This window comes from Protomyctophum parallelum (genome assembly GCF_964188405.1).
Source record: "Protomyctophum parallelum genome assembly, chromosome: 1".
In the NCBI taxonomy this organism is placed as follows: domain Eukaryota; kingdom Metazoa; phylum Chordata; class Actinopteri; order Myctophiformes; family Myctophidae; genus Protomyctophum; species Protomyctophum parallelum.
The window spans coordinates 52250836-52322924 of record NC_139697.1 but is presented as its reverse complement, the minus strand read 5'-3'; positions in this window follow the sequence as shown (position 1 = coordinate 52322924).

Below are 72089 nucleotides of genomic sequence, written 5' to 3'. Positions count from 1 at the left end.
CTATTTCATTACTTGGTTTCATATTCCGTTTGAACTATAAAGCTATTTGAATGTAGAACATCACAGAGTTATTCTTATTAATGGTAAAATGTAATAATGTTCCATTTTGTGGTTAACTCATGCAAGCTATTATTATGTGTCACCTAGACTAGGCCTCACCACTGATTGGTTAGTAAGGGTGGGACATTTCAGTCCCACCTCCCAGATTTGGGAGAGGGCAGGTCTATTGTCATGCATATAGGCTGCAAGTTTCATGTTGTTAACTTTGTGTTCACTCTGTGTAAGTTGATTCGAAGAGACTTCACATTGTGTAAACTCCATTTTCGGGGCCTTTGTCTCCTGAACTCAACTGAGAGTAACTTTGATCAAATCCCTCCGTCTGGAATTATTTGAGAGAAACACCGTCGATTGGTCTACACTGCAGAGTCTTGATCGAGAAATATACCTCAGTTCAACAGAAGGTTATGACCAGGCCCGAACACAATACGCGGCCGCAGTGTTACGATGAAAACTCAGCAGATTTACCGCGGAATTTGAACACGTTCATCTTGTAGTTTACTTTACCGGCCAGCGTCATTTATTTGGGTTAAGCTGCAGTGGACGCACCCTGCCCCTCCCCTCATTGCTGACTAATATGTTGTGAGCTGGTCTGGACCGACTATTATATAACTTTATCAAAAGATTATGTCGGAAGTCCTGTCCGATTTATTTGCAGAGGTGCTGACTGGCACTGCCGAGTCATCGTCATTCAAGTACTTTTAATTGTACGGGGGTGTTGTTTGCCAACACTCATGGATTACCTCCGTTGTCGAGCCTCTGAACTTGAAGCATAAAAAACAGGAAGGCGAGTGGTTTGGGTAAGTAGCATTTAGGCTACTATTGTATTTACTAGCTGGTTTAGGTTAACATCATGAAGTAAAAAATAAATAAAAATGTGCCGGCTGCATCATCGATCGCTCCAAGATATGAGCACCGCGACTGTGTGAGAGAGAGCGAAAGAGAGAGAGTGTGTCTGTTTGGAGAGAGCGTGCGTGCGTGCATGCGAGCGAAGGAGAGAGAGTGAGTGTCTCTTTGGAGAGACAAAGTGTGTGTGTGTGTGTGTGTGTGCTCAACAGCGACGACCCCACGGTCAGTGAAATGGCTCGTGAGTCACTCATTCAACACATGCAGCGACGTAAAGTACCACCCGCGCTGGAGAATGAGACGCAGTTCCTTGGATTCAAGACTAAGGCGAATGGTAAATTGGACATTAAAGCCGCTGGATTCGGTGTGCGGTCCGACTGGATGGATCTTAATGATCTATGCCAGCGATAAGGATTACAGTTAAAGTGGGTGGCGCCTGATACAACAACTGCTGCGCTCAACAACAGCATCATCATAGATCCGCGTGTCCGTGCATGTGCGACCTACGAGCAGGACGGTGCGCACCATGAACTGTCAATGAAATCTGCGACCGCAAGAGCCACCATTCTAGGAATGAAGCGATCAGAAAGTGCACAACACTGGACCAGTCTGAGGCTGCAGGGGAAACTGTCTCTTCTTCCCTTTGCAAACCACTCATTATCACAGTCTATACTGTCAAATAACACCATAGGTGAGGACATTCTTATTTTCACTATTAAAGCCTGTTTACAGGTGTTGCCGACCAAGTTCAACTTGGCAACCTGGTACCCATCAGCACACGACCCACACTGCATCCTACATCCAGTACAACATGACAAAGAAACAGTCGCACACATCTTAAATGGTTGCAGCCACTATAAAGGACTGTACATTGCCAGACATGACCGTCTGGTGGACCTGGTCTCAGACAAGATCAGAGGAGTACAGGACAGGACAACAAGAATGTATAAACACAGCATTGTAAAAATAGACTGGTTTGATCACAATGAAACGCATGTCAATTCACTACAAAATATTCCAAATACCCCAGATATTGTGTTCATCAATGAAATTAGAAAAACTGTCACTATATTTGAAATAGGCTGCCCATCAATTGGGTGGATTGCTAAAAACAAATGCAAAAAAGCTGGCTAAATACTGTTCTGTCTCAGCTACTATGGGCAGCCTGTCTGTCTGGAGAAGGCGTTGTTTCATTTATCCCTAGGTGGCTTAAAAAAACATCCTGTCTAGTAGTGTCAAGTAATAGTATATGTCAACAATGTGCTATATATATATATATATATATATATATATATATATATATCACCCATTCTTGAGATAAGGGACTAGATTTCTTTTTTTTTAAGATACATTCAAATCAAATAGATGTATTTGTAGACACAGGTCTCAACTACCAATCTTGAGAAGGAACAGATTTTTTTTCGCATAACATTTCTTTCTAAAATGGGACATTTATGCACTTAAAACCTGATTCATGTCAACTCCGTCAGACACACTAAAATCCCTTTTAATTGAATTTGATAATTTCAACAATAATATAAAGTCCTCAGTTATCTTATAATGGCTTTCAGTAATCAAGTTAAGTAATACAATTATTTTAATATCGTTTTGTTCCAATATCACACTATTATGAAATATCCAATTTCTCAAATCCGCATTTCAACCTTTATTTTCAATATTATAACATGAAAACCATGTAAAAAAAAGAAAAAAGGTAGATTTATCCTGTGACAATGGCAGCCATTTTCAAAAATGGTGGACCTGCTATTATTTTACCAATTTAGTCAGGGAATATTATCAGAATAATGTCAAATCTGTGAATACATTTCTTACCAAGAATCTTTTCACCAATGTGTTTGTAAAGGTGTGATACTAACTATGTCCCACATTGGTTTCTATTGAACCACCCTAGGGGCATTTTTGACAGCTGCTGAAAGTTGGGTACCATACCAAGTGGCTATGGCCAAACTAGGGAGTCTATGGCCAAACTAGGGGTCAAACCCCTTGGGCTAAATTTGGCCATATATCCACTTGCCCAAATGTGCTGACCTCATTTTGTGATGACGGCTATGGCCGTTTTCAGCCCAAGGAGTGTTCTTCGTTCATAGCTAATGCTTGGAATGCATTCAGAATCATGAAAACTCCCTAGTTTGACATGTCACATGCTACTTAAAGCATAATGAACATTTTGCCTTATATATATAAGTTCCCCTAGGGTGGTTGAATATAAAGCAATGTGGGATATGTTAGTAGACACCCTTCCAAACACATTGGTGAAGAAAATTCTTGATAAGGAATTTATTACCAGATTGTATTAATATCCCCTGACTAACTCATCTTCTAGACCACCTAGACCCGACTTCACCAACAGAGACCCGATTGACACCTAAACAACAAGTTTGGACAGCCCCACCAATTAGTGTTACGGAAAATAGCTGTCTACCCTAGGCCCAGAGGGTGACACAGAACTTAGATGCGGCTCACATGTTGCACGACTCCTCAACAAGCTGCCACCAGAGATGAGAGCTGAATTCTGGCGCACAATGCTCTGCTGCCCAGGAGCAACCAACACCATGTTGGAGTTCTCTGAGTGGTTGAAGCACGAGTCCTAGCCATATAGCCTGTGCAAAGGCAAACACCTTGAAGACCTGCTTGAGGTGAACAGTAAGCAGTGAACAGTGAGTGAAAGACTGAAGACAGAAGATCTGCCTTCAGGACTATCAGGCAGGATGTGCAGACACTGAAGGCATCAGTGTCGTTCTGTGTCCCCAGCATGTCAACCAAAGCAATGTTACCAAATCAAAGGCCCCAGGTGACTTGAGGTGAAGGCTTTCACCTCAAGTCACCTGGGGCTGGGTGAGCAATCGTATCCTGTATCTAGCCTCACAACTAAATACAGACACTTGGCCAGACTGCCGTTTGAAAGGGTCAAACCCTTCATCCTGATTGGGGAAGACCACCCCACCTAATCACACCATCCGAACAAGTGAGGTTGGGGCCTCCAGGTGAGCCAGCAGCACAAGACTGGGCTGGACCCTGCAGGAAAGCAATCTCCAACAAAGACAATGTAAGTTGACTATAACAGAGCCCCAGAACACAGAGCTCATGAGAAGGATGGAGAAACACTGGCAGGAGGCCACCAAGATACAACGCCACACTGCAGTGGCCAGTGAAGTCAAACTGTGCGTCTGTACCTGAAAGGGACAAGTCAAAGGCCAGAAAGCCCACCTCCTTTTAATGTCCTGTCAGTAGCAACTCAACCTGCACCTGAAATAAGCCCTGACCCCTCCCAGAGAAAGTTCATCCTTGAAATTGTAATGATAAGTCACCAGAATCAAGATCCTTGGTGGTCTAAAACTTGAGTTATTGGTAAAATAACAGCAAGTTGGTCATTTTGAAAAACAATGGCTGCCATGGTCACAGGACAAATCTAAATATTACCACTGTATTCCTCATCTTTTAAAATGTATTATTAGTCGCCAGAATCAAGATCCTAGGTGGTCTAAAACTTGAGTTATTGTAAAATAACAGCAGGTGGCGGCCATTTTGAAAAACAATGGCTGCCATGGTCACAGGACAAATCTAAATAGTACCAATGTATCCCACATCCTTGAAAATGTATGATTAGTCACCAGAATCAAGATCCTAGATGGTGTAGAACTTGAGTTATTGTAAAATTACAGCAGGTGGCGGCCATTTTGAAAAATGGCTGCCATGGTCACAGGGAAAATCTAAATTGTACCACTGTATCCCTCATCCTTGAAAATGTAGTCTTAGTCACCAGAATCAAGATCCTAGATGGTGTAGAACTTGAGTTATTGTAAAATAACATCAGGTGGCGGCAATTTTGGGAAATGGCTGCCATGGTCACCACGAGACAAATCTGTGATGGCCCTATAGCCAAAAATGTTCCTTAATGCATGCTCTAACTGTGTGCCAAATTAGAATGAGTCCCATTATTCAAAAACTATAATTTTATTGTTTTAGGAACACTTTTGTCAACTCCGTCAGATACATGTCAACTCCGTCACAACCTGACGGAGTTGACGTCTGACGGAGTTGACAAAATATAATTTGTTTTCATCTTAACCCTCTGTAGTACAATGTAGCCATTTTGTTTTTGCTTCATTTGTTAGCTAAACCTAACCCAAAAACTAAAATAATAAACATTATTTTGGAATTCTTAACAAAGATCATAATAATGTCCTGACGGAGTTGACATGTAAAAGCTGTGACCTCATTGATATCAACATTGTTTGTTTAAAATATCAAACAATTGAATGCTTGTCAGACCAGGTGCTCCACTGTTGCAACAAATATAAACGGGACTTGGAAAAGGAGTCTTCAGGCTAAATCTGTCGACAATATTTTCTGATTAATTTAAGACTTTTAAAAAACCTGACGGAGTTGACGGGAGACGTGGGACACACATTTGATATGAGATATCTAATGGAAAATATAAATTAAAATGAACTGTGTATATTGTTTGCTATGTTGTTGACAATCTATTTTAATTTAGTATGTATATTTATGTGATTGTGACAGTATTAGACACTTTTTTAGCAGTTTGAAATTGTGACCACTTGCTGGGGACAGGCTAAATACAGGCGTTTTTGGGTACAGTGCCTGCTTTTAACTAATTCAGATGGCATATGAAAACAATTATAATGGAATTAATGGCATAATAATACACAACTGTATTACATTTAACTTTGCAAGTGCTTTTATTTTTATGAATTAATTTATTTTTAACATAAATAAGGCTCTTATGTGTGGGACATGTTTTTTCCACTTTTGTCCCTCATCTCAAGAATGATATATATATATATATATATATTTATTTATTTGTTCTTCTTTTCCCTCTGTGTGTTAAGCATGTGCAGCAGCTATATCTGGTTGGACCATATAATGTATAACCTAATTCTGATCAGTGTTTGGGTCTATTGTATTACGCCTCTTGTGCAGTTCCAAATAGAATATGTGAGTGTAAATTGTGTGTGAAAGAATATATGAATGTTTTCTCATGACAATAAAGCTCCTTTGAACTGAATTGAGAGAGACATACAGAGAGAGAGAAGCCCCTTAGCTGAGAGAGATGAAGCAGGAGCCAGGGACCCCATATAAAATTGACGAAATCGAAGGTTTGACTAATAGATCTTACTTTGTTGTGGTACTTTAAGGTTTATTTAGCTTATTTAGAGTTATTTTTGCTTCGAAACACATTGATCATAGTCCTGGATAACTGTCAAAAACAAATAAAAAATAAAAACACCCTGCAGAATGCCGCAGATTCTCCTCCGGAATCACAGCAGAAAAACAGAAAAACAGAAACAAACCCTGCAGATTCCGTTTGGCCTTAGTTATGACAAAAGAACACTACAAAAATGAAGAAAACTGAAAACAATAATTGACACAAACACTCAAACAGGTTGTTGGAGGTTTCAACAAAGATGATCCAATACTCCATGTTTTGCCTTACAGGCTAGTGTTTGTGCAGGCTTTATTTTCTGTAGTATTAATGTGTGCCTATTAAGCGACCCTAGGTTAAAGTGACCCAGCCTGCTTGATTGTACCTGATTGATTGTCACCTGTGTAAGCTGCATTGAGGGGTAATCAGTACAATGAGATTCCATGTTAGGCCCTCATTTATCAACTGTGCGTACGCCTAAATATGGGTGCACGCCAAAATTACAGAATTTTTCGGCATTTACCATTTCCGCCAAAGCTTGAAATTGAACTTGAGTAGGACAAAAAGTCACGTCTGGTCGGGAGCTGTCGTATGCTTTGTCCTCGGCTGTTTTTCTGTCGTACACAAGCGGAGCAGCATTGTCTGAACTGCTGACACGCTGTCACAGGCATCTAAGCATATGTTCTCAGTCCTAAAATGTTAATATAAAACTATGTATATACATGTAAAAAAAAGAAAAAGAAAAGGAGAGATTTCCAACTTTACAAGTAATTAAATTCGCACAATTAAAAACAATATAACATGTTTACAATGTATTAGTTTGTGCTTAATCTAACAGTGCTTTACTGGCCTTGTTATGCGAGCACACTTGTGAGATGATTTGGGAGCGCATGCGGCATGACATCAGATGCCTATATCACTGTACTGTCTGTGATATTATAAAAAAGGCACACATGGATTGCACGCCTTTATTTCCAAGTGACAATGACAAGCATACAGCTTGCCTATTTGCAATTGTAGCAGGCTATAGGCGTAAGTGGCTTAATCATTCACTATTTAAATAAGTGCTTTGACAGTTCAGATAAAAGCGAGATCATTTTAGGGGGTCGGGAGGACGCGGCGTGCGTCGCCAACACATACCAGCAAACATGCAAGCGGCAAGCCTTCATCCATATGTTTATGATTCATTCATCAATGATCAAATCACTACAACGTTGATTATGACTGCCTTGATGACATGATAGCCTATCTCTCATGCAGGCATCACTCACCCACAGGACTTTAATATCACAGCAGTGCGCAGTCTCACGCTTTCGCCGTGCACTGCGCACGAATGGGTAAAATCAATATAGGCCAGCCTACAAACGTATTCCATTCATGGCGATGCGATGTCGATGTGTCATGTAGGTGCGTGCGTGTGTGCGTGCATGACAGCAAGGCAAGCGAGGTGAGAGGGAAACAGACAGGGTAGGCCTACAACTTTATTTAATTCATGCAGGTGTTCGTTCTTTATTTATTTGTGTATGAGAGAGGGGGGTGTATGAGAGAGGGGGGTGAGGCGGGCAGCAAGGCACGGGAGAAACTTTTTTTCCCCTGTAACCATGGTTTCCAGGTCGTATTGCAGTTGTTCATGTCGCAAAAACGAGGGCGAGGCTTGATTTCATAGGCCGTGCCAGATAGATTTCAGCCGTCACATTTATTAACGTCAGAACGAAATTAAGGAAGGATCAGCTGTTTGCGATCACTTTATAAATGCCGTGGCGACGTGGGTGTACTACGAAACCCACACTCGAATTTGGGGCAGATTTTTACACTGAATTGATAAATGAGCCCATGTGTGTGAGGGAGAGCAGGCAGAAAAATGTTTGCTGTGAAGAACACTACAGAAAGAGCATTGTTTGTAAGTGTAATGTTTATTTCCATTTAATGCAAAGAATGTAACACGTGTTTGGATTTAGACAGGATTGTTGATTTTGGTTTGATTATTTACATGCCAATTGTTTAACTGCTTTTTGATGACTGTATACATTATACTGTAGAGTTTTATAGCAGTGTGGTAGACTATTTTCAAAGGTCTGTATAATTTCATTTATCTATGTGACTCTTAACAGTCGATTGTATTTGTACATTTTACTGTGTTACAGTTTCACTCCTGACAAAGATCAGTAAAAAGGGAGCAAGACTCCTCACCTCAGTGGGGGCAGTACACTCCAGGTCTTAAAATGACACTATGTTTAGTTGATGATTTGCATAAATGCAATAATGTCAAACACGGGTTTAAGATTACAATTTCTCAAAAAAATATTTTTTGTATTAGGATTCCCACCCGTGGGTTCTGGGACCCACTGCAGACCTAACAACATCAATGGGGTACCTTCTGTTTCTTAGACGGGCTCTCTACCCATTCAGCTGTCCCTCTCTAAAGGCCACTAGAACAACTAGAATAATAAACATGTGAGTGAATAGCGAGCGTGACAACAGCCCCCTTCATTGTATTTGTAACCCTGTTATTATTTTGGGTTAATAAGAGTCAATTGAAATGTTTTCTTATTTGATTTATACAAGCAAAGACAATGTGAAGAGTTATTGTTTTGAGATACCTTTATATTACTTGAGTTTACAGAGCTGAAGTGTTTATTTTTACCTGTGGGTTTATTGTTTTATATCTTCTGGGTTTTATTTTGTAGTAGCTCTGTGATGTATTTCATTTACAACTGTCATGTGTCATGTGTCATGTGACCGGAAGTTTAGACAGGAAAAAGTATTCATGAATGGAATGTGATGTGAGATGGCAGAGGAGAGTGACGGAGCATTTTTTATGAATGAAAAGTAGTATCAATGAAAGAAACGTGACAAACTGTTCTGGACATTGCTATAGTATTCAGTGTGTGACACATCGCTGAGAGGACTGTAGGAGTGAACTGTGGAGTGCCAGTATTCATCGGACAGATCGTACTGAACTATTCTACTGAGTGAGTTTGTAGCTAGTTATCTAAACTAGCTGCATTGTTCCAGACTGACGCACAGTGTTGATCAGCGTGGCCGGCGAGTTAGCCACAGCGAGCCGTTGCAGCAGTGTTGCTAAAACAGCAAGCGGCTGTTTCAGAGGAGCGAGTGAGGGGTCCGCACATTAGGTGACGGATTTCAGAGACTTATTCAATCCTGTAGAGACACTGGAGCAAGGTCTGGAGACTTGACTCGTCATCGGAGCATCCCATTTTTTCATGCTGGAACTGTTTGGAAAGTAGTAGAGAAAGAACGTCTCCTGAACTGTGAGTAACTATCTCCCGCCAAGGACGCCATCTTGTGGATATAAACAGGCCTGCAACGTGGGTGGGGTTTTTATTTTGTTTATTTCTATTTAGATGCCGGCTTAGGACTTATAAATACAGTGCACTTTAAAGGTTGTGAAACATTTAAAGTACTTTTAATATTTAAAGGTTGAATGCAATTCATTTGGATATTGGGTATTTTGCATTTGTGAACAGTCTGAAGGTGTGCTTACATTTCATTTTGAAGGTATTTACAAGGTATATTTCATTGTTGTGTAACCAAGGAGGTTATTGTGTTTTGCACTTATTGTAGGTTTTTGGCTAAGAGCCTATATTGTACTTTACTTTTCCCCATTTCCCTAAATCCAATTACCTTTTTCCTAAAACTACAATACATTCTCAACTAAAGCATTTAAAATATATATCCTGGTGTCTGTCTTGAATTAATTCCAAGGTTTAACAAGGTTTTCACTTTAAGTGGTATTGTTTAAGATTTAGGTTAAGTGCTGATATTGGGGATTAATTGCTTCACAACTCAAACTAATAGCTTAAGACGAACTTAAAGCCTTCCTCTATTACTACGGGGATAAGATGGGCTACATATTTTTCCCACAAAACATATTACAAATAAATAAACACGTATTCAGAAGGACAATATCAGTCACCAGAACCAAGGATGGGTGTTTTCTGTGTATCTACGATGGTTTGAAGTTACAATGGGGTTGTATATAATAGGAAGGGAAATTCATATAAAATATCTAAATACTGAATGGAGCAGATTGAAAACTGTCCAGGTTGTTCACAAAAGCCTGAGTAGACGATAACATTACCCACAATTATTTTTAAGTGAAATATCCCTTTATGTAAGTAAGTAAACAAAACAGTATATACCTATACGGTACAACTTTACTACAGGTTGCATCTTCGCATCAAACTGTACACGTCTCTGGTCCACCTCTGGCTGTTCCTCTGACAACGTTGAATGTCTTTTGGAGGCCATCTCTCTAGATACGGTAGACCTCTCCCTGTGGTGCTCTGTGGAAATCACCAGTAGAAACAACTTGTACTTATCATTCAATAAGGGTTTACTGAACAACCAGGAATAGTCTGGTGACCACCGGAGAGAAGTGTGACAGCCGGAATATAGATGGCACCCGGGAGCAGTATGGGTTGGCGCCCCAGCCTGTGTCTTCCGTGAGGAGGAAGCCCAACAACCCCACGGTGAGGCGTTTAGGAGGGCCATTCAGGCTGCAAGCGGAGCCTGCAGCACCACCGTTGCCCAGGTGGAGCCTGCAGCACCACCGTTGTCCAGGTGGAGCCTGCAGAACCATTGTGGCTCAAGAATCCACCACTCCTGAATGAAGTGTCTGGTGCTGATTGATGACCATTTATGCCAAAAACCTTAACCGCTATACATGATTATGGGTTCAAACCTGTTGTGCTATTCTTTCATCAGACTCCCAGCACCAGACACTTCATTCAGGAGTAGTGGATTCTGAGAATAATACTAATACAAATATAAATTTGTTTTACTTGGGAGAGTATCGCACCACATCTTCCTACGTAGTAATGTTAAAGTTGACTCACCAGTCTCCTCTTCCTCTTTAATCTGTGGAGGTTGTGGTTCCTCCTGGACCAGACTGGATCTCCTCTCCTGTTGTTCCTCTTTAATCTGTGGAGGTTGTGGTTCCTCCTGGACCAGACTGGATCTCCTCTCCTCATATTCAGATGAAACCTCTTTACACACAGACAGGAGGAGAGAGAAGGTAGCATCAGCAGAGCAACTCAAAGATGACATTTATTCTCCTATTTGTTTTGTCAGGAGAATGGACAGCTGCAGAGAATGGAACGCACTGTGCGCGTCGTGCCTGTGACTCTGGAGCCTAGGCTGCAGCAGAAAACTCTGCCCTGCGAGTGACTGTCATAATTGGAAGTCCAGCTGTCATTCCGGACCCCTCGCCTGAGAAAATGTCGTTTGTGTACAGGCCCGTGAAAATATATGAGAGATGTTTGAAAAGATGAGACATATTTGAATAAACAAGCGTTTTCTGCCAGAACTTTTACATGGATAACTAGAGGTCAGTATCTCACTCCACGTCTTTAGACATATTTATTGGGCGAGAACAAGCGGAGCACGGAACACATTTATTGAAATGTATTGAAAAGATTTCCTGCACAGGATGAAATCCTCTACGCCAGACTCATAAACAGACATAATATACATCAATTGAGTGTAAAATCTGCACCAAATTCGATTGTTGGTTTTGTAGTAGGCCTACACTCACGTCGCCACGGCATTTATAAAGGGATCGCAAACAGCTGATCCTTCCTTAATTTTGTTGCCTTGCTGTCATGTCCACGCACACATGCACGCATGCACGCACCTAAAGGCTACATGACACATCGCATCGCCATGAATGCAATACGTTTGTAGGCTAGGCCTATATTAATTTTACCCATTTGTGCGCAGTGCACGGCGAAGGTGATCAGTGAGACTGCGCACTGCTGTGATAAGTGTTGTGGGTGAGTGATGCCTGCATGAGAGATAGGCTACTACAATGTCGTCAAGGCAGTCATAATCAACGTTTATGTAGTGATTTGATCATCGATGAACGAATCATAAACATATGGATGAAGGCTTGCATGTGTGCTGGGATGTGCTGGCGACGCACGCCGCGGTCCCGACCTCCCGACTCCCGCTTTTATCTGAACTGTCAAAGCACTTATTTAAATGGTGAATGATTAAGCCCTTTACACTTGTAACCTACAATTGCAAATAGGCAAGCTGTATGCTTGTCATTGTCACTTGGAAATAAAGGCGTGCAGTCCATTTATGCCTAAATATTGATTTTATAATATCAGTGATTATATAGGCATCTGATGTCACACTCATGCGCTCCCAAATCATCTCACCAGTGCGCTCGCATAACAAGGCCAGTAAAGCACTGTTTGATTAACCCATTTTGACCTGAGATCAGATTCTAAAAATGTCTTCTACATCCTGACAGTTTTCTGAAAAAGCTATGTTTCTATGTCAGACGTTCTTCGACTTTTCAAAAATAGCAGATCTACAAGCTCAGTAGCAGATAGCAGATCTACAGAGCTTGTAGGTCTGCTATTTTTCAATAGCTAAAGCATAACATAATGCTAACACCAAAAGGGGTTCCCGCCAAAAATGGGTTAAGCACATGGACATGCATATACATACAGTTTTATATTAACATTTTAGGAGTGATGCTTAGATGCCTGTGACAGCATGTGAGCACTTCAGACAATGCTGCTCTGCTTGTGTACGACAGAAAAACAGGTGAGGACAAAGCGTACGACAGCTCCCGACCCAACATGATTTTTGTCCTGGCACACGTTCAAGTTAAAGATTTTGCGGAAATGGTAAATGCCTGAGAGAGTATTGCACCATATCTTCCTACGTAGTAATGTCAAAGTTGACTCACCAGTCTCCTCTTCCTGTTCCTCTTTAATCTTTGGAGGTTGTGGTTCCTCCAGGACCAGACTGGATCTCCTCTCCTCGTATTCAGATGAAACCTCTTTACACACAGACAGGAGGAGGGGAGAGAAGGTAGCATTAGCAGAGCAACTCAAAGTGCTTTTGTCAACTCAAAGATTATTCTCCTATTCGTTTTGTCAGGATAACCATCGTTTAAAAAAGAATAGTGTCTCGAGTCTCTTCACAACGCCTCGCAGAGCACGGTGTTGAGTAGAGCCCGACATCAGTCTCAACGATGTATCCGTCATTTTTGGCGCCGATGCCCGACATTATTTCACCAATGTGGCGGAAGTCTTTTTTTATCATCATTAATGTAATCTACCCTTCCCCACCCAACCACCCCTTTTCCCCCTCACTGTATATTTCCCTTTTTACTTCCTTTATGATGAATTCCTGTTCTGAAAAATAGAAGTGTATATTTGAACGTCTCCAAATGTTTTGATGAATTGAACAAGGTGGACCCTCTTGTAAACAAGTGTAATGCTTTTATTGGGTCGTCCACTCACAGTTAACAGTTTTTGTATTGAGTTGTGCTTGAAATGTACTGTAATTCTGTAAACAGTTAATAAATAATGTAATACGCCCTTATGAAACGCGCTCTTTCAGTTTGAGAATTATCAATTTCTTACAGCTGCGGAGAATGGATTTAAAAGGCACTGCACGCGCCGTGCCTGTGACTGACCATTTATGCCAAATATCTTCATAGCTAACCATGATTATGGGTTCAAACTTGTTGTGCTATACTTATGTAGCGGCACAAGCAGAAAGAACATGCTGTGTGTCTGTCTGTCTTTTGGGGGACCATGAGTTACCAAACTATATTTTTATTGTTACAGTTGCTGAATGACCCTTTAGTCTTGTTAGAATAATACTAATAAAATATGAATTTGTTTTACCTGAGAGAGTATTGCACCACATCTTCCTACGTAGTAATGTCAAAGTTGACTTAGCCTGGAACTCACCTATGCTATCTATGGCATAGGCAGCTCCCGGCAGGATCCGCCGGGAGAAACTGTGCGCAGCTGCTGGACATGAGACTAATTAATTAGAGCGACAGAGAGAGAGAGAGGAGTGTGTGTGTGTGTGTGCGTGTGTGTGCGTCAATTTAACAAAGGTGCAGACGATCAGAAATCAGCAGAGAGTGATCGACGTTTGCGCTAATATATGCCGAATTGAAGTGGACTCTGCCCCAGACTTTTATTTCTCACTGGAAATAAAAACGTCTGGGTTTCCCAGGCTACCCTCGATCAGACCCACTAGGGATAGAGCAGGTGGAGGGACTAGGCTCTGTGGGTTGACTCCAGTCCGGGCCCCTCCTACGTCTCACCAGGTCCACTCCTGCTCTCACCACGAGTACAGCCAGGACCTGTGCGTTGGACCAGACTCCCACCACCAGACACTTCATTCAGGAGTAGTGGATTCTGAGAATAATACTAATAAAAATATAAATTTGTTTTACCTGAGAGAGTATCGCACCACATCTTCCTACGTAGTAATGTTAAATTTGACTCACCAGTCTCCTCTTCCTGTTCTTCTTTAATCTGTGGAGGGTGTGGTTCCTCCTGGACCAGACTGGATCTCCTCTCCTGATGTTGTGGAGGTTGTGGTTCCTCCTGGACCAGACTGGATCTCCTCTCCTGATGTTGTGGAGGTTGTGGTTCCTCCTGGACCAGACTGGATCTCCTCTCCTCATATTCAGATGAAACCTCTTTACACACAGACAGGAGGAGGGGAGAGAAGGTAGCATCAGCAGAACAACTCAAGTGCTTTTGTCAACTGAAGGAGGACATTTATTCTCCTATTCGTTTTGTCAGGATAACCATCGTTTAAAAAATGTCTCAAGTCTCTTCACAACGCCTGGCAGAGCAAGTTGTTGTGAGTAGAACCCGACATCAGTCTCACCGATGGTACTCACCGTGAGTTAGCTGGTGTGTGTTTTTATTTTAGCACAACTAATCTCAGTTTTGGGCAGTAAGTCTTACACTGGCAGCCTAGAGCCATGTGCTGTCATCTCCACTTCCTGCTTTTTCAAATGAATGTAATTTATTCTCCAAACCACTTGAAAAGTACTTCCAGTCCTAGTGCCAAAACTGACCCACTAGGCATTGACAGCCTCCTTTTTCTACATCGCCTATATTTGGCCATTAACTGGTATGTGCCAAATTTGACCCAGTTGTCCAAAAGGGGTTAGCATTGCTGCATCCCGCGTTGTGTAATAAAAGGCATTTTTATGCGAGCAGTTTTTTTGTGGCACTGGGTGTGTTCGATATAGGCACGCTGACCGCACTGCCAATACAGACAAATAGGCGAGTGCGCTCTCGGTGTGCAACTGTGAATTTCCCAAACGAACCCCGTTTGAGAAAAGTAGACGGCGTGGTCGGATACAAATGCTTTTTATTAAACAACGCAGGATGCAGCAATGCTAATCGCTGTCCCAGCAAATACCCATGGCACATGTGGTGAGGACTTTATATTTGAAATCTGAATGTTTATGTAAATGTTTTCCATGTAAATGTAGCGATTGTGTAAAACTGGCTTCAGTTGCGTCATGACAAGTGTTGGAGCCAGTTTTGTTTTATTTATTTGTTCACCTCTTTCACTTTCGTTTTCATTTTCATATACCGGTATATCAAATATTGTTTTGGAAAAGATAAAGTTATAATTTGGATTAAAAGAAGCCCCCACCTCTAATTAGAAACATAAGTAGGCATATGTCATGTCAATTTAGTGAGCCCCTTTGCACTTCCTTCATAATGTATCCCCTTCAAAGTAAACCTCCTCTGCAGTGATTCTGGAACAGTGAATTGTAACTTGTATTTTATTTTGAAAGGCTCAGTTGGAGAGGAAGTGGGGTAGCCTGTTTAAGGTCTCTTGACATGCCTTTTGAGAACAATGGAAAATGTTTTGTGAAGCTGGGAAGGCATACAGTTTTTGACCTTATTTCATACCTTACTAGCATACTAATTTATTTGATTTCTTATTTATTTTATAGCTATTAATTTGACCTTTTCAGTTTGATTATTCAAGTAGGCTTTTGTGGAACATAATAAATAGCTTAATGCTACTTAAGCTAAGCTGGTGTTGTTCAGAATCTACTAACCTGCAGTGTGTAGCTCGATGTCCATATCAAAATCAATGTCCAGCAGTTTGTTTTGTGTCTCCAGCAGAGTTTGTAGTGTCTCCATCTCTCTCTGGAAGAGGTTGACCATGAACTCTCCCACCGCCCTGAGGCGCTCCAACACAAACACTCTGACGCTAAGCTCCACACTACAAACATCAGCAGCGCCATGGTGTTTGTCCACAACAAACAATATCTCCTCTCCCACCGACGCTAGCTGTTCATTTATCTTCAGCCGTACAGACTCCATTTGACGCTTTTCACCACCTTTAGGAGACATTTCCACCAAGCTTTCTGTTCCTACTGTAATATAGAATGTGTAATAAAGGCACAAACATCAACAATTCCCGAGAGACACGACAACATGTCTGACTTGTTCAACAGCGGCCATCGCCGTAATGGAAAACTAGACGCAGTCACGTGACGTGATGGCATCACGTGATGCAAACAAGCACTTAAGGGTCAAAGGTTTTCCACGCATGCGCAACAAAATAAGCCAGGCACTGTTGCCTTAATGCCTTTCGCCCTCTAGTGGTGGAGGTGTGTAACTGTCACAGATAGATAGATAGATAGATAGATAGATAGATAGATAGATAGATAGATAGATAGATAGATAGATAGATAGATAGATAGATAGATACTTTTTGAAACTGCCTTCGAATCTTAAAATATCTACAACCTCGTGTTGCGGTGTGACACGCTTTGAGCTTGTAGATCAGCTTTTTGCACATTTGACATTTTAAATCCGTGATTCATTGATATTAATAGGAAAAATAAATTTAATTTTGAATACTTGAGTATGCATAGGCTACTTTGTCCACCACTGATGACTGGAATCCAACATCAGGGACTCAGGAAGTCTGAATTAGTACCTATGTAATAGCTAGTAATTACCTAGTAATTATTACTGGCGGTTCATTAGCTGGCAGTTCATGATCTATGCCTGTTTTTCAATTGAGTGCTATAGCGCCACCCTTTGGCCAATGGTTGTGGTCTTTGTCTCTAAGCAGGGTAACATAGCCATATTGCCACATTTCGTGAAAAACAACTCCATGGTTTGACGCTGTGTATGTATAATTCAAAATAATGGGTGATCTTCACTGCATGCATTCACCATTCACATGGAATCAGGCAAGCGGTAGATGGCAAACAGCAAAACCTGCTGGACGGCACGGTAAAAAGATTTAATATTTTAACATCCGTCCTGTTCCGTTTACCGTCCTGCCCCCGTCCACTAAAATGACTTCCGGTTTGCCATCTACTGCTAGCCAGGGTCAGAGGCCAAAAGGCAGAACACGAAAGTTGTCGATGAGGAGACGCATATGTCTATCCAAGTTTTATTGTTGACGGTCAAACGGAGCTATACCTGTTCAAAGTTTGCATTTTCGATTGAGTGCTATAGCGCCACCCTTTGGCCAATGGCCGTGGGCTTTGCGTTCTCACCGTTTCACATACCTGGCTGTCTACCATTGCCAAGTTTCACGAAAACCGACTGCACGGTTAAGCCAGAAATGCTATTTAGTTTTTTTTTTCTGCGTCTATTTCTAGACGTTTTTTATCCCATTTTTAGACGCTCGTCTAATAGCCCATATCGTACGGCATACTGTAGCACGCCGTTTTTGAGGATTTGAAAAGAATAATACAAAAAAACGATGGGTTATAGCCCATCGTTTTTTGAATTTTTGAATTTTTTTTAATCCTCGTTTTTCATCATTTTTGACCATGGGCTATAGCCCATACCGTACGGCATACTATAGCACGCCGTTTTTCATCATTTTTGAGGATTAAAAAAAACTATAAAAAAAAAAACGATGGGTTATAGCCCATCGTTTTTTGAATTTTTGATTATTTTTTTATCCTCGTTTTTCATCATTTTTGACCATGCCGTACGGCATACTATAGCACGCCGTTTTTCATCATTTTTGATGAAATATAATATTAACACGACTCCCGTCGATAAGTTATTTAGCCTCGACATTTCCGCATTTAGCTGAAAACGGGCTTAGTAGCCTACTATTATATTTGATTGATTGTGCCAAAGAATTGCGTCGGGTCAAACCAGCCATGCAAACAAAAAAGTTTGGGAGCTGATAAAACACTTTCCGACTTTGTTTTACATTTGGGTAGGCTAGAATCGCGTGTGTGTGGGGGGGGGAACTCTGCAGATGTATTTATTTTCCACAGATGGTCTAAAAATGAGTTACTTTGACCAACGTATTACCAATCTTGTACACCATTGCTCACGAAAGCAACACCCTTGATCAAGCAGCCTATATTTCACATACATGACGAAATACGACATTAGTTATATTGTCATTTTTATATAGAGGGGGAAACAGTATAGGCTACGCGTGTTATCGATGTAATTAATATATATTTGAATGATTGTGCCAAATAATCGCCTAGTCTGTGTGTTGTGTGTTCTTTTTTTTCCTCCACCCCTCTTTTCTTTAAATCATAACTCGCTAATTTTTTGCTCATTTAAAAATAATCTAAATACCATGTAAACTACGAAATTGGGGCTTTCATTTGGTATATAGATCGGTTGTGTAGGCCCTCTCTACGAAACGATATCAAGTGAAAAGGAAATGTCGGGGAATCGGTTTATAAAAGACACCATTATCAAGCAGCGCAAAAAAAAAGGCGAGTGGGGGAGAAAGGGTGACGGCGGTCGATTGTGCCGATTATAGCCAGACTGAGTAGGAGATATATGCCTAAAATCATATTTACAAAACGTTTCAAATGGAAAAAAAAACAGAGATGATTTCAATCGAATATTTAGCCAAAGTCATGCAAGGGGAACTTTCTCTGGACTCGATCCATGGGCTAAGAAAATACACTTTTAAATCTTAAATCCGGTCAGAACGGCTGCTCCGACGTCGTAGTGTTAAAGCGCAAATAACATGCATTTTAAAACTGCTTTTGATATTTAATATCATATTGTCTATGTCCCTCAAAGTTATTTCTAATGGTTTGAGCCTCAATCACCACTCTGATATAACCAGGCCTTGTCATTCCTTTCTGGACTTTGAAAGCAGTTTTAGCTGCAGTACCACAATGTCCTGAGGTGGTGGGGGTGCTGATATGCAGATTATTTAATATTTGAGTCATTATAATACTGATGCTAGATAAAACCAGGCTTGTTTCCATGCCATGCCAGCTTGGAACATTGTAAACAAAGTGGAAATGCAAATTTGGAACTGAAGACTGAAGAAGAGGAGGAATTATACAAAGTAAGGTGACATTGGTGACATCACGATGAGGCCAAAATCAGTCGAGCTGTTCCTGAGAGCAATTTCCATTAAAACACCCATATGACATGAACGCCTGATTGTTCAAAATTGGTTATTTGTGGGGATAGAAAACACACATGGGAGCCCCAAAAACACAAAAGAAATTGAAAAAGTTGAATTTTATGTTATAGGTCCTTTAAGGGGCCAGGGACTTCGGGCGTGGCCCCTTAAAAACTAAATTGCATTTCTTGAAAACCATTTTTCACCTCTGTGCCAACCTGGGGAGAGCAACGGACTTGAACTCATGCTTCCTTCATGCCTGAGTGTCCAAGTTGCTCCTTTACACCTTGACAGGGGGGAGTTTCCCCTGGTTGGACGTAGCACGTGGAAGGAACACGTTATTCAAACCAGTATTTCCCCTCCATCAGGCGCCCGGGCTGCCCAGGGGGAAGTAGTTTAGACCAGGATTACTGCATGTTTTTTGTGAGGGTACCTACCCTAGGGGATACAGGGAGAACATGTGAGGGTACCTACGCTAGGGGACACGGGGAGAACATGTGAGGGTACCTACCCTAGGGGACACGGGGAGAACATGTGAGGGTACCTACCCTAGGGGATACAGGGAGAACATGTGAGGTACCTACGCTAGGGGACACGGGGAGAACATGTGAGGGTACCTACCCTAGGGGACACGGGGAGAACATGTGAGGGTACCTACCCTAGGGGACACGGGGAGAACATGTGAGGGTACCTACCCTAGGGGACACGGGGAGAACATGTGAGGGTACCTACCCTAGGGGACACGGGGAGAACATGTGAGGGTACCTACCCTAGGGGACACGGGGAGAACATGTGAGGGTACCTACCCTAGGGGACAAGGGGAGAACATGTAAACTCCACACAGAAAGGCCCTTTTGCCAACTCCGCCTCGGGTATGGGCACTGATGACGTGGAGGAGGGAACACGCCCCCAGCACCCACAGCGTCTCCAGTGGGAATCGAACCCAGGACCTTCTAGCCAGTGTTGGGCAGTAGCTAGCTACAAGTAGCGAAGCTACATAGCTTAACTACATTTATCAGTAGCTTGATGGTAGCTTCACTCCTTTTGAACCAAGTAGCGTTTTTTGTAGTGTAGCTATTTTTAGACCCAAGTAGTGACGTAGCTTTCAACAAAAGCTACACGTTACAAATTTACTATATTAAATAAAGTTTTGTGGGGGGAAAAATCCATGATTGGTTGGTTTAGATAAGAGTCTGACAGTTATGTTGTTAAGCAGCAAGAGGATCCCACGCAGCAGCTGTCCTTTGGCTTTTATCTCTAGCACAACACAGTGAATTACTCACCTAATGCTGCCTGCAGGTTCCATGTTTAATTCCAGTGTGTGTAACCTACATTATTGTCTAAGTGAAAGTTTTCATATTGTAAATTTGATCGCTAACGTGGTTTAGCGACTATAGTACTTTGACAGCTCATTCATCGTAGCTTGTTTACAAGTCAAACAGACTTCTTGTGCAGAAACTGCCCCATCAAAATAAGAGCCACTTGTATTGATTAGTCAACACTAGTTTTATTTCTAAGTCTACCTACAGGACATTAACATCTCATTTAAGTGCCTGTCAGCATTCTCTCAATCTGAGTATCCCATCCTCAAATATTCGGTAAAACAGTGCCTCCCCGAGGCACTGTTTTACCTAGTGACCTGGGTCAGCTAGTCTCAGCTGGTGCGCAAATGGCTAGGCTGTGGCAATAATAATAATTAAAAAAAAAGAACAAAAAATAACTAAAATTGTTAATTTTTTGGAACCATGAACTTTAGTTCAAAATGTTGAATTATGAACTGAATTAGTTCCTTTAAAAAAAATTAACTGTGAACTGAACTATAGTTAATAAAAAAAAAGAACTTTCCCAACACTGAACACATGAATCAGCTGGCTCCTGACACCGCAAGTTACATTAATACAAGTAAATGTGAAAAAGTTGACACCAAAAGCCAGACAGAGGGCTTGTTTCCAGTTTGTTTTTTAATAAACAATCAAACTCAGCATTTTTGCCTGCCTATTAGGCTATTTGTTCGGTGGAAACTTGATCATGAAGTTGATAAAAAATATTAAAAAAAAAGTAGTGTCCATGTAGCTAGCTACTTTTGCCATGTAGCTTATAGTGTAGCTTGCTACAATTATCTGGGGATAGCTTCGTTGTAGTTGAGCTATATTTAATAGAGAGTAACTGGTAGTGTAGCTTACTACATTTTCCAAGTAGCTTGCCCATCACTGCTTCTAGCTGTCAGGCGACAGCACTACCAACTGTGCCACCGCGCCCCGAACGCAGCATTTTTGAGGACAGCTATTTCTTATCACACCGTTTATGGTGGTTAGGTTTCCCCCAGGTGTGGTGGAGAACAGTATTGTTTTTGGCAGCAAATTTTGATTTTAGTTTGACTCAGTCTCTTGAATAGTTTATTTAGATTTAGTCACATTTTAGTCACCTGGAATGTCTTAGTGTTAGTCTAGTTTTAGTCGACTAAATCTACAGTTGATTTAGTCGAACAAAATGTATTTTGCCGGGCCGTCGTAATTATTGTTTTTAACACTTGCTGAAAATAGCCGATCTACAAGCCCACAACGCGTCGTGCTTGAGCTTGTAGATTGTCTATTTTCAGCATGCAACTAATTGTAAAATGACTTATACTGGATATATATTGGTATATTTAGTCTTAGTTTTAGTCACCATAGCTTAGTTTTCCTTTAGTTTCCATTTAGTTTTCATCAGTGAAAAAACGGTAGTCAACAAAAAAAATTCGTCTCAACACTGGTGGAGACGACGCTGGTGTGCCTGCAGAGTACCTGACTGACTGAAACTCTTGTCACAATGTTTGCAGTGGTAAGGTTTTTCTCCAGTGTGGATACGCAGGTGTGTCCGTAAACAACATATGTCAATGAAACTCTTGTCACAATGTTTGCAGTGGTAAGGTTTTTCTCCAGTGTGGATACGCAGGTGTGTCCGCAAACAACCTATATCAATGAAACTCTTGTAACACTGTTCACAGCCCAACCCATCTTTTCTCTCCGACCTATCAGGTTTCCTCACACAAACAAACCAAATCACTGCATACCTGGAAACAAACCACCTATATGAACAATTTCAATCCGGCTTCCGTACCAAACACAGCACTGAAACTGCCCTCCTCAGAGTCACCAATGATCTCCTGCTAACTGCTGACACCGGTTCACTCAACATCCTCATCCTCCTTGACCTCAGTGCCGCCTTCGACACCATTCATCACTCCATACTCATCTCACGCCTCAAATCCACCCTTGGAATCACTGGCACTGCCCTCTCCTGGTTCCAATCATATCTCACTGACAGAGAGCATTTTATTTCCATCAATAACTGCCAATCACTCACATCACCTGTCACCCACGGCGTCCCCCAAGGTTCAGTACTTGGTCCCCTTCTCTTCATCCTCTACATGCTCCCCCTTGGCCAGATACTCCGCACTCATGGTCTCCACTTCCACTGCTATGCCGATGACACTCAACTGTATCTCCCAGCCAAAACCATCACCGCCATCACCCATTCCACTCTCACCTCCTGCCTGACTGACATCAAAACATGGATGCAAACAAACTTCCTAAAACTCAACTGCAATAAATCTGAAATCCTCATCATTGGCCCTGACTCACTCACCCGCTCCTCCCTTGACTTCTCCCTCACCATTGATGGCTCCACTGTCACCCCATCCACCCGTGTCCGCAACCTTGGTGTCATCCTTGACCCCACCCTCTCCTTCCAGCCCCATGTCAACCAGATCACCAAAACCGCCTTTTTCCACCTCCGTAACATTGCCCGCCTTCGTCCCATGCTATCCCACACGGCCGCTGAAACACTCATTCATGCCTTCATCACATTGTAAATGAGTCCATTTGATGAGGGCTAGGTGCACAGAAAAAAGGACATACCAAAAATTTCCATAGTTGCCAAAAGTTTATTTCTCCAAAGGTTTCCAAGAAATAATGTTCCAAAAAAATGCCTCATAACAAAATTAAATGACATGCTTAAATTCAAGCATCCAGTGTGGACATGACCAGTCCCAACACTGTCCTAGGGCAGAGCTTCCCGCATTGTGCCCCTCTCTCCCCATGTCTCACCATGCACTGACTACATGAACTCACACTCAGGCCTCTGACTATTAGCCCAAACCATCTGTCTAGAGACAGGTTTTCCCAAAGCATTCACTTATTAATCTAGTGAACATGCAACACAGAAAACATTTCCCAACAATTACAGTATATTTGTCAACACCAAAGTAATCAACAAATCAGGTCTTAAACAACCCATCTCGTTACAATCATATTAAATAATATGTATTGCCAGATACATGCACCCCTGCAACATGGTGCAACCCAATTTGAATCCTCCACCTATAAAAGGAGCAGTGGATTCAGTGGTGACTCTTTTGTGTACTTTTGACCAGGAAATGAGGATGGTGTGAGTAGTGGGTGTTTGAGTTATCATTACTATGTTGTCAAACTGTTGGACTTTGAAAGGAATAAAAGTATGTTTGACCAACCAATTGTCTCTGTCCAAATGATGAAATGAAATGAATGAATATATACATACGGTAGAAGTCAAGATCAACTGATTGCTAACTTAGCCGGCATGCATAGTTAGCAAACTGTTGATAATGACTGAATACTGACATGTGGGAATACTGAGTATGAAATGAGGTTATGCCAAACAGAAAAGGAAAAACAAACAAACATGTGTGGCTCAAGAGGAAAAGTGAAAAAGCATTCTGTCTTTATCACACATCCCCCCCTTTAAGACCTGTCCCTCACATCTCTTTGCGGGACAGGAAGACAGCCACCACATTATCTTTTCCAGCACGGTACTTCACAGTAAACTTATAAGGCTAAAAAAAATAATACCACCGTGCTATTCTGCCCTTTGTGTCTCTCATCCTGTGGATCCCTTGGAGGACCTCCGGGCTGCAATAAAGGTCTCTGCCAGCTCAGCTGTTCTCGGGCCACCGACAAGCCGGCGAGATAAAGTTCGATGTCTTCATCCTCCCTGTAGGGCTGCATTTCCTGCCCTTTCCAATTAATTGGAGGTGATGCTGAAGAGGCGTGGCCTGATGATGGAGACCCCGCCCCCTGGTCAGCCGAGACAGCAGGAGAATCAGCCATCCTGGAAGGCTGCAATTCCCTGCGGTCACCATGAGGGGGCGCTGCGGTGACATCAGTTGTGGCTCTCAGCGCCCTTCGCTCCAGTCGGTCCATCTGGATTTCTTGCTGTAGCTGGCCGAACTGGTGCTGGAGGCTTCGTAGCCGGAGCTCCTGTGCCTGCTCCTCACGCTCCCTTTGTTCATCTCTGCGTTGTTGATTCTGTAGGTAGGCCTGGAAGGTTCTGCTCAGACTGTCCACCGTCTCTGGTGGTCGACCACCGGTGGCTCCTCCCTCCTCCTCTAGAATGGGTTCCTCTTCAACCTCGTCTGTAAACGAGGTCTGGTTGCCGCCATCTTGACGTACTTTGGATCTGGTAGTCATGTTGGTTTCTGTCACCCTTGACTGCCACTCATCCCACCACTGCCACCATGTGTAAATGAGTCCATTTGATGAGGGCTAGGTGCACAGAAAAAAGGACATACCAAAAATTTCCATAGTTGCCAAAAGTTTATTTCTCCAAAGGTTTCAACAGAAATAATGTTCCAAAAGAATGCCTCATAACAAAATTAAATTACATGCTTAAATTCAAGCATCCAGTGTGGACATGACCAGTCCCAACACTGTCCTAGGGCAGAGCTTCCCGCATTGTGCCCCTCTCTCCCCATGTCTCACCATGCACTGACTACATTAACTCACACTCAGGCCTCTGACTATTGGCCCAAACCATCTGTCTAGAGACAGGTTTTCCCAAAGCATTCACTTATTAATCTAGTGAACATGCAACACAGAAAACATTTCCCAACAATTACAGTATATTTGTCAACACCAAAGTAATCAACAAATCAGGTCTTAAACAACCCATCTCGTTACAATCATATTAAATAATATGTATTGCCAGATACATGCACCCCTGCAACATGGTGCAACCCAATTTGAATCCTCCACCTATAAAAGGAGCAGTGGATTCAGTGGTGACTCTTTTGTGTACTTTTGACCAGGAAATGAGGATGGTGTGAGTAGTGGGTGTTTGAGTTATCATTACTATGTTGTCAAACTGTTGGACTTTGAAAGGAATAAAAGTATGTTTGACCAACCAATTGTCTCTGTCCAAATGATGAAATGAATGAATATATACATACGGTAGAAGTCAAGATCAACTGATTGCTAACTTAGCCGGCATGCATAGTTAGCAAACTGTTGATAATGACTGAATACTGACATGTGGGAATACTGAGTATGAAATGAGGTTATGCCAAACAGAAAAGGAAAAACAAACAAACATGTGTGGCTCAAGAGGAAAAGTGAAAAAGCATTCTGTCTTTATCACACACATCCAGACTCAACTACTGCAATAGCCTCCTGTATGGCGTCACCACCAAGGTCCTCAAAAAACTACAATATGTTCAAAACTCCGCCGCCCGCCTACTCACCAGAACCAGATCCAGGGACCACATCACACCCATCCTCCGTGAACTCCACTGGCTCCCAGTCAAGTCCAGAATTGAATAAAAAATACTCACCATCACCTACAAAACCCTCAACAACCAGGCCCCCCTCTACCTCTCTGAACTCATCAACCGCCATGTCCCCTCCCGCTCCCTAAGGTCAAGCACTGCCAACCAACTGGAAACCCACAGATCCAACTAACGGACATGGGGAGACAGGGCCTTCGCAGTGGCTGCCCCTTCTCTTTGGAACTCACTCCCAACCCACATCAGAGCTGCCCCTACCTTCGAAATGTTCAAAAGCACACTCAAAACCCACCTTTTCAAACTGGCTTTCCCTACATAACCCCCCCCCCCCCCCCCCACACACACACACACACGAGCACACACACACACACACCCTTCTTGTTTGCCCCTCTTTTGATTTTTATTCCTAGTTTTTAACCTTTTAAACCTTTTAATTTGTTTTCTAATAAATATGTCTGTATTTCTTTCTGTAAAGCGACTTTGGGTACCTAGAAAAGCGCTATATAAATCGTATATATTATTATTATTACAGCAATAAGGTCTTTCTCCGGTGTGTAGACGCTGGTGTCTTGTCAGCGTAGCATCTGGTAGAAGCTCTTGTCACATTGTTCAAAATGGAAAGGTTTTTCAGAATCATAGGTGTTATATATATGGTCGTGATTCACCAGGATCTTAAATGGTTGGATTCTATAGGCTTAAAATAATTGATATAAATATTTTTTTTGTAAATCTCTGAGGAAAAATGGTAGATTTTTCAGTGGGTCCAGAAAACCAAGCCCACTGTCCATCCATAGGGTTGAAGCGGTTCATTTTGAAGTGCTTCGGGACAAGACTTGTTTCAGCGTTATTTGGCATGACCCTCTACACCATATACTGCAACGTTTCATAAACACTTGACTCTGCATGGATGTATTAGGGGCAGAAGAAGAATTTTCATAAAACTGCAATTTGCATTGACTCAATTAACCTTAACCTAAAAAAAAATACTTTATTTGTTTATTTGGACAGGACAATGCATATTAATGGACGTAAATACACCGGATATAGCACAGTTGCTAATTTTCATCCGCAGTCCTCACAAGAAATACAAAACGGAAAACAGACAGGCAAACAGTGGAATACATTTACATAAAATTGCATAGGGAACACAGCATAAAAAAATAAATACACCTAAAATAATCATGAATGGTTGCAGCTTTGGTTTTCAAGCAACCATTTTTTCAGATTGAATTTAAAAGGTGGAAATGTAGCACAATCCCTTATACGCAGAGGAAGGCCATTCCATGCTACACAACCCTGTACTGAGAGGACATTTTGGCACTAGCCCCTCCTATAGAGCGTCGCAGTCCCTCCCCCTTTCAGAACAACGAGTGGCCCAGGAATGGTTCTCCATTCATTTTCACCATAGGCGATTCCTAAATTATTTATTTAAAGACGGTTACGCCGCGGACAAAGCCAACTCGGATCGTGACAAATCATGACAATGAACACAATGTTTTGGGCCAAACAAATAATAGAAAGTAGAAAAAAACGGCAGGTTACAATACTTTTTTTGTTGTTTTTCTTCTTATAAATTATTTGATCAGCCCAAAACATTGTGTTCATTGTCATGATTTGTCACGATCCGAGTTGGCTTTGTCCGCGGCGTAACAGTCTTAAAATAAATAATTTACCATAGCCTATGGTGAAAATGAATGGAGAACCATTTCCTGGGACACTCGTTGTTCTGAAAGGGGGAGGGACTGCGACGCTCTATAGGGACACAACGGTTTAATGTTTGTCTTTAGTTCAATGTTTGTTTTGTAAACGCCATTGACAATGAAGGTAAAATGTATGTCATGTTTGTTTGTTTTACATCACCATTACATCACCTAATCAACATGAGTTAGACTTTAATATATTAGCGCCCCTCACTTCACATGGGTGTGATATTTTTGTCTATATAAGCTCATGTGTAGATTCTTTTGTGCATTTCGTACATTTCGGCCAATAGCAAATAGCCGATCTACCAGCTCACAATACGTCGCGATGCAACTCATTGTGAGCTTGTAGATCGGCTATTTTGTACACATTCCATACATGGGCCATGCTGCAATATGAGTACTTTTACCAGTACTTCAAGTACATTTTGATGCCAATACGGTTGTACTTTTACTCGAGCACACTTTGAATACGATACTTCTACCTGTAACGGAGTACGTCTAACATTGCAGTATTTATACTTTTACTTAACCCATTGAGACCTGACTGACACTAGATTCTACAAATGCCTTCTAAATTCTTAAAGTCTTCAGAAACCTAAGTTTCTATGTCAGTGGTTCTCAAACCTTTTTCATGTCAAGAACCCCCAGAATTATCTGTATATATATAGAAATATGTGGTTCCATTTTCGGAACTCGGGCTCGTTCCTGCAGCATCGCAGGCGTGCATTAATGACGTTAAACCACCCCCTCTCGTGTAATATTTAGTGCTGTCAGGCGATTAAAAATTGTAATCGCGATTAATCGCATGATTTGTGTAGTTAATCGCGCGATTAATCGCAAAAACGTTTTTGCTTTAAATTCAATGTTGAACTGAAAGAAAACGGTGTATTGTAGAGATGCTCTGATCTGGTTTTATGGGACCGATCACTGGAAGCAGTAACTGCCGATACCGATCACAGCGTCGTGAAATCACACACCTTGCAAACTGTGAGTTTGGTGTCCTTTTCTGACACAGTAAACCAGGGATACTCAAATAGCTGAACATGTGGGCCACATTATGAAAATGGCAAAATGACGTAAGTGCAATGTGCATTATTTTATGGCTTGCCCATTTTCTCTCTTTTGAATAATTCTGTGCACTTGGCACAATCAACACAAACAACTGTTTCCATAAAACAAACTAACATGGGCATCTTCTCTATAAGCAGAATCATGAATAGGCCTATTTAATTTATACAAAAGGAGAAGAGAGAGAGCAATGTGTTTGTGGCTCAAACTTTGTCTAATATTGTTTTAGAGCAGTGGTTCTCAAACATTTTCATGCCAAGAGCAAAGGACCCCCAATATTTTTTTCAATCTACAAAAATAATCCCAAAATCGCTTATAAACAGCAGATGTGGCAACACTGGCCAGAAACGACCAGTGTTGCTTCTTTTTGGCTTATTTTGTATAGACCTAGGTTGCTTGTTTCTGCCATAGAGTTATACTGGCAACACCTCTAGCTTCTAGCAGCTACTGCTAGCTGGTCTGTGCTGCTCTCGACTCGTCTCTCTGTGTGTCAGTCCCAGCTCCGTGACTGGGAGATGGGACTGTCCGACTGTGGATACTTGTCTGGATAAAACTTTCTGTTACAGTTAAATCCATTTAAAAGTACCACACAACTGAAAAGTATCACGACTGTGACCGCAAGTTAGAAACGTGTGTGGCTATAACGAGGCACAGCTGTTTACAATGCGATGCAACATTAACAGCGGGGGTTTTGCTTTTGCTCTGGAATGGATGAATTGCACAGGTGCCTCGGTTTCTTTTTGGACTGGAGCGTACGACACGAGCAAAACCTTTGTGAAATGTAAATGGAAGGCTGCCTGTTACTCCACTTAAAACATCCTAACAGGCTAACAAGGGGTCTGGGAAGGGAGTGCATTGCAGGAACCAATATTCCTCAACATCCCGCCTGCCAATCGCTGTGATTTTTTTTATTTTGTGTTAATGCGATACAAAAATTTGTGCCGTTAATAAGGTGTTGCGTTAATGCATTAATAACGCGTTAACTTTGACAGCATTAATTAAAACAGGTGTAAAATAAATACAATTGGCAGGCTTAGCTTAGCTGGTAGTAAATGCACTATGCAGAAACCCAGGCCATAATGCATTGCATGCACAGGTACATTTGTGCAAAAATAAATAAAAATAATAATAATAAAAAAATCGGACGGCATTAGAATCGCGATTCTAACTCAAATCGATTTTTTTTGACAGGCCTAATGTGTATATAGGTTTTTACATACAAAAGATACTTAAGAAACTAAATAGTGGTGGTCATGTTGATAGTGTCAGATTATGTGATTCCACGACTTCAGTATCTACCACTTGTCATTATCATCCTGGAATAGAATGAATGATCATTCGATTGTATGTTATATCATGTGTCAACTCAAATGGGGAAAATGTGGATTTATTACTATTACAACTAACAACTTCTTCCCTGTATGATTCCTCCTCATTATCCTCAGATGTGCATTTTGACCCAAGCATTTGCCACTAACAGGAACTAAAGGGTCCCCGTCACCTGTATTAGTCCTCATTCATCTATGGCCTTTTCCCCCGTATGAGTCCTCATGTGTGTTTTTAGATTAACACTTTGAGCAAAGCCTTTACCACACACGTTACAAGTAAAGGGTTTTTCCCCTGTATGAGTCCTCATGTGTGTTTTTAGTTCACTACTGTGTGTACAGCCTTTACCACAGACGTTACAAGTAAAGGGCTTTTCCCCTGTATGAGTAATGATGTGTGTTTTTAGACCACCACTATGAGTAAAGCCTTTACCACACACGTTACAAGTAAAGGGTTTTTCCCCTGTATGAGTCCTCATGTGTGTTTTTAGTTCACTACTGTGTGTACAGCCTTTACCACAGACGTTACAAGTAAAGGGCTTTTCCCCTGTATGAGTCCTCATGTGTGTTTTTAGTTGACTACTGTGTGTACAGCCTTTACCACAGACGTTACAAGTAAAGGGCTTTTCCCCTGTATGAGTCCTCATGTGTGTTTTTAGATTAACACTTTGAGTAAAGCCTTTACCACACACGTTACAAGTGAAGGGCTTTTCCCCTGTATGAGTCCTCATGTGTGATTTTAGAGTAACGCTCTGAGCAAAGCCTTTACCACAGACGTTACAAGTAAAGGGCTTTTCCCCTGTATGAATCCTCATGTGTGGTTTTAGTTCACCACTCTGAGCAAAGCCTTTACCACACACGTTACAAGTAAAGGGCTTCTCCCCTGTATGAGTCCTCATGTGTGTTTTTAGATCACCACTCTGAGCAAAGCCTTTACCACACACATTACAAGTAAAGGGCTTCTCCCCTGTATGAGTCCTCATGTGTGTTTTTAGATCACCACTGTGTGTACAGCCTTTACCACATACGTTACAAGTAAAGGGCTTTTCCCCTGTATGAATCCTCATGTGTGTTTTTAGACCACCACTATGAGTAAAGCCTTTACCACACATGTTACAAGTAAAGGGTTTTTCCCCTGTATGAGTCATCATGTGTTTTTTTAGATCACCACTCTGAATAAAGACTTTACCACAAAATGTACACATGAAGGGCTTTTCCCCTGTATGAGTCATCATGTGTGTTTTTAGTTCACTACTCCGTGTACAGCCTTTACCACACACGTTACAAGTAAAGTCCCCTGTATGAATCCTCATGTGTGTTTTTAGACCACCACTATGAGTAAAGCCTTTACCACACATGTTACAAGTAAAGGGTTTTTCCCTTGTATGAGTCCTCATGTGTTTTTTTAGTTCACCACTACGAGTAAAGCCTTTACCACAAACTGTACAAGTGAAGGGCTTTTCCCCTGTATGAGTCCTCATGTGTGTTTTTAGTTCACTACTCCGTCTACAGCCTTTACCACACACGTTACAAGTAAAGTCCCCTGTATGAATCCTTGTGTGCATCGTCATATTTGCCTTAAGATTAAAACATTTGCCACACTCTGTACAACTAAAGCGTTTCTTCTCTGTGTGGCTCCTCATGGAGTGAGTTTGTTTTGATGATTTCAGGTCCTTGGACAGCTTGCTGCTCAAAGACAATCTTTGTCCTTCCACATTTGTCTTGTGTGATTTCAGTGTGTTTAAAGTTGACTGACCTTCACTGGGCTCCTGCCCCTCATCACTGTCTTCAGTGTCAGATTCTGAACAGTGTGAAGAGAGGAGCTGGTCATCACTAGTTGGTTGTGATGTTCCACAGTCCTCTACATCAGCTTGTGTTTTCATGTGTTGAGTTGAGGTGCCGGCTACAGGCTCTGTCTCTCTGTTTTCATCATCATGAACATCTTCACTTTTCACTGCTAGTAATGTCAACGTTGACCCATCAGCCTCCACTGGTCTTTGAAGTATCTCCTCTTGTTCATATTTAATCTGTGGTGGTTGTGGTTCCTCCTGGACCAGACTGGAGCTCCTCTCCTGTTGTTCAGTAAAAACCTCCTCTTTACACACAGGGAGGTGCGGGACGGCTAGAAAAAAGACACAAAGAGAGAAAAACATTTAATGTTTGAACTTTGCATTTTTCCAACGTAGTGTTTCCTGTTTCATAGCTTTGGGTTGGTTGGTTTCGACATTCCATTTTTGAGCCTCTTGTTCTTTGGACAAGAACATTTACTCACCTGTCCAAGTAAAAATGTATGTACTTGTCTTGCATATTTAGTTTGTATTGTATTGAATATAATGTTGCATTTGAATAGTTACTAGAGCGGACGTAGAGGCATTTGAATAGTTAGAAATAAGTATTAAGTGTTCTGATGTATAATTTGATAGCTCATGTCTCAACTGATAGCTCATGTCTTAAACAGAGGTCATATTGTCATAAATCTGGTAAAGGTTAGAGTGTCCGAGAACCGACTCTAGGAAATGTTCTCACTGTTAGAAGCTTGCCCCAGGGGCAGTTGCCATCCAGGGAGCCATCTGGTAACCCCTAGTTTACACCTTAACAACCCCAATTTGTTAAGGTTACTTTAGGTTCATACAGTCTTACAGCTTACAGTATTTTACAACTAGTTCCTGTAAAAACAGGGTCTCGGTTAAATTGCTCTCCGCACCCCAGGGGGTGGAGACAGGCTTATCTCACAAGTAATATAATCTCCACTGAAAACAAGCAACAGCTGGGTGCGTTTTTCCAGGGGGCTTCTGCCTTCTGCGCTAAATGAGACAGGAATATATTTTGGGGTTTAACCAGTTAAACTGTTAATAATATATTCTGTCTATTTCATTACTTAGTTTCATATTCCGTTTGAACTATAAAGTTATTTGAATGTAGAACATCACAGAGTTATTCTTATTAATGGTAAAATGTAATAATGTTCCATTTTGTGGTTAACTCATGCAGGCTATTTTTATGTGTCACCTAGACTAGGCCTCACCACTGATTGGTTAGTAAGGGTGGGACATTTCAGTCCCACCTCCCAGATTTGGGAGAGGGCAGGTCTATTGTCATGCATATAGGCTGCAAGTTTCATGTTGTTAACTTTGTGTTCACTCTGTGTAAGTTGATTCGAAGAGACTTCACATTGTGTAAACTCCATTTCCGGGGCCTTTGTCTCCTGAACTTTTGTCAACTGAGAGTAACTTTGATCAAATAAACTTGATGCTACAAACTGGTTGAATCCCTCCGTCTGGAATTCTTTGAGAGAAACACCGTCGATTGGTCTACACTGCAGAGTCTTGATCGAGAAATATACCTCAGTTCAACAGAAGGTTATGACCAGGCCCGAACACAATACGCGGCCGCAGTGTTACGATGAAAACTCAGCGGATTTACTGCGGAATTTGAACACGTTCATCTTGTAGTTTACTTTACCGGCCAGCGTGATTTATTTGGGTTAAGCTGCAGTGGACGCACCCTGCCCCTCCCCTCATTGCTGACTAATATGTTGTGAGCTGGTCTGGACCGACTATTATATAACTTTATCAAAAGATTATGTCGGAAGTCCTGTCCGATTTATTTGCAGAGGTGCTGACTGGCACTGCCGAGTCATCGTCATTCAATTACTTTTAATTGTACGGGGGTGTTGTTTGCCAACACTCATGGATTACCTCCGTTGTCGAGCCTCTGAACTTGAAGCATAAAAACAGGAAGGCGAGTGGTTTGGGTAAGTAGCATTTAGGCTACTATTGTATTTACTAGCTGGTTTAGTAAAAAAGTAAAAGTAAAAAATAAATAAAAATGTGCCAGCTGCATCATCGATCGCTCCAAGAGATGAGCACCGCGACTGTGTGAGAGAGAGCGAAAGAGAGAGAGTGTGTCTGTTTGGAGAGAGCGTGCATGCGAGCGAAGGAGAGAGAGTGAGTGTCTCTTTGGAGAGACAAGAGAGTGTGTGTGTGTGTGTGTGCTCAACAGCGACGACCCCACGGTCAGTGAAATGGCTCGTGAGTCACTCATTCAACACATGCAGCGACGTAAAGTACCACCCGCGCTGGAGAATGAGACGCAGTTCCTTGGATTCAAGACTAAGGTGAATGGTAAATTGGACATTAAAGCCGCTGGATTCGGTGTGCGGTCCGACTGGATGGATCTTAATGATCTATGCCAGCGATAAGGATTACAGTTAAAGTGGGTGGCGCCTGATACAACAACTGCTGCGCTCAACAACAGCATCATCATAGATCCGCGTGTCCGTGCATGTGCGACCTACGAGCAGGACGGTGCGCACCATGAACTGTCAATAAAATCTGCGACCGCAAGAGCCACCATTCTAGGAATGAAGCGATCAGAAAGTGCACAACACTGGACCAGTCTGAGGCTGCAGGGGAAACTGTCTCTTCTTCCCTTTGCAAACCACTCATTATCACAGTCTATACTGTCAAATAACACCATAGGTGAGGACATTCTTATTTTCACTATAAAAGCCCGTTTACAGGTGTTGCCGACCAAGTTCAACTTGGCAACCTGGTACCCATCAGCACACGACCCACACTGCATCCTACATCCAGTACCACATGACAAAGAAACAGTCGCACACATCTTAAATGGTTGCAGCCACTATAAAGGACTGTACATTGCCAGACATGACCGTCTGGTGGACCTGGTCTCAGACAAGAGTACAGGACAGGACAACAAGAATGTATAAACACAGCATTGTAAAAATAGACTGGTTTGATCACAATGACACGCATGTCAATTCACTACAAAATATTCCAAATACCCCAGATATTGTGTTCATCAATGAAATTAGAAAAACTGTCACTATATTTGAAATAGGCTGCCCATCAATTGGGTGGATTGCTAAAAACAATGCAAAAAAGCTGGCTAAATACTGTTCTGTCTCAGCTACTATGGGCAGCCTGTCTGTCTGGAGAAGGCGTTGTTTCATTTATCCCTAGGTGGCTTAAAAAAACATCCTGTCTAGTAGTGTCAAGTAATAGTATATGTCAACAATGTGCTATATATATATATATATATATATATATATATATATATATATATATATATATATATATATATATATATATACCCATCACCCATTCTTGAGATAAGGGACAAAACTTTTTTCAAACTAGATTTTTTTTTTTTTAAGATACATTCAAATCAAATAGATGTATTTGTAGACACAGGTCTCAACTACCAATCTTGAGAAGGAACAGATTTCTTTTTCGCATAACATTTCTTTCTAAAATGGGACATTTATGCACTTAAAACCTGATTCATGTCAACTCCGTCAGACACACTAAAATCCCTTTTAATTGAATTTGATCATTTCAACAATAATATAAAGTCCTCAGTTATCTTATAATGGCTTTCAGTAATCAAGTTAAGTAATACAATTCTTCTAATATCGTTTTGTTCCAATATCACACTATTATGAAATATCCAATTTCTCAAATCCGTCATTTCAACCTTTATTTTCAATATTATAACATGAAAACCATGTAAAAAAAAGAAAAAAAGCACAAAAGATTTAACATCGAATTTTATATTTCTTTGGAAATTAACAAAAACATCACGGGACGAACGTCTGACGGAGTTGACGAACAGCTGACGGAGTTGACAAGTTTAACTGATTTAGGTTCTAGACCACCTAGGATCTTGATTCTGGTGACTAATCCCACATTTTCAAGGATGAGGAATACAGTGGTACCATTTATATAGGCCCTGTGACCATGGCAGCCATTTTCAAAATGGCCGCCACCTGCTGTTATTTTACAATAACTCAAGTTCTACACCACCTAGGATCTTGATTCTGGTGACTAATCATACATTGTCAAGGATGTGGGATACATTGGTACTATTTAGATTTGTCCTGTGACCATGGTAGACATTTTTCAAAATGGCCGCAAACTTTCTGTTATTTCCCAATAACTCAAGTTCTACACCACCTAGGATCTTGATTCTGGTGACTAATCCTACATTTTCAAGGAGGAGGAATACAGTTGTACTATTTAGATTTATCCTGTGACAATGGCAGCCATTTTCAAAAATGGCTATTCTTTTACCAATTTAGTCAGGGAATTTTATCAGAATAATGTCAAATCTGTGAATACATTTCTTACCAATAATCTTTTCACCAATGTGTTTGTAAAGGTGTGATACTAACATATCCCACATTGGTTTCTATTGAACCACCCTAGGGGCATTTTTGACAGCTGCTGAAAGTTGGGTACCATACCAAGTGGCTATGGCCAAACTAGGGAGTCTATGGCCAAACTAGGGGTCAAACCCCTTGGGCTAAATTTGGCCATATATCCACTTGCCCAAATGTGCTGACCTCATTTTGTGATGACGGCTATGGCCGTTTTCAGCCCAAGGAGTGTTCTTCGTTCATAGCTAATGCTTGGAATGCATTCAGAATCATGAAAACTCCCTAGTTTGACATGTCACATGCTACTTAAAGCATAATGAACATTTTGCCTTATATATATATAAGTTCCCCTAGGGTGGTTGAATATAAAGCAATGTGGGATATGTTAGTAGACACCCTTCCAAACACATTGGTGAAGAAAATTCTTGATAAGGAATTTACTACCAGATTGTATTAATATCCCCTGACTAACTCATCTTCTAGACCACCTAGACCCGACTTCACCAACAGAGACCTGATTGACACCTAAACAACAAGTTTGGACAGCCCCACCAATTAGTGTTACGGAAAATAGCTGTCTACCCTAGGCTCAGAGGGTGACACAGAACTTAGATGCGGCTCACATGTTGCACGACTCCTCAACAAGCTGCCACCAGAGATGAGAGCTGAATTCTGGCGCACAATGCTCTGCTGCCCAGGAGCAACCAACACCATGTTGGAGTTCTCTGAGTGGTTGAAGCACGAGTCCTAGCCATATAGCCTGTGCAAAGGCAAACACCTTGAAGACCTGCTTGAGGTGAACAGTAAGCAGTGAACAGTGAGTGAAAGACTGAAGACAGAAGATCTGCCTTCAGGACTATCAGGCAGGATGTGCAGACGCTGAAGGCATCAGTGTCGTTCTGTGTCCCCAGCATGTCAACCAAAGCAATGTTACGAAATCAAAGGAGCCTTCACCTCAAGTCACCTGGGGCTGGGTGAGCAATCGTATCCTGTATCTAGCCTCACAACTAAATACAGACACTTGGCCAGACTGCCGTTTGAAAGGGTCAAACCCTTCATCCTGATTGGGGAAGGCCACCCCACCTAATCACACCAACCGAACAAGTGAGGTTGGGGCCTCCAGGTGAGCCAGCAGCACAAGACTGGGCTGGACCCTGCAGGAAAGCAATCTCCAACAAAGACAATGTAAGTTGACTATAACAGAGCCCCAGAACACAGAGCTCATGAGAAGGATGGAGAAACACTGGCAGGAGCCCACCAAGATACAACGCCACACTGCAGTGGCCAGTGAAGTCAAACTGTGCGTCTGTACCTGAAAGGGACAAGTCAAAGGCCAGAAAGCCCACCTCCTTTTAATGTCCTGTCAGTAGCAACTCAACCTGCACCTGCAATAAGCCCTGACCCCTCCCAGAGAACGTTCATCCTTGAAATTGTAATGATTAGTCACCAGAATCAAGATCCTTGGTGGTCTAAAACTTGAGTTATTGGTAAAATAACAGCAAGTTGGTCATTTTGAAAAACAATGGCTGCCATGGTCACAGGACAAATCTAAATATTACCACTGTATTCCTCATCTTTTAAAATGTATTATTAGTCACCAGAATCAAGATCCTAGGTGGTCTAAAACTTGAGTTATTGTAAAATAACAGCAGGTGGCGGCCATTTTGAAAAACAATGGCTGCCATGGTCACAGGACAAATCTAAATAGTACCAATGTATCCCACATCCTTGAAAATGTATGATTAGTCACCAGAATCAAGATCCTAGATGGTGTAGAACTTGAGTTATTGTAAAATAACAGCAGGTGGCGGCCATTTTGAAAAATGGCTGCCATGGTCACAGGGAAAATCTAAAGTGTACCACTGTATCCCTCATCCTTGAAAATGTAGTCTTAGTCACCAGAATCAAGATCCTAGATGGTGTAGAACTTGAGTTATTGTAAAATAACATCAGGTGGCGGCAATTTTGGAAAATGGCTGCCATGGTCACCACGAGACAAATCTGTGATGGCCCTATAGCCAAAAATGTTCCTTAATGCATGCTCTAACTGTGTGCCAAATTAGAATGAGTCCCATTATTCAAAAACTATCATTTTATTGTTTTAGGAACACTTTTGTCAACTCCGTCAGATACATGTCAACTCACAAAACCTGACGGAGTTGACGTCTGACGGAGTTGACAAAATGTAATTTGTTTTCATCTTAACCCTCTGTAGTACAATGTAGCCATTTTGTTTTTGCTTCATTTGTTAGCTAAGCCTAACCCAAAAACTAAAATAATAAACTATTTTGGAATTCTTAACAAAGATCATAATAATGTCCTGACGGAGTTGACATGTAAAAGCTGTGACCTCATTGATATCAACATTGTTTGTTTAAAATATCAAACAATTGAATGCTTGTCAGACCAGGTGCTCCACTGTTGCAACAAATATAAACGGGACTTGGAAAAGGAGTCTTCAGGCTAAATCTGTCGACAATATTTTCTGATTAATTTAAGACTTTTAAAAAACCTGACGGAGTTGACGGGAGACGTGGGACACACATTTGATATGAGATATCTAATGGAAAATATAAATTAAAATGAACTGTGTATATTGTTTGCTAGGTTGTTGACAATCTATTTTAATTTAGTATGTATATTTATGTGATTGTGACAGTATTAGACACTTTTTTAGCAGTTTGAAATTGTGACCACTTGCTGGGGACAGGCTAAATACAGGCGTTTTTGGGTACAGTGCCTGCTTTTAACTAATTCAGATGGCATATGAAAACAATTATAATGAAATTAATGGCATAATAATACACAACTGTATTACATTTAACTTTGCAAGTGCTTTTATTTTTATTAATTTATTTATTTTTAACATGAATAAGGCTCTTATGTGTGGGACATGTTTTTTCCACTTTTGTCCCTCATCTCAAGAATGAGTGATATATATATATATATATATATATATATATATATATATTCTTCTTTTCCCTCTGTGTGTTAAGCATGTGCAGCAGCTATATCTGGTTGGACCATATAATGTATAACCTAATTCTGATCAGTGTTTGGGTCTATTGTATTACGCCTCTTGTGCAGTTCCAAATAGAATATGTGAGTGTAAATTGTGCGTGAAAGAATATATGAATGTTTTCTCATGACAATAAAGCTCCTTTGAACTGAATTGAGAGAGACATACAGAGAGAGAAGCCCCTTAGCTGAGAGAGATGAAGCAGGAGCCAGGGACCCCATATAAAATTGACGAAATCGAAGGTTTGACTAATAGATCCTACTTTGTTGTGGTACTTTAAGGTTTATTTAGCTTATTTAGAGTTATTTTTGCTCCAAAACACATTGATCATAGTCCTGGATAACTGTCAAAAACAAATAAAAAATAAAAACACCCTGCAGAATGCCGCAGATTCTCCTCCGGAATCACAGCAGAAAAACAGAAAAACCCTGCAGATTCCGTTTGGCCTGTAGTATTAATGTGTGCCTATTAAGCGACCCTAGGTTAAAGTGACCCAGCCTGCTTGATTGTACCTGATTGATTGTCACCTGTGTAAGCTGCATTGAGGGGTAATCAGTACAATGAGACTCCATGTTAGGCCCTCATTTATCAACCGTGCGTACGCCTAAATATGGGTGCACGCCAAAATTAGGTAGGACAAAAAGTCACGTCTGGTCGGGAGCTGTCGTATGCTTTGTCCTCGGCTGTTTTTCTGTCGTACACAAGCGGAGCAGCATTGTCTGAACTGCTGACACGCTGTCACAGGCATCTAAGCATATGTTCTCAGTCCTAAAATGTTAATATAAAACTATGTATATACATGTAAAAAAGAAAAAGAAAAGGAGAGATTTCCAACTTTACAAGTAATTAAATTCGCACAATTAAAAACAATATAACATGTTTACAATGTATTAGTTTGTGCTTAATCTATCTATCTTAATCTATCTATCTTGTTATGCGAGCACACTTGTGAGATGATTTGGGAGCGCATGTGGCATGACATCAGATGCCTATATCACTGTACTGTCTGTGATATTATAAAAAAGGCATACATGGATTGCACGCCTTTATTTCCAAGTGACAATGACAAGCATACAGCTTGCCTATTTGCAATTGTAGCAGGCTATAGGCGTAAGTGGCTTAATCATTCACTATTTAAATAAGTGCTTTGACAGTTCAGATAAAAGCGAGATCATTTTAGGGGGTCGGGAGGACGCGGCGTGCGTCGCCAACACATACCAGCAAACATGCAAGCGGCAAGCCTTCATCCATATGTTTATGATTCATTCATCAATGATCAAATCACTACAACGTTGATTATGACTGCCTTGATGACATGATAGCCTATCTCTCATGCAGGCATCACTCACCCACAGGACTTTAATATCACAGCAGTGCGCAGTCTCACGCTTTCGCCGTGCACTGCGCACGAATGGGTAAAATCAATATAGGCCAGCCTACAAACGTATTCCATTCATGGCGATGCGATGTCGATGTGTCATGTAGGTGCATGCGTGCGTGCATGACAGCAAGGCAAGCGAGGTGAGAGGGAAACAGACAGGGTAGGCCTACAACTTTATTTAATTCATGCAGGTGTTCGTTCTTTATTTATTTAACAACACACCAGTTAGTTGGGCTTGCAAGTTGCGTGCTTGTGCTTGTGCGTCTGTGTGTGTGTATGAGAGAGGGGGGTGAGGCGGGCAGCAAGGCACGGGAGAAACTTTTTTTTTCCTGTAACCATGGTTTCCAGGTCGTATTGCAGTTGTTCATGTCGCAAAAACGAGGGCGAGGCTTGATTTCATATAGGGCGTGCCAGATAGATTTCAGCCGTCACATTTATTAACGTCAGAACGAAATTAAGGAAGGATCAGCTGTTTGCGATCACTTTATAAATGCCGTGGCGACGTGGGTGTACTACGAAACCCACACTCGAATTTGGGGCAGATTTTTACACTGAATTGATAAATGAGCCCATGTGTGTGAGGGAGAGCAGGCAGAAAAATGTTTGCTGTGAAGAGAGGGGTTAGCTGTGCTGTTTGACACTACAGAAAGAGCATTGTTTGTAAGTGTAATGTTTATTTCCATTTAATGCAAAGAATGTAACACGTGTTTGGATTTAGACAGGATTGTTGATTTTGGTTTGATTATTTACATGCCAATTGTTTAACTGCTTTTTGATGACTGTATACATTATACTGTAGAGTTTTGTAGCAGTGTGGTAGACTATTTTCAAAGGTCTGTATAATTTCATTTATCTATGTGACTCTTAACAGTCAATTGTATTTGTACATCTTACTGTGTTACAGTTTAATGCAATAAATAAATGCAATAATGTCAAACACGGGTTTAAGATTACAATTTCTCAAAAAATATTTTTTGTATTAGGACTCCCACCCGTGGGTTCTGGGACCCACTGCAGACCTAACAACATCACTGGGGTACCTTCTGTTTCATGGACGGGCTCTCTACCCATTCAGCTGTCCCTCTCTAAAGGCCACTAGAACTATAATAATAAACATGTGAGTGAATAGCGAGCGTGACAACAGCCCCCTTCATTGTATTTGTAACCCTGTTATTATTTTGGGTTAATAAGAGTCAATTGAAATGTTTTCTTATTTGATTTATACAAGCAAAGACAATGTGAAGAGTTATTGTTTTGAGATACCTTTATATTACTTGAGATTACCTAAAGAAGTGTTTACAGAGCTGAAGTGTTTATTTTTACATGTGGGTTTATTGTTTTATATCTTCTGGGTTTTATTTTGTAGTAGCTCTGTGATGTATTTAATTTACAACTGTTATGTTGCTGTAGAAGAAGAGGGAGAGCCAATCAGAGTCATGTGACCAGAAGTTTAGACAGGAAACAGTATTCATGAATGGAATGTGATGTGAGATGGCAGAGGATAGTGACGGAGCATTTTTTATGAATGAAAAGTAGTATCAATGAAAGAAACGTGACAAACTGTTCTGGACATTGCTATAGTATTCAGTGTGTGACACATCGCTGAGAGGACTGTAGGAGTGAACTGTGGAGTGCCAGTATTCATCGGACAGATCGTACTGAACTATTCTACTGAGTGAGTGTGTAGCTAGTTATCTAAACTAGCTGCATTGTTCCAGACTGACGCACAGTGTTGATCAGCGTGGCCGGCGAGTTAGCCACAGCGAGCCGTTGCAGCAGTGTTGCTAAAACAGCAAGCGGCTGTTTCAGAGGAGCGAGTGAGGGGTCCGCACATTAGGTGACGGATTTCAGAGACTTATTCAATCCTGTAGAGACACTGGAGCAAGGTCTGGAGACTTGACTCGTCATCGGAGCATCCCATTTTTTCATGCTGGAACTGTTTGGAAAGTAGTAGAGAAAGAACGTCTCCTGAACTGTGAGTAACTATCTCCCGCCAAGGACGCCATCTTGTGGATATAAACAGGCCTGCAACGTGGGTGGGGTTTTTCTTTTGTTTATTTCTATTTAGAGCCGGCTTAGGACTTATAAATACAGTGCACTTTAAAGGTTGTGAAACATTTAAAGTACTTTTGATATTTAAAGGTTGAATGCAATTCATTTGGATATTGGGTATTTTGCATTTGTGAACAGTCTGAAGGTGTGCTTACATTTCATTTTGAAGGTATTTACAAGGTATATTTCATTGTTGTGTAACCAAGGAGGTTATTGTGTTTTGCACTTATTGTAGGTTTTTGGCTAAGAGCCTATATTGTACTTTACTTTTCCCCATTTCCCTAAATCCAATTACCTTTTTCCTAAAACTACAATACATTCTCAACTAAAGCATTTAAAATATATATCCTGGTGTCTGTCTTGAATTAATTCCAAGGTTTAACAAGATTTTCACTTTAAGTGGTATTGTTTATGATTTAGGTTAAGTGCTGATATTGGGGATTAATTGCTTCACAACTCAAACTAATAGCTTAAGACGAACTTAAAGCCTTCCTCTATTACTACGGGGATAAGATGGGCTACATATTTTTCCCACAAAACATATTACAAATAAATAAACACGTATTCAGAAGGACAATATCAGTCACCAGAACCAAGGATGGGTGTTTTCTGTGTATCTACGATGGTTAAAATGGAGTTTGAAGTTACAATAGGGTTGTATATAATAGGAAGGGAAATTCATATAAAATATCTAAATACTGAATGGAGCAGATTGAAAACTGTCCAGGTTGTTCACAAAAGCCTGAGTAGACGATAACATTACCCACAATAATTTTTAAGTGAAATATCCCTTTATGTAAGTAAGTAAACAAAACGGCACATACCTATACGGTACAACTTTACTGCAGGTTGCATCTTCGCATCAAACTGTACACGTCTCTGGTCCACCTCTGGCTGTTCCTCTGACAACGTTGAATGTCTTTTGGAGGCCATCTCTCTAGATACGGTAGAACTCTCCCTGTGGTGCTCTGTGGAAATCACCAGTAGAAACAACTTGTACTTATCATTCAATAAGGGTTTACTGAACAACCAGGAATAGTCTGGTGACCACCGGAGAGAAGTGTGACAGCCGGAATATAGATGGCACCCGGGAGCAGTATGGGTTGGCGCCGCAGACTGTGTCTTCCGTGAGGAGGAAGCCCAACAACCCCACGGTGAGGCCTTTAGGAGGGCCATTCAGGCTGCAAGCGGAGCCTGCAGCACCACCGTTGCCCAGGTGGAGCCTGCAGCACCACCGTTGACCAGGTGGAGCCTGCAGAGCCATTGTGGCTCAAGAATCCACCACTCCTGAATGAAGTGTCTGGTGCTGATTGATGACCATTTATGCCAAAAACCTTAACCGCTATACATGATTATGGGTTCAAACCTGTTGTGCTATTCTTTCATAGCGGCACGAGTACCAACATGCTGTGTATCTGTCTGTCTTTTGGGGGAACATGAGTTACCAAACTATATATTTATCGCTAGTTGCTGAATGACCCTTTAGTCTCGTTAGAATGAAAGAACGAAAATACATCACATAGATGCACCTGGTATCCTCAGTGATGTATCCCAAGGTCATCAGGGTTCAGGGTCTCGCGAACATCATACCCCTCACTCGGGTGACCCAGCCGAGTGATCAAGTCCAGACTTACGTCCCAGTAGCTACCCTCGATCTAGACTGGAACTCAGCTATGCTTTCTATGGCATAGGAAGCTTTCTATGGCAGTATCCGCCGGGAGAAACTAGACTGCAGGACATGAGACTAATTAATTAGAGCGACAGACAGGAGAGTGTGTGTGTGTACGTGTCTGCGTCAATTTAACAAAGGTGCAGACGATCAGAAATCAGCAGAGAGAGACCGACGTTTGTGCTACTGTATGCCGAATTGAAGTCGACTCTGCCCCAGACTTTTTTTTCTCCCTGGAAATAAAAATGTCTGGGTTTCCGAGGCTACCCTCGATCAGACCCACTAGGGAAAGACCAAGTGGAGGGACTAGGCTCTGTGGGTTGACTCCAGTCCGGGCCCCTCCTACGTCTCACCAGGTCGACTCCTGCTCTCACCACGAGTACAGCCAGGACCTGTGCGTTGGACCAGACTCCCAGCACCAGACACTTCATTCAGGAGTAGTGGATTCTGAGAATAAAACTAATACAAATATAAATTTGTTTTACTTGGGAGAGTATCGCACCACATCTTCCTACGTAGTAATGTTAAAGTTGACTCACCAGTCTCCTCTTCCTCTTTAATCTGTGGAGGTTGTGGTTCCTCCTGGGCCAGACTGGATCTCCTCTCCTGTTGTTCCTCTTTAATCTGTGGAGGTTGTGGTTCCTCCTGGACCAGACTGGATCTCCTCTCCTCATATTCAGATGAAACCTCTTTACACACAGACAGGAGGAGAGAGAAGGTAGCATCAGCAGAGCAACTCAAAGATGACATTTATTCTCCTATTTGTTTTGTCAGGAGGCGTTTCGAATAGAGCCTGACATCGGTCTCACCGATGTATCCGTCATTTTAGGCGCCGATGCCCGATATCGGACATTATTTCACTGATGTGGCCGAAGTCTTTTTTTATCATCATTAATGTAACCTACACACGACGCACCCTTATGAAACACTCTTTTGGTTTGATATTAATTCATTCCTAACAGCTGCAGAGAATGGAACGCACTGTGCGCGTCGTGCCTGTGACTCTGGAGCCTAGGCTGCAGCAGAAAACTCTGCCCTGCGAGTGACTGTCATAATTGGAAGTCCAGCTGTCATTCCGGACCCCTCGCCCTGAGAAAATGTCGTTTGTGTACAGGCCCGTGAAAATATATGAGAGATGTTTGAAAAGATGAGACATATTTGAATAAACAGGCCCGTGAAAATATATGAGAGATGTTTGAAAAGATGAGACATATTTGAATAAACAAGCGTTTTCTGCCAGAACTTTTACATGTGTGGCAGGATGGACGTGCAATGACACGGCCCATCTCCCATCCTTGTTGGTGGATGGATCAGAGTCACAGCCATCCTCCGCCCACTTAGTAGTGGGCTGATTGGTATTGTGGCAGGATGGGCGTTAGCGTTCCCACGCTGTCACGGCCCGTCCTCCGCCCACTGATTAGGGCTTGATGAGTGTCCTGGCTGGCTTTATAAGGTGACGTGTCGGCAGTGTTTGTCAGCTGTCAGTCTCTCTCTGCCACACTGCTGGTGGGTTTCACGGCCAGGAGTTATTCCGCCGCATTGAGGTGATCATCCTTAACAGAGCTGTCCCGTCGGGTGACAGTGTGTTTGGTCCGCACTTCAGTGCAGGTATGTCTCTATACGTTGCTGTTACGATCGCCTGCACTTAATAGTTGACTGTGAACTTAACTGTGAGCACTTGTTGTTGTTTTAGCCTTGGAGCTACTCGCTCTGGCCTGTGTCCTGTTCGGCGTGTTGTGAACCAACACCACGCCACCTAGGTTGGTGTTCCTCCCTCTCCGCAGTATTTATATTCATTTGGTGTCTGTGATGCCATGGGGGTATAAACATGGGCTCTTGTTGTTTACAGTTGTATTATTTACCTGGCTACCGCTGCAGTGGGTACAACGACGGTGCACGTTGGCCTCATTAAAGCGGGTGAGTTTGCGTGTCTTTGCTGTTCCTGCCTCAGTGACTAGTAGTATAAGAGTAGTATTTTAATACAGCCGTTGTGCTTTCAGGGCCAGCACTACACCTGCTGCTTTGCTGACCTTAACCTTCCACACACACTCGTACCGCAGTGTTCGAGAGGGCTCATCCCACGGCCACGAGTGGTCCGTTCGGTGGTCGCCTGAATCGGGGCCCTGGTTGATTGTAGCCCATATCGGGCATCGTTATCTATATTCCGCCTATATTATAACGTATTCCACTTGATCTTGGTCGATATATGTATAGATACTTAGTGCTGTATTACCTCTAAATTGGATACGACTGGCTTGTATAGTTGTGCGATATTGATATTTATGTATTATCTATATATAATATATATACCGCTCTATGCACTTTATAGCACTTTATAGCATTTTAGACCTTGGGAGCCTTTATTTATTGTATGAAATGTATTGTATGAAATATCGAATTGCTTTTATAAACTTTTATGTTGCTGACCAAGTATTTTAATAAAGACTTTTGTATATTGGTTACACACGTTTCTGCCCTGCCTATGTATGTATACTGAATCTGTGTTGGGGAGTCATTACGTGCTCCGGGTGTCCAGTATTGCATTTAGTAAATATCTCCTGGGGCGCAATTCCCCAGGTGGCGTAGTAGGCTACCTTAAGCAATACCACCTCACCACATTTGGCGTGGGTCGGCAGGACTTACAAATTAAGAATAGGCTTGGCAGAGACGTGTTTTTTTTTTTTTCTTTGTCTGTTTAGAATAATTGGTTTCTGTGGGTTTCTGTGTGGATTGTGGTTAATTTGTTCTTTTTTTTTTTTTCCAGTGTGAAGCAAAGCAGCAGTGTGTGGTGGTGGGACGGGAGAGCACCCCCTTGGTCACCTGAATTGGCTCCCTGGTTTCCAAGGCAGGGGTTGGGTACTACTCCAATTGGTCGTAAGTCTTGGAAATTTTCTGTGCTCAGCATGGCTTCGGAGGCTGGGCTACAAGAGCTCAGGGACCTGGTAGCACAGCTGAGGGCAGATAATAGTTCACTGAGGCAGGAACAGAGAGAGGCACAACCAGGTGGTAGTAACATTGTCTCCTCTGAGGTGTCAGTCCCTTCCACTTTGGCACCTCCTTCGGGAGGGGCCAGTGCTATCGCACCAGAAAGGTTGGTCTTTGTGCCGCGAGATAGAAAGTGCCCGTATTTCAACGGCAGGTCAGGTGCAAGTATAAACGAATGGGTTGAGGAGGCACAGGCTTGCATGCGCTATCTTTCGGCCATAGACCAAGCTTTTTTTCTGTTTGATCACTTGGAGGGAGAGGCACGGGAGAGGGAGGACCCCAATAGAATTATTGGCATTTTGAGAGACATGTACGGGTGCTCACAGTCCTATGTAGTTTTACAGGAGGCATTTTTCTGCAGGAAACAGCAGGACGGAGAAACATTACAGGAATTTTCTCTTGCTCTTCTGAGTTTAATGGAGAGAGTCAGACAGCGCTCACCGGCCGGCATGTCTAATGCAGGGGCCTTGTTGAGGGACCAGTTCACTGAACACGTCTTAGAGAGCTCCCTTCGACGGGAGTTGAAACAACTGGTACGTCGGCGTCCAACCAGTACCTTATTGGAGGTTAGAGAGGAAGCGATCCGCTGGGAGCGGGAGGGCATGCCAGGGAGGGCAAGGGGCCGTAGTTATTCCGTCCCCTCGGCGCATGGCATCCAGTATGCAGTTCACAGCGGTGCACGTCCATCAGGCGGTAACGTACTTCGGTCAGAGGAGTCTAATGAATTGAAGGACATGCTAAAAACACAACAGGAGCAGCTAAATCAGCTCACTCAGGCCATGGCACTTCGACATGACACTCCAGCGACTAGTCGTCCACCACGTGGGGGTCTGGTAATCTGTTGGAGGTGTCAGAATCGGGGCCATTTGGCCAGGGAATGTGAGGCCTCACGGCCGACTCTCTATCCTAAGCCCAAATTCCGTTCAGGCAGGAGAAAGCGGAATATTGACACTTGGTCTCGAGAGCACCCAACAAGATCTAAGCCGGAACGGCAAGAGTTGGTTGCGGATCCAGTCTTTCCAACGTGGCAACAGATGGCGGTGCCGGAACAGGTGGCTGAGGCAACTCAGGCCACCATCACAGCACCACCGGGTCATAGCTTGTCAGACGTGCCCATGTCACAGATGGGTCATTTACTTTCTTCCAAGCCCAACGAGATTGTGGCGATTGACTTCACCATCCTGGAACCTTCCCGGTCAGGTCACGAAAACGTCTTGGTCATAACTGACGTGTTCAGCAAATACACGCTGGCCATTCCCACTAGGGACCAACGGCCATCCACGGTGGCGCAAGTACTGGTCAATGAATGGTTTTATAAATTTGGGGTCCCTGGTCACATTCATTCGGATCAGGACCGAAACTTTGAAGCATCCCTCATCCAACAGCTCTGTAGTCTGTACGGGATTCAAAAGTCTCGGACTACACCGTACCACCCTGCTGGCAACGGACAGTGTGAACGATTCAATCGAACTCTACACAACCTCTTGCGCACACTGCCATCCTTCCGTAAGACGGATTGGGTTGACTATCTCCCGCAGATGCTATTCTGCTATAACACCACCCCCCATCAGGCCACAGGGGAGACTCCTCATTACTTACTGTTTGGTCAGGAACCACGTCTACCTGTGGACTTCCTGTTAGGGAGGGTCCCGGAACCGATAGCAGGCAGCGTAAACGCTTGGATCACCGAGCATCAGAATCGGCTGCAGATAGCCTTTGAGGGGGCTCGGGATCGGCTGAAGATTGCGGCAGATCGGAGAAAAGCCCTTCCTGACCCAAAAGTCCGGGACCCGTCCTTAGAGGAGGGCCAGCTGGTTTATCTCCGGGACCAACAGGTAGAGCAGTCACCTCCTCAGGTGGGTGACGATCACAGCGATGGCGACTGGTTTGTTCTGACATCAGAAGTACCCCAGGCCCCTTTGGCTTTGCCCGTAGATCCATCTCCAGTGGGGGCTCCCCGGTGTCCTTCTGGCCAACCAGATTCCACCTTGGCTGAGCCGGTCAACCCAGAAGAGAGCCCTACGGGGCAGTTGGATTTAGAACCCTCCGTTCCTCGGTTAGACGAACCGCTTATTAACGAAGATAGACAGGTGAGTCCAGAGTGTGGGGAAGCTGATCCGAATCGGAAGGATTCACCCCCCACTGTGCTGGTGGCTCTCGAAACATCTGCGGTTGTGCCGGTAGACTTGCTGTCCAGCAGGTTACTTCCACTCCCTACATCTGACGAAATTGGCGAGGCAGTCCGGAGAACGGGGAGGTCTACAGCGGGCCAACATTCGAACCGTTACCATCTCCCACAGGCAGTGGATAGGGGGTTTGCATCGAATGCTGTCTCAGCTTTGTCCAGCCCTTGGCGTGGTCATCGTCGGGACGACGATGCAAATGGGTGGGACGGATTGTGGCAGGATGGACGTGCAATGACACGGCCCATCTCCCATCCTTGTTGGTGGATGGATCAGAGTCACAGCCATCCTCCGCCCACTTAGTAGTGGGCTGATTGGTATTGTGGCAGGATGGGCGTTCCCACGCTGTCACGGCCCGTCCTCCGCCCACTGATTAGGGCTTGATGAGTGTCCTGGCTGGCTTTATAAGGTGACGTGTCGGCAGTGTTTGTCAGCTGTCAGTCTCTCTCTGCCACACTGCTGGTGGGTTTCACGGCCAGGAGTTATTCCGCCGCATTGAGGTGATCATCCTTAACAGAGCTGTCCCGTCGGGTGACAGTGTGTTTGGTCCGCACTTCAGTGCAGGTATGTCTCTATACGTTGCTGTTACGATCGCCTGCACTTAATAGTTGACTGTGAACTTAACTGTGAGCACTTGTTGTTGTTTTAGCCTTGGAGCTACTCGCTCTGGCCTGTGTCCTGTTCGGCGTGTTGTGAACCAACACCACGCCACCTAGGTTGGTGTTCCTCCCTCTCCGCAGTATTTATATTCATTTGGTGTCTGTGATGCCATGGGGGTATAAACATGGGCTCTTGTTGTTTACAGTTGTATTATTTACCTGGCTACCGCTGCAGTGGGTACAACGACGGTGCACGTTGGCCTCATTAAAGCGGGTGAGTTTGCGTGTCTTTGCTGTTCCTGCCTCAGTGACTAGTAGTATTTTAATACAGCCGTTGTGCTTTCAGGGCCAGCACTACACCTGCTGCTTTGCTGACCTTAACCTTCCACACACACTCGTACCGCAGTGTTCGAGAGGGCTCATCCCACGGCCACGAGTGGTCCGTTCGGTGGTCGCCTGAATCGGGGCCCTGGTTGATTGTAGCCCATATCGGGCATCGTTATCTATATTCCGCCTATATTATAACGTATTCCACTTGATCTTGGTCGATATATGTATAGATACTTAGTGCTGTATTACCTCTAAATTGGATACGACTGGCTTGTATAGTTGTGCGATATTGATATTTATGTATTATCTATATATAATATATATACCGCTCTATGCACTTTATAGCACTTTATAGCATTTTAGACCTTGGGAGCCTTTATTTATTGTATGAAATGTATTGTATGAAATATCGAATTGCTTTTATAAACTTTTATGTTGCTGACCAAGTATTTTAATAAAGACTTTTGTATATTGGTTACACACGTTTCTGCCCTGCCTATGTATGTATACTGAATCTGTGTTGGGGAGTCATTACGTGCTCCGGGTGTCCAGTATTGCATTTAGTAAATATCTCCTGGGGCGCAATTCCCCAGGTGGCGTAGTAGGCTACCTTAAGCAATACCACCTCACCACACATGGATAACTAGAGGTCAGTATCTCACTCCACGTCTTTAGACATATTTATTGGGCGAGAACAAGCGGAGCACGGAACACATTTATTGAAATGTATTGAAAAGATTTCCTGCACAGGATGAAATCCTCTACGCCAGACTCATAAACAGACATAATATACATCAATTGAGTGTAAAATCTGCACCAAATTCGATTGTTGGTTTTGTAGTAGGCCTACACTCACGTCGCCACGGCATTTATAAAGTGATCGCAAACAGCTGATCCTTCCTTAATTTTGTTTCCTTGCTGTCATGTCCACGTACACATGCACGCATGCACGCACGCACGCACCTAAAGGCTACATGACACATCGCATCGCCATGAATGCAATACGTTTGTAGGCTAGGCCTATATTAATTTTACCCATTTGTGCGCAGTGCACGGCGAAGGCGATCAGTGAGACTGCGCACTGCTGTGATAAGTGTTGTGGGTGAGTGATGCCTGCATGAGAGATAGGCTACTACAATGTAGTCAAGGCAGTCATAATCAACGTTTATGTAGTGATTTGATCATCGATGAACGAATCATAAACATATGGATGAAGGCTTGCATGTGTGCTGGGATGTGCTGGCGACGCACGCCGCGGTCCCGACATCCCGACTCCCGCTTCTATCTGAACTGTCAAAGCACTTATTGAAATGGTGAATGATTAAGCCCTTTACACTTATAGCCTACAATTGCAAATAGGCAAGCTGTATGCTTGTCATTGTCACTTGGAATTAAAGGCGTGCAGTCCATTTATGCCTAAATATTAGTTTTATAATATCAGTGATTATATAGGCTTCTGATGTCACACTCATGCGCTCCCAAATAATCTCACCAGTGCGCTCGCATAACAAGGCCAGTAAAGCACTGTTTGATTAAGCACAAACTAATACATTGTAAACATGTTATATTGTTTTTAATTATTGATGTATCCGTCATTTTAGGCGCCAATGCCCAATATCGGACATTATTTCACTGATGTACCTGGAGTTCTTTTTTATCATCATTAATGTAACCTACACTTGTCTTTTAGAATGTAATACGCCCTTATGAAACACGCTCTTCTACATCCTGACAGTTTTCTGAAAAAGCTGTTTCTGTCAGTCGTTCTTCGATTTTTCAAAAAAAAAGAAATAGCAGATCTACAAGCTTGTAGCGCGCCACTCGGTGGTGTGCTACGAGCTTGTAGATCTGCTATTTTTCAATAGCTAAAGCATAACATAATGCTAACACCAAAAGGGGTTCCCGCCCCAAAATGGGTTAAGCACAAACTAATACATTGTAAACATGTTATATTGTTTTTAATTATTGCGTGATATTAATTGCTTGTAAATCTTTTTATTTTTTTTATGCATATACATACAGTGTTATATTAACATTTTAGGAGTGAATACATATATGCTTAGATGCCTGTGACAGCATGTCAGCAGTTCAGACAATGCTGCTCCGCTTGTAGTGCTGCCGTAATTGTCAAAAAAATTGGATTTGGATATTCGTTTTAAAAACCCACGTGGATTCAAGCAATTCGAGCCATTCGGATTTCGGATTTATTAATAATTATATTTACATTACACCAATACAACCTGAGACATAACATTTAAGATCGCATTGATGGCGCAAACTCTCTCTCTCCGCGCATTGGTGCTGCTGAAAAACGATTTGGAACACAATGCATGCATTCTCCCTTCTCCAGTAAAACTTCACAGACATTTTTCTTAAATGAGCAATCCTACCACACAGCCTTATCAAAACGAAGCACGGAGGCAGTATTAATTCACATAACAGAACACTGCATTGCTACTGATACCGGACCCGGCACCACATTTCATCCTTACGCATTTTATTTATCTTTTTATAATTTCCTGAAGGATAAAGTCGCTTCATGATTGAAGATTGATGAGTGATAGAACTGTGTGTTGTCTAAAAATATACTCTCCCGTCTGTCCGAAACAAAACCGAAACAAAGCCTGTCCCAGATTCTGATCACTAGATACTGTTGACGGAAGATTTCACAGCGTACACCCACTGCGCAAAGAACTTAAAAAGCTCCCGCGGCCCCGCCCGCCCTGTGCTCACTACGCAGGCTGCGCTCAGTGCGCTGCGTAGTCTGCGTCTAGGAATAGTGCCTCGAATAGAGTACGAGGCAGCTGATTTATTCTTCAATGTATGCCCGTGTCGGCGTGTCGCGTGGCACATATAACTAATCTACAAGCTCACAAGTCACAACATGTCGCTTACCCATGGCACCGTCTCGCGAAAACTAATAATAATTAAAAAAAAATATATATATTTTTTTAATTCAAACCTTAATTTTATATATTCGGTTATTCATTATTTTTTTTGTTTCGAAAATATATATTCGGATATAGAATATTCGTTGGCAGCACTATCCGCTTGTGTACGACAGAAAAACAGGTGAGGACAAAGCTCCCAACAGCTCCTGACCCAACATGATTTTTGTCCTGGCACACGTTCAAGTTAAAGGTTTTGCGGAAATGGTAAATGCCTGAGAGAGTATTGCACAACATCTTCCTACGTAGTAATGTCAAAGTTGACTCACCAGTCTCCTCTTCCTGTTCCTCTTTAATCTGTGGAGGGTGTGGTTCCTCCTGGACCAGACTGGATCTCCTCTCCTGATGTTGTGGAGGTTGTGGTTCCTCCAGGACCAGGTTGGATCTCCTCTCCTGATGTTGTGGAGGTTGTGGTTCCTCCTGGACCAGACTGGATCTCCTCTCCTCATATTCAGATGATGAAACCTCTTTACACACAGACAGGAGGAGGGGAGAGAAGGTAGCATCAGCAGAGCAACTCAAAGTGCTTTTGTCAACTCAAAGATTATTCTCCTATTAGTTTTGTCAGGATAACCATCGTTTAAAAAATGTCTCGAGTCTCTTCTCAACGCCTCGCAGAGCACGGTGTTGAGTAGAGCCCGACATCAGTCTCACCGATGTATCCGTCATTTTTGGAGCCGATCCTCGACATTATTTCACCGATGTGGCCGAAGTTTTATTTTATCATCATTAATGTACCCTTCCCCACTCAACCACCCATTTTCCCCCTCACTGTATATTTCCCTTTTTACTTCCTTTATGATGAATTCCTGTTCTGTTAAATAGAAGTGTATATTTGTACGTCTCCAAATGTTTTGATGAATTGAACAAGGTGGACCCTCTTGTAAACAAGTGTAATGCTTTTATTGGGTCGTCCACTCAGTTAACAGTTTTTGTATTGAGTTGTGCTTGAAATGTACTGTAATTCTGTAAACAGTTAATAAATACTTCAATAAAAAAATATATGTAATACGCCATTATGAAACGCGCTCTTTCAGTTTGATAATTATCAATTCCTTACAGCTGCAGAGAATGGATTTAAACGGCACTGCACGCACCGTGCCTGTGACTGACCATTTATGCCAAATATCTTCATAGCTAAACATGATTATGGGTTCAAACTTATTGTGCTATACTTATGTAGCGGCACAAGCAGAAACAACATGCTGTGTGTCTGTCTGTCTTTTAGACAGTTGCTGAATGACCCTTTAGTCTTGTTAGAATAATACTAATAAAATATGAATTTGTTTTACCTGAGAGAGTATTGCACCACATCTTCCTACATAGTAATGTCAAAGTTGACTTAGCCTGGAACTCACCTATGCTATCTATGGCATAGGCAGCTCCCGGCAGGATCCGCCGGGAGAAACTGTGCGCAGCTGCTGGACATGAGACTAATTAATTAGAGCGACAGAGAGAGGAGTGTGTGTGTGTGTGTGTGTGTGTGTGTGTGTGTGTGTGTGTGTGTGTGTGTGTGTGTACGGGTGTGTGTGAGTGCGTCAATTTAACAAAGGTGCAGACGATCAGAAATCAGCAGAGCGTGATCGACGTTTGCGCTACTCTATGCCGAATTGAAGTGACCCAGACTTTTTTTTTCTCCATGGAAATAAAAACGTCTGGGTTTCCGAGGCTAAAGTTGACTCACCAGTCTCCTCTTCCTGTTCCTCTTTAATCTGTGGAGGGTGTGGTTCCTCCTGGACCAGACTGGATCTCCTCTCCTGTTGTTCCTCTTTAATCTGTGGAGGGTGTGGTTCCTCCAGGACCAGACTGGATCTCCTCTCCTGATGTTGTGGAGGTTGTGGTTCCTCCTGAACCAGACTGGATCTCCTCTCCTCATATTCAGTTGAAACCTCTTTACACACAGACAGGAGGAGGGGAGAGAAGGTAGCATCAGCAGAGCAACTCAAAGTGCTTTTGCCAACTGAAAGATGACATTTATTCTCCTATTCGTTTTGCCAGGATAACCATCGTTTAAAAAATGTCTCGAAAAAAAAAAACTCCTCGCAGAGCAAGGTGTTGTGAGTAGAGCCCGACATCGGTCTCACCGATGGTACTCACCGTGAGTTAGCTGGTGTGTATTTTTATTTTAGCACAACTAATCTCAGATTTGGGCAGTAAGTCTTAAGCCTAGAGCCAATTGCTGTCATCTCCACTTCCTGCTTTTTCAAATGAATGTAATTTATTCTCCAAACCACTTGAAAAGTACATCCAGTCCTACCTTGGCATGTGCCAAAACTGACCCACTAGGCATTGACAGCCTCCTTTTTCTACATCGCCTATACTTGCCCATTAACTGGTATGTGCCAAATTCAATTCAATATCAGTCCAAAAGGGGTTAGCATTGCTGCATCCCGCGTTGTGTAATAAAAGGCATTTTTATACGAGCAGTTTTTTTGTGGCACTGGGTGTGTTCGATATAGGCATGCTGACCGCACTGCCAATACAGACAAATAGGCGAGAGCGCTCTCGGTGTGCAACTGTGAATTTCCCAAACTAACCCCTTTTGAGAAAAGTAGTCGGGGTGCTCGGATACAAATGCTTTTTATTAAACAACGCGGGATGCAGCAATGCTAATCGCTGTCCCAGCAAATACCCATGGCACATGTGGTGAGGACTTTATATTTGAAATCTGAATGTTTATGTACACGTTTTCCATGTAAATGTAGCGATTGTGTAAAACTGGCTTCAGTTGCGTCATGACAAGTGTTGGAGCCAGTTTTGTTTAATTTATTTGGTCACCTCTTTCACTTTCGTTTTCATTTTCATATACCGGTATATCAAATATTGTTTTGGAAAAGTTATAATTTGGATTAATAGTAGCCCCCACCTTTAATTAGAATAACCTATGTCATGTCAATTTAGTGAGCCTCTTTGCACTTCCTTTATAATGTATCCCCTTCAAAGTAAAACCTCCTCTGCAGTGATTCTGGAACAGTGAATTGTAACTTGTATTTTATTTTGAAAGGCTCAGTGGGAGAGCAAGTGGGCTAGCCTGTTTAAGGTCTCTTGACATGCCTTTTGAGAACAATGGAAAATGTTTGATGAGGCTGGGAAGGCATACAGTTTTTGATCTTATTTCATACCTTACTAGCATACTAATTTATTTCTTATTTATTTTGGAGCTATTCATTTGACCTTTTCAGTTTGATTATTCAAGTAGACTTTTGTGGAACATAATAAATAGCTTAATGCTACTTAAGCTAAGCTGGTGTTGTTCAGAATCTACTAACCTGCTAGCCCTCCAAGCAGAACCCAAATGCTACTGAAGTTTCTGACTTTTTGACAACACAGAGCATTGGGTCCTGTTGCAGCCCTATCCTGCCACCTGGTACGCAGCCATTCATAAAACATAAACAACATGGATAACGCCTTCCTGCGCTCTTTGACGACATTTTTTCGTGTGAGGGTTTCTGAATCTGTGAAGTATAAGTACCTATACATGCCGCTGCGAATATCTCCTGTGGCGCGGAAGCCGTTTGTTTGACCGATTTGGTCGCTTTGATTCTTCTCTTCCTTCCTTGTTTATTTACACCTCATTGTACCGCCTATCTGGCTAGCTAGTGGTGCTATAGCTATGACAGAGCAGATCAGAGGCAGGGACGTAGCCGGCACAAGCCAACCGCACACCGGGAGGCGGTACAATAAATGGTAAACAAACAAGAAGAAATAAAGCGACCAAATCGGTCAAACAAAGATTAAAAATACTTAACGGCTTCCGCGCCACAGGAGATATTCGCAGCGGCATGTATAGGTACTTAAAGTTCCCGAATTCAGAATAACGCAAACAAAAAAAGGACGTCAAACGCCGCAGATTCTATCTTAGAGAGCATGTTTATCATCGCGTTCCGGAATTCCCATACGAAAATATAGTCATGAACAGGGACCCTACATAAAACTCATCAAAATTTCAGAAAAGCTTTATGTAGGGTCCCGAAAGGGGCTACTAACCTGCAGTGTGTAGATCGATGTCCATATCAAAATCAATGTCCAGCAGTTTGTTTTGTGTCTCCAGCAGAGTTTGTAGTGTCTCCATCTCTCTCTGGAAGAGGTTGACCATGAACTCTCCCACCGCGCTGAGGCGCTCCAACACAAACACTCTGACGCTAAGCTCCACACTACAAACATCAGCAGCGCCACGCTGCTGTTTGTCCACAACAAACAATATCTCCTCTCCCACCGCCGCTAGCTGTTCATTTATCTTCAGCCGTACAGACTCCATTTGACGCTTTTCACCTCCTTTAGGAGACATTTCCACCAAGCTTTCTGTTCCTACTGTAATATAGAATGTGTAATAAAGGCACAAACATCAACAATTCCGGAGAGACACGACATGTTTGACTTGTTCAACAGCGGCCATCGCCGTAATGGAAAACTAGACGCAGTCACGTGACTTCTTCTTCTTCTTCTTCTTCTTTTGGGTTTTATGGCGGTTGGCAAACCTATCAAGGTACATTACCGCCACCAGCTGGACTGTGTAGTTCTAGGGATTATGCAGCAAACCAATAAAATAAATCAAAACTCCTATATCCTATTCACCAAGTGGGTATTTCTTATGTACTTAATAATGTAGTGGTAGACTATGCCAGCTTCTCTTCCTAGAAGACCTGTTACTGTAAGATTCTGATGTTTAAACCTTTTTCAACCGACTATACAACTGATTTCTCTCACTACTGTACTTCCTACAGTGTAGAAGAACATGCTCAACCGTTTCCTGTTCCTCTCTTCCGCACTCTGTACACCTTCCTGTCGGGTGCTTCCCGATTAAATGTAGCGTGCTGTTAAGACCTGAGTGTCCGATTCTCATGCGAGTAATAATACTCTCCTCCCTCCTGCTCCAGCCTACCACCCTCTCTGTACCAACCTGCCTCTGAATGTTATAGAGGTGTCTTCCAACCTCCCCTTCATCCCAGTACTCCTGCCACACTGCCTGTGAATATTTCCTGATCATTGGTTTGACCTCACTCTTACTCAGAGCTGCCATGTCTCACCCTTTGAGTGTGACAGTCACGCAATTTAACCCTTTACCACGCACCACGCCACACATGCCATTTCACACGCATTATAATGATAAATAACAATTTTCTCTGCGGCTCCGCCGCGTAATAACGCACGAACGGTAAAATAGCCGATCTGCATGCAGCGCTGATATATGGAGGGTCCCTGACTGTGTGACGCATGGAAATGAGCCATGTGGAGTATAACATCGCTTCGAAATATTTTTCATGGAAGACAATATAGCCCCCACAAGTTACAACAAGTGAGTAAGTGACCTGTGACTATCTCTCTTCTATACTGGTGTGTGGCGTCTCTTGCGTGATATGAGGAAGTGGAACGGTGCCATAGCCCATGCACATTATAGTAGGGACAAAGTCGTGTGTGTGTGTGTGTGTGTGTGTGTGTGTGTGTGTGTGTGTGTGTGTGTGTGTGTGTGTGTGTGTGTGTGTGAAGTGAAGTGAAAGGGGAGGGGCCGCATCGCGACTTGATTCTGTTCATAGAGAGAGAGAGCCCACAGATGTGTTTGAACTAAGAAAATGTAAAAATAAGGAATTTTCCCACATTCCAGTTTTCTGACATATTCCCCAATTTCCACTGAGATTATGGGGTGAATGAATGTGGCCAGACCCATCTTCTCTTTCTGTCATAGTGACATTGTCCTGCATCAGATCATGTCCAAATCAGGTTCTCCAATCTCCAGTAGCCTCTTCAGTTTTTTGAAGATTTTTTGAGTGGTGCAACCACTCCCTTATGGAGCTATGTGTGTGGCTGGCTGGGTCTGAGCACTATGTGTGTGGCTTGCTGGCTGGCTGGGTCACTCTGAGCACTATGTGTGTGGCATGCTGGCTGGCTGGGTCTGAGTACTATGTGTGTGGCTTGCTGGCTGGCTGGGTCTGAGGAGCATAGATAGATAGATAGATATCTTTTTCATTTCTACTTTAAGCATGAAGAGGCTGTCAGTGCAGGGAGAGCAGCTGGCATGGAGGTGAAGACATCAGTGTTAAGGTTAAATATCAACGTTAAAACGGGACAAATCCACATAAAAAAAGACAATTTTTTTCGCCGCCGCCCTTGGGATGGCGTCGAACACATTAAGACACTAGAGTCTCACTCTTGACATTTTCTGAAATATGGCAGCCCTGCTCTTACTTATAGTCACGCGCATGTCTACCTGCTCCACTCTTAACGATTGCTTGGCCAAAATGTCTGCTCGCTCATTCCCTTCCACTCCGGAATGAGCTGGAACCCACAAGAACTGAGTAACTCTTCCTCTGTTTCCTATTCTATATAAGCTCATATGTGCCTCACTAAGGAGGTCCATTCTGCATGCAGATCTGCCTGACTTAATGCTTTCCAGTGCAGAGAAGCTGTCAGACGCGATAACAGTGTTGTTGATCCCTTTCTCCTCTACCCACTGCAAGGCCAGGATTATTGCCACAAGCTCTGTGGTGTACACTGATAAATGGTCAGTTAGTCTTTTCTTTATATGTATCTCTCTTGTCGGTATAAACACAGCTGCTCCTGTACGTCCTGATTCAGGATCCTTAGAGCCATCTGTGTATAAAAACACAGAGTCTGAGTACTTCTGCTCACAGTACATCTGGACTGTGTACCACACTGGGGTTGACTTTGACTTGCCTTTTAACTTCTCCTGTACCCCAAGGTCCACACATGGCCATGGGAATAAGCTTAGCTAACATGTCCATATGGGCCCGACATGGGTTTTGACATGGGCTATGGGCTATGAGTTTTAACTGGGCCGTGCACCCACTTTTTACAAAGCACCCACCTGTGTTAGCCCATATGGGCTTACGTGGGTTTCTAACTGGGTCTTAGGTGGTATCCAAATGGGCCATTTAAGGTCAGAACCATGTGTGCGCCACCTGTGTTTGCCTATATGGGTTTGAAATGGGATCTGATTGGGCCTTAAGTGGGTACCAGCTGGGTGAATTATATTTGACCCATGTAGGCCACACTTGTGTCCGCCCATTAAGGGCTCCAAGTGGGCCGTGCACCCACTTTTCACAAAGCACCCACCTGTGTTAGCCCATATGGGCTTACGTGGGTTTCTAACTGGGTCTTAGGTGGTATCCAAATGGGACATTTGATGTCAGAACCATGTTTGTGCCACCTGTGTTTGCCTATATGGGTTTGAAATGGGATCTGATTGGGCCTTAAGTGGGTACCAGCTGGGTGAATTATATTTGACCCATGTAGGCCACACTTGTGTCCGCCCATTAAGGGCTCCAAGTGGGCCGTGCACCCACTTTTTACAAAGCACCCACCTGTGTTAGCCCATATGGGCTTACGTGGGTTTCTAACTGGGTCTTAGGTGGTATCCAAATGGGCCATTTGATGTCAGAACCATGTGTGCGTCACCTGCGTTTGCCTATATGGGTTTGAACCGGGATCTGAATGTGGGTTCCAGCTGGGCGAATTAAATGCGACCCATGTAGGCCAGACTTGTGTCTGCCCATTAAGGGCTCCAAGTGGGTTTTCACCCAGTATACACTCAGGGCCCAGCTGTGGGTTTTAGGTCGGGTCCAAATTGGCAATTGTATCTCAAACCCATGTAGGCCTCACCTGTGTTTGCCTATATAGGCTTGAAGTGGGATCTGAATGTGAAATTAAGTGAAGTCCAACTGGGCACTTTGAGACCGATGTAGATCCCACTTCTAGCAGCACAAGTGGGTAACACCCGGGAACTTTGCCAAAATGGGTTTCAAGTTGGTCCTGAAGGGATTTAAATGGGAGAATTTAGCAGTATATTGACATGAACCCTGTTTAACAACTGCAAACACATTAACAATATGTAAAAAGTGCCTAAGGTTTAGCCAATTTAAGTTTTAAGAGTGAAAAAGCTATATCAGAGAATATATCTTTTGACAAAGTTTATTGAAAACATGGTGACATAAAATCTATTAGTTGCAATATAAAAACAAGCTTTGTTCTTTCAGACCAATTTTCTCTTAATGTTTTAACATAACTGTCATAAATGAAACATATGAAAAACAAATTATTCACAAATTGTGTAAATAACACTTGTGTGAAGTGATGGGCGATCATATCATACATCACATTCCGTGCTCAGCCAATCAAATCATCGCAATGGGGTACACATTGCTCAGCCAATCAAATTGTCGCAATGGGGTACACACATTGCTACGCCAATCAAATAATAGTTATGGGGAACACACAAACCTGGGCATAGGAGGGGCTAGCACCCCTCAAAATAAATAAATAAAACACTATTGCAAGCTCATTGGGCAATGTTGATCATTTTCAAGAACTTGAACCATCAAGTGAAGATAGGGTTAAATTAAAGGATATTTAACTGTCAAACATGTTTGGGGTCATTCTAACATTGTGGTGTTTTTTGTCACTGTACCCATCCTTTAACAACTAGGAGTAAGGAGCAGCCATTATCTCTGGGAGCTGGCACTCAGGCAGCAATTAGGGGTTACGAATTTTGCTCAGGGACACACTTTGACACATCGCTGGCCTAGCATCGTGCCAGGGACAACCAGGGGCTCTGGGTCCCCAGGCACGTTCACTAACTTGTGAGCACCCAGTTTTTAAGTTGCTTGATTCAGTATTTAAATATTTGATATTCATATTATCAGACACGCCTCCTTCCTATGTAAAACTATGGTAAGGTTAAAATCAATTTTAATCATGTTAGATTAATTGAAAACACTTAACCTACTGCAAGACATAGATACATTGACAGACAATATGGAGGAAGCACTTTTAGAAACCCCAACTGAAGTACTAGGGCAGGACAGGAAGAAAAACAAACCATGGGCCACTGATAACATCCTAGATCTACCGGGAGGCAGTAAAGTGGATCACATAATCCACGTGTGGAAGCATAGATGCAGGGAGAAGACAGGGCAACAATTAAGGAGCCTTGACAACACAAAATAAACTGAGGAGGACACAACAACATACAGCCACAATACTAACCGAGAAGGAAGCAATATCCAAGTGATGGACAGAGTATTGTTAGGAAGTTAACTATACAAATGTGCAATAATCCCAACATACTAGTGCTATGAAGTCCAGTAGTGCATGTGGTAGGATGCCTCAATACGTCAAGCTGAAGTAGAGGAGGCAGTAAAGAGCATGCTATCGATAATGTCCCAGCAGAGCTTTGGAAGCAAGGGCAATACATGCTAATAGCATTGACACGCATCTACTAAAATATATGGGAAACCAAGCAATGTACCCAATAAAAGACCCCAAGAAAGGGAATGTAGGGCAGGGACAAAACTACAGAAACAACAGTTTTTTTTCTGGCTGGCTAGCAAAGTAATGCTGCAGATCATCTTGATTCAGACCAAAAGGAGATATTCAAAGTCAGAATACTGATTGAGAAGCACCTTTAGCACCAGCACAACCTGTACCACAACAGGTAATCCAATCACTATACCCAAGCAGTGCAGTTCTTATAAACAACATCATGGAGGAGGCACTCATAGAATATCACACCACCATATCCATCAGAGGAAGACCCTACCATCTCCAATGACATCAAACTTATGGCATGGAGATGAAGAGAAAAGTAATAACCTGGTCACCAGCCACAGCCATACATATATCACCAAGGAACAGGCCACCTGCCTGTAGGAAGTAAAGGACTTATATACCTTGGGTCCTTTGTGAGTGAAGATGGCAGCTCCACAAAAGATAAAAGCAAGAGCTGGGATAGCAACATCAGCTATGACTAGACTGTATACAGTATTTGGAAACATAACAAATAATAAATCAGCTTCTCAGTTAAGCTGATTTCTCAGTGAAGCTGATATTACAAGTCACTTGTAATCTCCACCCTATTCCATTGGCTCTGAAAGCTTACAGCGGACACTGAGCACAGGATACAGTCATTTTAAAGCAAGTGTGACAGAAGAATGCTACATATATCGTATAAGAAGACCGGACAAATGATTATGTTAAGACAGTTTAGCTACCACCCATGCTGGAGAACAGGAGCCTCTACTCTCATGGTCATGTCACAAGACATACCCTCCCTGTCAAAGACCATAGTACAGGGGACAGTGGAGGGTAAGTGGAGAAGAGGCAGACGGGCAGATTAAGTCCTGAGTGGACAACATCAAGGAGTGGACTGGCTGCAGCTTTAAAACCCTGATATGCACAACAGAAGATCGAAAGCACTGGAGAGTGCCCAAGCATCCACCATGACACCTGTACAACCCCCTAGGCCATGGGATGAGTGAGTGAAAGCAACTTAAACTGTATGGGGCGTTCACAGAAGCCTGTGTAGGCGTTAAATTGACCCAAAACATGTTTGAAAGTGAAATATCCCCATAACTATTGTAAACAATAATTTTAGAATAGTGTATAAATTGGCAAACTACATGAGGAACTTAAATATTCTGAACACAAAAAGTAAGAGGAACCTGACACAATCACGAAAATTGAACACAAAAAAGCCAACTGGAGAAAGAGACAGATTAAACTTGATCTCTCAACTTGAACTAAAAGAGGGTTTTTATGAGGAGGTAGTTGTTTGCGTGCGTGTGTGTGCATGCGTGTGTGTGTGTTACCAAGACTGTGTCAGATGGTGTTTTTTCTATTGGGGCTGTGCGCCATTGTCCTGTGTGTTCTCAAGTGCTCCCTGAGCTCTTGCAGCCCTATTCCCACCTCAAGCACGAGCTCCTGTGAACCACTTTGACCACTTCTCTCCCTCCTTCTGCTGAATGTCCTGTGTGACTGCCACTGTGTTCTTCTTTAGTGTCCCTAAAAATAAATAACAAGAAGCTGACTTAGTAATGCTAGCTTGATTCTTACATTATGAAACATCATGAGACATGTGTATATTTAAAAAAAAAAGTATAATAGAGTGTGATTAGGGACTAATGCAGAGCTGCCAACCTGCACACATTTTGTGTACCAACCACGCAATTCTAGGCGTATAGACACCTAGAATTGCGTGGTTGGTACACAAAATGTGTGCAGGTTGGCAGCTCTGCTAATGGATTGGCCACCACAACCACCTTATTAAAGGCCTATACATAGTCAGCAAGAAGGGCTCTTCACCGCGGCTCTGTGACGTCATGTTGTAGTTACCTAGGTCACCTCACACCAATAAATAAGACTATGAATAACGCTTAAGAATTTATCATGAAAGTTGTACTACAATCTAATAACACGGCCAAGTGCTACAAGAAATTACATGATTCATTATACATCAAGAATAACTATGGTCTGTAAAGATATTTTTGCTGCATATTGAGGATTATTTTCTGAACAGAAAATTAAAAACAAACCAAAACACAATAATTTTAAATGTCTTGAGCTATGGTGGCAAATTTGTTTTCTATGTGAAATACAAACGGTGGCCTCTGTTCAGAATTGTGATCCCTTTTCAGCAGCTACAGCTGTAATACTGTGGCATGCTTCTACTTGTGTACATCAAACATCAATGTTTTGCCAAACACCATTTCAAGTTAGAATGACAGGAGGAAAGTTCAAGATAAATTTACAGTGGAGCAACCATTATGTGCATGCAATCAAAGGGCCAGATCCTATCGACTATACGTGTGATTGTGATTCGAAACTACATTTTGAAGTGAATATTATATTTCAACTTACAACTGGTTCCAGTAGGGCGGCTCTGTGTCCCACTTGAGGTGCTCACATTCAGGGTTCCAGCAGCTGATCAGGGTTTCAGTTGGGCAGCAATTCCACTGTGACCCAGGGTTCCTACACACAATTTTACATTTCAAGATGTCAAATTCTCTGTATGTTTATGTGTTTTTTTAATGAAATAAATCTAATTCCATAGTTTACATACTTGCATGAGAACCTCCAGGGGACACACTGGGGCTGCTGGTCATACTCAGTGTCCACTTTCTTGCGGACACAGTAGTCTCTCTGGGACACAGTAGTCAGTCCAACGCTGTTCATTCCACAGGGAGGTGTAGGTCACATGTCTTTGCGATGGCCTACAGTACATTCAATAAAAAAACGTACCTTTTAGCAAACATAAAAAACTAACTTTGAGCAGTAGCATGGTGTGGGCCACAATGTCAAACAGCTCAGGAGAAATACAGCATCACATGACATGTGGAGGAGTGAGCGAGCAGGAGTGTGCGGAATTGGAATGTGGCAGCCTGTCAGTCCAACCTACTTGATTCATGCGGACTCACATTTAATCCTCACTTCCTTGCTCAGATCAAGGTGGGACGTATGCGTCTAATAATATTAGGGAAATTCCAGGTTGTGTGCCAATGTACTTGGCAAACACCCCAACACAGTGGTTTTGAAAGTGGGGTCTGGGGATCCCCAGGGGTCCTTGAGGGGATTCCAGGGGTCTGTAGATAAATTATGGATAGTTGCGATCCGAATGGACCCTAATGTTGCTGCAACTCCGAGAACCAAATCCATTTTGTTTGACCACCATAACTGTACACTCTAAGATATGGTGATCCATATTCTAATACAGGGGTTCTCAAATTGAGGTGCGAGGACCCCCACGGCCCTATATTGCAACAAAATATTATTAGAACCACTGCCCTAAAACAGCCATTGTTACCTCCTCGGTGGTTTCAACATCAGTCTGTACATCAGATGGAGTCTCTGCTTCTGACATTGCATGTGTCTTCAAAAGAAAGAGCACAAAAACAGGGGAAAGAGACAATAAAGTTAAAGCAATATTATGCCGAACCTTTGAATTGCATAGGGCTATCATACGCCTATCATATAGCCTCTCATTGCCTACTTACTTACACATGTTGTATTACACCTTGTAAAAGCTTAAAAGCTACTGGTGGGAAACTTGTCAAAAGTAACAAGTTGGGTGCATGATGGCAATATTAAAAAACTACAGTATGTGAAATGCTAACAGTGGCCTATTTACAGAGTTGTCGCACTCAGTTACATAGCAGCTGTATGCTGTGGCATGCTTGTACTAGTGTACATAAAAATGTTTTGCAGAATTACATCATTAACTCATTCTAGGCGGGAATCCCTTTTTGTAACCCTACCCTTCTGGTTGGTGACCAGTTCTAACCCATGCACACTTAGCCCATATATATACCACAAGAGACCCAGATATGGATGACCAATTCTAACCCACGCCCACTTAGCCCATATATATCGCACAAGGGACCCATACATAGGTGACCAGTTCTAATCCATGCCCACTAAGCCCATAAATAGCCTATATGGGACCCAGAAATGGGTGACCAGTTCTAACACACGCACACTTAGCCCATATATATCCCACAAGAGACCCAGATATGGATGACCAGTTCTAACCCATGCCCACTTAGCCAATATATATCCCACAAGGGACCCATACATAGGTGACCAGTTCTAACACATGCCCACTAACCCCATAAATAACATATATAGGACCCAGAAATGGGTGACCAGTTCTAGTTCGAGTTAGAGACCTGTCAGGGTCCATTTGGTTCCATGTGTTACATTCTCAGACAGTTACAGACCTGTAATAATAATAATAAAATATGTGCTGTGTTTCAGGGTTGAGCTGCTTAACGACCACACTGTTTTCAAACGTTTTACTACCGGTATTATTATTAATTTGGTGGTACTATAAATCATTTGTGTCATCAAAACGCACGCATGCACACGTCACATTACCACAGTGTTGTTGTATGTTACCCAAGCACTAGCTGTTATGGAGCCACTTCCAAATGCTTTCATATGCAAAACCACTCGTTTTCTCTTAATTCTTTTCATATGCAAAACCACTGTTTGGTTCTTATTCTCTTACCCACAGTTACACACACACACACACACACACACACACACACACACACACACACACACACACACACACACACACACACACACACACACATTTTGTTGTACACTGCATGTATTATGGCCACGTTGTGCTGCATTGTGCACTGAATCCACATCCAAGATCCAAACTATCAAAATAATACTTTCAAAGCTGCATTTGCTTACTCTCATTTAATTGCTGACTCTCATTTTAGTTATTGAATCAAAATGCACAGCAGATAACACAAGTTAAATGTAGATTTACTCGTTGCAAAAATAATTATAGGCATGTCCTCTTACCTGTCTGTCCTGTAGCAGTACAGTAGCCATGTATCATGTTTAGTCCTAATCTTGTGACTTTGTGTGCCAAACGGCTCCATGTTGTTGCAGATTCCATCACACAAATAGATCTGGAATTTCTTATTTCCTTGTTCAACTGCCTTTGATGATTGTATATGCTGTTAATTTAATGTGAATCTCTTTCTGTAGCGACGATCACGGTCTGTCGGTCCGTTAGAATTCAAACAACACTCTATCCGGAGTCTCCGCGCATTTCAAACTCACACGTCATGTCCTGAGACAGTGAGGCACGTGACCCAGGACAACCAATCGCATTCGCGTTTCAAACGGAAATGCAATGGATTCTGGGACGATATGTAGTTTATTTGAGTGCTATTCATTTCATTAATGCGGGAACATTATTAAAATGCATTGAGATAGGATTGGGTACAGCAGCTAGACTCAACGTTTATCAGGCCAATAACCCATTCAGAGAGATGAAGCAGAGACCTCTATAACATACATAAAATTGTGTTGCAGTATAAAATAAACATTTCCATAGATTTCATAGCTTCATATACACTTGTATGTTTTCATGTTAATGTGTATTTTTTAACCTTTGCCTGAGAGCTGATCTACAAGCTTACATTTTGTAAACTTGTAGATCGGCTATTTTCGTAAACGGGCCTGACAGGCCTGTTTACAGTATGACAGACAGTTGTAAAGACAACAAAACGTGTCCTTAATTGGCTCATATTCTTTTCTAGGGTAATATAGTTTGGGTGCCAATGCAGGGGTCATGTGTCAAGACTTGTCCTTGTCCATGGCAAATTTTAGATTTTGTTTTACATGACATTGTTCTGTGTGTGTGTGTGCGTGCGTGCGTGCGGGTGGGTGTGTGGGTGATTTGTCTTTGATAGGGAGACCACTTGAACCCTATCACTATTATAGGGGAAACGTCCAATCCAATTCGCCCCAAAATATCAGATCTACAAGCTCACAATTAAATCAATTTAACATATTTTGTTAAATTGTATACAATGTGTAGTGGGGGTCCTTCGTCTCCATCTCTCAGCTAAGGGGTCCTTGGCCTGAAAAATAGCCTGGTGTTTGAAGGAACTTGGATCAGTCAGATGCACAGAGGCGTGCATCCCCGTCTGTGCATCCTCCCATTTAGGACCGGCAGTGGATCTGGCTCATGGGTAGATCGAGTGGCCGGTAGAACAGCCGGATGGAACCGTGAGGTTCTCAGTTCGATACCAGGCTCCCCCAGAGTTAGTGTCGAAGTGTCCTTGCCAGAGCTGCCATATCTCACCCTTTGAGTGTGACAGTCACGCAATTTAACCCTTTACCACGCACCACGCCACACATGCCATTTCACACGCATTATAATGATAAATAACAATTTTCTCTGCGGCTCCGCCGCGTAATAACGCACGAACGGTAAAATAGCCGGTCTGCATGCAGCGCTGATATATGCAGGAGGGTAAACAGTGGACCAAAAATCAGCAGGGTCCCTGACTGTGTGACGCATGGAAATGAGCCATGCGGAGTTTAACATCGCTTCGAAATATTTTTCATGGAAGACAATATAGCCCCCACAAGTTACAACAAGTGAGTAAGTGACCTGTGACTATCTCTCTTCTTAACTGGTGTGTGGCGTCTCTTGCGTGATATGAGGAAGTGGAACGGTGCCATAGCCCATGCACATTATAGGGACAAAGTCGTGTGTGTGTGTGTGTGTGAAGTGAAGTGAAGGGGGAGGGGCCGCATCGCAACTTGTTTCTGTTCATAGAGAGAGAGAGCCCACAGATGTGTTTGAACTAAGAAAATGTAAAAATAAGGAATTTTCCCACATTCCAGTTTTCTGACATATTCCCCAATTTCCACTGAGATTATGTGGTGAATGAATGTGGCAGACCTATCTTCTCTTTCTGTCATAGTGACATTGTCCTGCATCAGATCATGTCCAAATCAGGTTCTCCAATCTCCAGTAGCCTCTTCAGTTTTTTGAAGATTTTACCACTCCCTTACGGAGCTATGTGTGTGGCTGGCTGGGTCTGAGCACTATGTGTGTGGCTTGCTGGCTGGCTGGGTCTGAGCACTATGTGTGTGGCTTGCTGGCTGGCTAGGTCTGAGTACTATGTGTGTGGCTTGCTGGCTGGCTGGGTCTGAGCACTATGTGTGTGGCTTGCTGGCTGGGTCTGAGCACTATGTGTGTGGCGTGCTGGCTGGCTGGGTCTGAGCACTATGTGTGTGGCTGGCTGGCTGGCTGGGTCTGAGTACCATGTGTGTGGCTTGCTGGCTGGGTCTGAGGAGCATAGATAGATAGATAGATAGATAGATAGATAGATATCTTTTTCATTAATACTTTAAGCATGAGGAGGCTGTCAGTGCAGGGAGAGCAGCTGGCATGGAGGTGAAGACATCAGTGTTAAGGTTAAATATCAATTTTTTCGAACACATTAAGACACTAGAGTCTCACTCTTGACATTTTCTGAAATATGGCAGCCCTGCCTTGACCAATACGCGGCTGAACCCCTAATAGGGCAGTTAAACTGCTCCCGATGTGCAGGTTGGTGACTTGCATGGTTTCCTCTGCCATCGGTGTGTGAAAGGGTGAATGAATGTAATGCACAATCTATGTAAAGCGCTTTGGATAAAAGTCCATAAATGCACCATTTTGTCCAACTAATTGGTTGACAGGTTTATCAGACATACAGGCAGGTACTCTATCCACAGACACAATCCCACCCTCCTCAAATGAGTATGGGACCACTCTCACTCTCTCTCCCTAAAACATGCACACTTACATGCACTGGTCACCCTTAATTGTCTGGGTCCTGTATGGGTTCTGTATGGGCTAAGTGGGCATGGGTTAGAACTGGTCACTCATGTCTGGGTCCTATATAGGTTATGTTTGGGCTAAGTGGGCATGGGTTAGAACTGGTCACTCATGTCTGTGTCCTATATAGGTTATGTATGGGCTAAGTGGGCATGGGTTCGAACTGGGCACGCATGTCTGGGTCCTATATAGGTTATGTATGGGCTAAGTGGGCATGCGTTAGAACCATCGCTTTTCTCACCCTCTGTCTTACTGGTTATTATTTATCACTAAATGAGTGGTTATTATTATACATTTATCACTAAGTGACACTGCAGGGTAATAAGACTGTGTGTGTTATGCCTGATTGTGTATGGCATAACAGCAATAACTAAACTAGGCTACCAGGATAGCGCTACCGACGTCGGCTCACCCCTGCCCATAGCCTATAGTTAGTGTTTGATGACAACCAGCATATCTCCCATCTATGTGCTCAGACATACAGGCAGGTACATGGACATAATCCCACCCTCTTAGCATGGGATTCTCTCTCTCTCTCTGGCCATCTTGCCGAATTGAAGGAATCAGGCTCTGGAGGTGGGCTGTGTGGACCCTGTGCTCATACTGACTGGACTGTTAAAGGCATAGTTCAGGGTACAGGGTTGACATTTACTTTTTGAGGCACTTGTCCTTTGGACAGGAACATTTCCTCTTATTCACTTGTCCGGGCAAGTCACTTGTCCGAAGTAAGATTCATATGGACATCATGCTCTGTCAGCAAGGAGGCCGGACCTGAAATGATTTATTGACTGAAATTTTGAAAACCTCCTGGGAATTAACAGTCAATGTTTGGGAAGCACAAATGGCACACAATTGACACGTGTTAGGAAAGCCAGACAATAATGTCAAACAATATTGTTGGCTGCTAGGTGTGTCACCGAAAAAGTGAGAGTCAGAGATCCAGAAATATAATACCTTGGATGTGAGGGGTTTCAATGATCTGTCACAAACGTGTCCACCTGGTAAACTTTCAATGAACTTCAGAAAGATTTATTACTTGTCCCGGACAAGTATACCTACTATAAAATGGTGGACAATCTTGAGGATTTCTGTGTAAACTGGGGGGAGGATTGTGTACGGGATGATGAAGAACTGCTCTTCTCTTTCTGATCTGGTTTTGGAGCCTCGCTGTGGTTCTGTTTTTATCCTTCTAATTTGCTTGCATATAACTTAGGTGAGGTCATGTACTGGTCTGTATGCAGTGTAAATAACTCTTTAAAATCTCTCACACTCTCTCTCTCTCTCTCTCACACACACACACACACACACACACACACACACACACACACACACACACACACACACACTCTCACTCTCTCTCTCTCTCTCTCTCTCTCTCTCTCTCTCTGCGACATCACTCGATGGAATGATATAGGCACTATAGTCCTGCACACAATATAGACGCGCTCACCGTACTGCTTTTCACTAGTTGGCGTTTGCCTACTTCAGATAATAATTTAATACATAATTATCTCCCTATAGGGAAACATCCAGCCAATTTGCTCAAAATAGCAGATTTACAAGCTCATGAAATCAATGAAAAGCTTCCATCTGCAACACAATTTTATAAATGTTATACAATGGCCAGGTCCTCTCTCTCTATTTGTCCGTCCGTCTGACTGTTCGTCCATCCATATCCATCTAGACTTATACACTGTTGTTCACATCCAAGATCATCAAAGGACCATGTGCACTTACTGTAACTTACCATTGCATTCAAGAAAAAGCTGGTACAGATTTCCTTTATGATAGCTTGCTGTCAATTGCATACTTTCTGCAGTTCTTTACCAATATATGTTCTAACTGTTACTATTTGTTACT